Genomic DNA, 71,531 nt, shown 5'->3' on the forward strand with positions numbered 1-71,531 from the left:
ACCTAGAACCATTATTAGACAGTAAACCTACCAGTGCCAAAAAAACGCAGCAAGGTTCATTAAGTACTTTTCTTCTGTATTTTGTAAGAAGGATGATGTACTCCTATTGTGAAAATATCATGAAGTACTTTCCATTCCACTCATGACTGGAAAGAGTTCAGTATCTAATTTTTTTTTCCATATACCTAACTGTCCTTTTAAAAAAAAAAAATAAAATCTCATTTCCCAATATAAAAATTTAGCAAATTTTGGAATACCAAAGAAATTCCAGAAACTTCAAGCAGCGTTAATACTATGTAGCATTCAAAAATGTCAACGGAAATAAGCCACGTGACTACAGATTACCGATCTACAGTCTCTTTTATCCATCTGCTATCTGAAGTATCATCCCATTCCTGAGCAAAATAGTAGAAAAGCTGGTGAAGGAATAAGTTATTAATAAATTAAAGGACAGATTGAATGGCAATAGGAAGACAATGAATCTAAAACAATCCTAACTACTTAATCTATTAAGTTATTTTTAGTTTTTAAAAAATTTTGAATGACACCTTTTTAAGTCATGTGACTCTATCACGGCAGTAAAATACAGACTGATGCACTGATAAACAATGCACCTGTTAAGGGAATAACAACTTGTTAAGCCAAAACACAGCTTCAGAAGTAGACATCAGTCAGGAATTGTGAGCAAATAATAATGCTCTTAGTGAGAACATACAGAATCAGGTCACTATTGTGGCTATTAAATATTTTTGTGATCTGCAGGTTGAATCCTCCTATATTAAGTCGGCTCTGGCATTCATTGGGACCCGTCTGTGAACTATTAATCAATAATCTGGCAGAAAATTAATGTAGTTTAAAAAAAAAAAAAAAAGAACTTAAAAAAAATGCAAGTCATAGCAATAGACGGCTTTCTGCTGGCTTAGTGAGCTGTCCTGGCTCAGCAAGAGTTCTGATGAACTCCAGAAAAGGGTGGGGAAAGTAGTGAAACCTCGTGTTTTCTGGAGCAGGCAACTATTAGATCTGCTCATCCACCTGACTTGGCTTCACCCTGAAGATTGAGGACTCAAAGTACAGTAGGTAGAACGTTGTATCTCAGCGAAAGGTTTTGGAATCGGAGCAGACAAGCACCACAATCATAGGAATTAGAAAGCTGCAACTACCCTGACACCACAACTTACCATTGCACAAAAGATCAAGTTAGGAAACCTTTTTTCACTCCCAACACGATGTCATTGCAAAAACTGAACATAATAGAGAACGTTTAAATGGGGAAACAAGGGGCTGGGGTAAAAGGATTTGTTTTTTGTCCTTGGTAGCTATTGCTACAACAAATTCGGGCATTCTAAATGTAATTCTCTAAAATGTCATTGCTAGAACATGATGAAAAACTAGAAGAGAGCCTCTTCACCCTCACCTGTTCACATTAAGAATTTATTTGTATTCCTGTTCTGTTTAAGTTTTAGAAAAAAATCTCAGGATTATGCCTTCTGTGTTTTCACCTAGCCTCCTCGACAGCAGCTGAGTTTCCCAGCCCTAGGTACTCAAATTGACAGAAAGACAGCACGCGGTTCTGCTACAATTCCTTGTCCTTCAGCTGAGTATCAAGTCTGTGACTGACTGCACCAGTTTTTAAGCCTGCTTATCACACTGGTAACCCTGTCAGTTCTGTAAGCATTATTTCAAATTCACTGATGTAAACACACTTCATCATTACCATTAAGAATTAGAAGATTACATCAGCGCATAATCTAATGAGAACATGGCATTTTCTGTTATTTCTCCATATCGCTGATCTTTTAAGAGCATCAGCTAGATCATTCATATGCATCATTGTCACTACAATAAGAAAACAGAAAAAGGAGTAGACCTATTGTTGTAAAACAGTGAAAAAATTTTATTTTCTCAAAAATAAAAAAAAAAATTTAGACTACAGGAATGTAACTACTTTCTCAAGCCAAAAATAAAAAAGTTCTAAAGGCCTTTTTAATCTACTAGCACAAACCACGTTACCAGACACAGAATTTAATTCCTAATGAAAACAAAACAAAGAAATCAGGCATAGATGTTCAAACACTGGTGCAATTTGTAACAGTGTAAAAGCTAAAGAAGCAGTAGCTTTTCCATTTCTTGATAGCTTCAAGTCAAGACGGGATGATTAAAGCTGCTACCGAGAGAAAGCTGAGCAGCTGGCATTGTTCTTAACACAGAGACAACTGGGCAAAATCAATGGCCAACACTGTTTTGCAAACTGTGTTCTACACAGCTCAGAAAGGTCATTTCACTAACAAACCCCCCTTTTCAGTTCAAAATTAGTTTCAGCATTTTCAAACTGCATTGATTATCAGTAGATTTCTGTACCACAAAACTTTCAAGGGCCAGTGCTTTTCAAAGGCTTGTTTGGAGAACAGAAACATCCCACCAGTTTTAGTCCTGACAGGGCATCTGCAAATGGAATCACCTGCCTGCTCCCCCACAGCTGGCCTTAACCAAGGCTCCTCGGGCTACACCTCAAAACGGTTAGCAGAGATTAGGACGAAGCTTCTGCTTCCGTGAGGAAAATTACCTTAAAGAAACGAAAAGTCTCAGTCAGAGCCGCCTGGCGTAATCCTGACTACCTTATCAAACGCCGACCGAGACCGGCCGGCCCCTGACGGCAGCCCGGCGGCCGCTGGCAGCCCGCCCCCCTCAGCCGAGGCTGCCCTTTCCCGCCTCTCTGACGGTTGAAGAACCGCCGCGCCACCCGCCCCGCCCAGCGAACCGCCTCCGCGCGCCCACCCGCCAATGGGGAGGGGGCTGAGGCGGGAGAAGGCCCCGCCCAGGGATGACATCATCCACCGGCCGCCCCAGCTTCCCGTCTGTTTTGCCCCCTCCCCTCAGGCCGGCGCCCGAGGGTGGGCGGGGCCCCATTCTGCGCAGGCGCAGTTCGCCGGGGGCCGGCGGCGGCAGCGCCAGCGCGACCGTTTCACTTACGTCAAAACAATTTACGACACCGCCAGCGGCTCTGGTTGCTGTGGAGCGGCTCTCGGTGCCCCGCCGCGCCCCGGGCCCACCGGCGGGTGAGAGCGGCGCGGGGGGGGCGCCTCTTCCCCGCGGGGCGGCTGGGGCATGGCCGGGGCCACCCCCGCCGCCGCCCACACCTGGCCGGCGGGGCGGGGCGGGGCGGGGCGGCGCGGCGCGGCGGGGTCCCGGGCCGGCCCCAGCCCCAGCCCGGCCCCGCCGGCGGGGGTCCCGGGGCACTGGCGCTGTAACGCGGGGCGGCGGGCAGGCGTGCGGGGCGGGGAAAGAAGGAAGAAAAGAAGGAAGGGAGGGGGTGTCTCCGCCTTCCCGCGGGCGCTCCCGGCCGGGCAGGGGAGCGGGCCGTCGCTGGGGACTCCGGTTTTGAATGAGGAATGCCGTGTTTTCTAATCTCGGTGCCGTTTCCTTCAGCGGAGTTAACGCGAAGCTGAAGACACTTCTCAAGTCTGTGTGCGGGGAAAACGCGTACAAGTTTGGCGGGGGGGAGCGCAGAGCAACTCTGTTGGCTCTGTAGTAATTGTGCCTTAGTAACCAAGTGAGGCAAGATCAGTTAGCTCGCTGGTCTTCATCTCAGCCTGCTGACCCATTTTTTTATTGCTTTCCAAGATTACGTCCAGCAAATTCCACTTTTCAAATCATGGAGGCAGAACAGATTATGGAGGGACAGCCGCAGGTATTGCAAGAAATGTTTTATGTGCGTAATGCTACACGCATAAAGGAGCATTTTCACTTTGCTGACCACGTGTTATTTTACAGGTCCCAGAAAATCCCCATTCTGAATACGGCCTCACTGAAAATGTGGAGGTAACAAAAATTTTGTTGCTGTAAAGTTCAGTGGAAGTCACATTCATGATCATGGGGAAAAATGTTGAGTCTTGAGTCTAACTTCGGCAAATGTAACATTCCCGAGAAAGTTAGACGGAAACTGAACCAAGAGATACCAGTCCCTTGCATAGCTGGCTGTTAATACATTTTCTGTTTTGTTTCTTCCATTATACTAAATGGTACTGAAGTAAATAATGAACCTTCTAATGAGGTGGGGTTTTTTGGAAGTATCCTATGATCGTTATCCATTCTATAGCTATCTTTTATACTTCTCTATGTAATACAGTATGCCACAAAAAGCCAGCCAGACTTTTGTTACAGGGAGGGGTATAGGAGGAGTTGATGGCATTTCTGCAGAAATATCAGAGGGTGGGATTCTTTTTGTATTCTTGTCAAAAGAAATATTGGATCAGAATAATGCAAGCTATCTTTAATTACTTATGCTGAGAAGGAGTAGACACAATCCATTCTCTCCACTGTTGGTAACAATGTGGGTTAGCACAATAACTCTGTGACATTTATTTACTGTTCCTTATTCAAGAAATGCCTTCAGTCTCCCTCCATTATAAGCTTCTACTGTATGCTGAGCTTTTGCAGAAACTTTTCTTAAACATCCTTTGTGTCTCCTCTCCCTGATAACTGCTTGTCTGTATGCCTCAACTTCCACTACAGAACCGTAACACGTTGGATACCTTGCTCCCGTATCGATAGGTTTGTGTATGTTGCGTTGAATACGTTTGGTTTGCTGGCAGTGGTAGGGTATCCTTTTTTAACTACAGTTAATGGTGTAAGATGATTCAGCACTTTTTGACCAAAAGGCACCTGGAAGCATTTTGCATATGTTTTCTTTAAAGTGTCCATCTATACTTGAATAGAGCACGGTCTCAAAGTGCTCGACTTTAACAGAGTGCCCTTTGTCAGACTTCACCTGAAATTCTTGTGCTTTTAGCATTTTGTGTTAGAAGCACATGCATTTAATTGAGACCAGTCTTGTTAGTAGTCATTCCTGTCTCAGTGGTGTAGCATTTAAATCTGTGAATGCAAAAGCAGAAATAAAAATGATAGAGATTGAGTGTCTTCTGTTTTAGAAAACTTAGGACTTCCTAATATTTTTTCCCCAAAACATAAGAATTTAACAGAAGACTCCTCTGGATTAGGTTTTTGTGCAAGGAAAAATACACACTTAAATTTTCTTGATGTAAAGAAGTTATTGCCAGTGAATTGCAGAGAGATGGGTACTTTGTTTGCACTCACACTTCAAAGTAGATGTGGCTGCTATTACCAATGTTCATTCACTTTTTTTTCTACTTCAGAGGATAGTAGAAAATGAGAAAATAAATGCAGAGAAAACATCAAAGCAGAAGGTGGATCTTCAGTCGTTACCCACACGTGCCTACTTGGATCAGACAGTCGTACCTATCTTGCTACAGGGACTTGCTGTTCTTGCAAAAGAGAGGTAAGATGCCTCAGTGTTTCTTCTCTTCTTAGGAAAAAAGCAGGTCTCAAACTCGGGTGGCGTGTCACCTTTTCAGACCTCGCACACCAGACGTGGTTTTGCTGGTTTGCTAGTTGTAAGAAAGTCATTACAACAGGTTTATGAACCTATGAATTACTGTGATTGACCATGCAGGACGTGTTCCTCACTTAGGCGCATATGGTGCGATAAGAGTTACTTATTGAATTTGTGATCTCCCAATGAGGTACGCTACTGCAAAGGTTTGGGGGGGAAAAATGTGGTTTTTTATTAATTTTATCACATAATTCACCTTATAGAACCAAGGCAAGAAGTTGTTCTAGTTTTGAACAACATTTTTGTAGCGTGGAATTAGAGAGTTCTGCTTGCCATTTAAAAGAAAGACAGACAGACAAATCGGGCCTGACGTGCATCTTTGTTGGAGATTAAAACACTTTCTAAAGGATGAGGCTGACCCTGCACTGTCCACACAGTAAGAAGCAAACTGATAGTTTATCCTTTGAGTAAAGATTATGCTGTCAAGGTGCCCAAAATCTCTTATCAGTCAATGTAGAAGGGTATTCAATAATAGCAGACAGTTGTTCATCTTATCCAAATTGATTTCTAGCCTTTTGGTGTATCCGAACTATTGGTGAGTCGTACTGCATGTAACCATTTCTCAGTTTTGCCAAAACAACGTTATCAAAAGCTGGTACGGATGAACATAATCGCATCGTGGTACCTACAGCCAGAACAACCATCAACAGCATCTTAACCTCAAAAGGAGTTGTAACTTTGAACTGCGTTGTTGTACAGACAGCTTATTAGGCAAAAGAGCACCTAGGCAGGTACACCCCGGGTGTACGCCTGAGCAGCGTGCAGATCTTCAGCTGACATCTGGGGGAGTTCAGCTGCAGACTGAATGTAAAACACAGGCTGAGGTGGATACCCCACCCTTAACAGGCTGGATACTTGTGTGACAGACAAACTTTTTTTTTCTTTAATCTTTGGTCACTATGGAAGGAGCTGTTCTTTATGGGGACTCATCACAGAAGTGAAGTGGGAACATTGACAGAAGAGGCTGGGGAACATACAGGAAAGAAACCTAAGTATCAAACTGCCACGGTCAAACTGGCTATTCAGTTGAGCATATTAAAATCTCGGGTGAAGAAGCTGAACTACCAGCTCTGCTGTATAGTCTCCTTAAAATTGAACCAGAAAGTAACTAATGGATGCTAATTTATTTTTCTAAGGAATATAGAGATGTTCAGGAAACAGCGCAGTACATCTGATGACTATGCCTGGAATTCAGTAGAAATTATCATCCAGGATAGTGAGCATATAGATAAATGACATATTTGGGAGGAGTCAACGCCACTTTTGTCAGGTCTCTTGTAAGTCTCTTGGAGCTCACTGAAGGGAGTCAGCGAGCACACGTGAAGAGGCATCCAGATGATGCAGTGTGTTTAAATTTCCAAAAGGTTTCTGGCCCAGTCATTCACTAAAAGCTTTTAAAGAGAGTTAGTTGCTGTGGGATTAAAGAAAAAGCCTTTATATGGACGATGAACTGATTGGAAGATAGAAGACAGAGCAGAAGTAAATGGTGAATGTTCACGGTGAAATGAGCTCAACACTAGAATCCTGGAAAGGATCATTTATAACAACGTGAAGAAGCAGCTGACAAAATTTGTTAATGATACTGAGTTTTACAGAATAGGTTGGGGTTTTTCATGTTTTGTTTTCTGTTTGGGGTTTTTTTAAGTTGATCGATCGTAAATAATTGCACAGGAACTTCACAAACTCCATGTGAAACTATGGAAGACTGCTATGAAAAATTGAAACTATGACAAAAAGTTAAAGATTGAATACAAATACACAGAAAATGATGCACCTAGGAGGGTAATAAATACCCTAATGCTAGTGACAGTGATAGATTCTGAGTTGACAATTACCCTTGTGGAAAAATATCTTTAAACTGTTAAATGTATATGTCAGTGCATTGCTCAATCAAAAATTCTGAATGGTAGGACTTAGAAATTGAAGGGGTAAAAAAAAGCATAATGTCATTATTTACATTTATAATGTTCTTGTATTTTTAATACTGTGTGTCATTCCAATTCCCCTGTATGCTGGTAGAATGTCAAAAAGTAAGAAGAGTGACAAGGTGGTCAGAAGTATGGAATGCTATCTGTATATGGAGTGACTGAAGAGATGATACCTAGAAAGGAGACTTCTGTGAGAGAATATATTAGGAATCTGTGAAATCACGAATAGCATAGAAATGATGAATTGGGATGGATTGTTTATTATCTCTTCTGATACAGTAATCAAATTAAGCGAAGCAGGTAGCAAATTCATAATGAACAAAAAGGAGGTGATCCTTCACAGGTCACGTAATTAAGCTATTAATTATTTGCCTCAGGTTGAGGACATCAACGTTTTATTTGGGCTCAAGGGGCAGCTGGTCAAAGTTGTAGAGGAATCCACCCAGGACTATTAAAGGCGCTAGCTCAGAAAGCTGGTACATGCTTAGAAGCCAAAAAGATGGTCCAGAGAAGTATCTCTGTGCACTTCTTCCATTTTATTTTTATGTTCTTTACAGGGGTATTTGCTCGCTGCCAGACCTTTGGTCTGACCCAGTGTGGCATAAGTAAGCTTGTCATTTATTCTGCAGACAGAATCCAGATTAGCAGGATTCATGCAATGTAGCTGGAAGAGCTTTTTAAAAAAACCGTACAGACGAAGGCCAGTGATCAAAAGGGTTTATTATTGACTACTTGCAAGTTACAGCTCTTCTCAAACGTGAAATTTTTGTTGACGTTTTGTTGCATTTGTTTCAGTTGCCAGTTGCACAAAGCTACACAATAGCCATTTGAAGAAAATGAAGCAAGAAAGCACTGAGATTAACTTTTACTTTATATAGCATGAGTTAAAGAAATAGGCAAATGCATGTAACTTCCCATAATGTACATACAGTATTTATGCTTTCAGACTATACCCTAGTTCTAGGTATGTAACTGTTCTAGCAATTTAGTTACATTGAACCAAGGGTGACTAAGACTCCTTATTAAAAACTTTCCTCATCAGACATAAACGGGAAATTTACAGGGTAACTCTAGGTAGTTGGTCATCCCTAAATCAATGCTTATAAGTGTTTGGGAGGAGTTATGTTGCTTTTAAGGGAAGGTGATTAGTTCTTCAGCTACCTAATTTCCCATAACAAAAAATAATTGCTTTTGATTTACTTTTTTCTTTACAGACCGCCAAATCCCATTGAATTTCTAGCAGCATATCTTTTAAAAAACAAGTCACAATTTGAGGACCGAAATTAACTCCATAAAAATGAGGACAATTTGGCTGCTAGACTGAAATGCTCATTTGCCGCAATTCATTTTCTGCTGTAAAAATCCTTTGGAACGATGATGTTGTCTTTCTTAATCGCACAATTTGCTTTACCTTTTGAGTTATTTAATAAAGAACACTTTACTTTTAATTTGTTCACTTGTTTTAAACTAGCTATTAAGAGACTTTCAAAATAAAGTACGGAAACTGCACTGCTGGATGAAAGTCTGAATAATTCCATGGTGCTACATCACCTGAACGCGTGAAACAAAGGGGAAAAGTTTATTACGGGAATCACATAGGTGATAATGTATATCGCTTACTTTGATTTTATATAGCACCCTCCATGTGCAACATGCCTAAACAGAAAGCAAACAAGTTAACAGCAGTTAGCATTTATTTTGAGGAAGTATTAGTTAAGTAGAGAGGAGAGAACTTGCTTCAGAACACCAGGAAATGGGTTTAGTTAAAACAAACAATTAGATTCAGCAGCTGAACAGATCACCTGCAGGCAGTGTCCAACGTTTCAGGTATTTACATTAATGAGGTGTGCTGTTCAGCATTTGTCATTGATCTCCTGTGACTGGTGTGCTGGATTTAACCGAAACACAGAATAAAGTTTGAAGGGACTTACAAAGGTCCTGTAATTCAGTTCTCTATACTGCTGCCCCTAGTTGGAGCATTCTTTCTCTGTCAAAGATAGAATCATAGAATATCTCAAGTTGGAATAGACCCACAAGGATCATCAAGTCCAACTCCCTGCTTCTCACGGGATTACCTAAAACTTAGAGCATCATCCAGGTGCTCCTTGAACTCTGGCAGGCCTGGTGTCATGACCTCTTCCCTGGGGAGCCTGTTCCAGTGACTGACTGCCCGCTCATTGAAGAACCTTTTCCTAATGTCCAAGACAATCCTAATTTACCCAGTAAAATACCAAGTATTCTGTTAGTTTTTTTTCCTTGGGTTTACTAATACCTCTTTTTCTTTTGTTTTTTTCCCATTCTTAAGATCTTTTTCTGACCCTTTGTTTATTTTTCCTGTAATCTCAGTAGGGGTAAAGGCCACAGACCTCAGGGTACAATATAAGAAGCTCAACAGAAGACTGGGGATCAGAAGAAAAAGCTGGAATTAAGACAGTAAACAATATGTTGTGAAAAAATACTAGGAAAGCTCTGAAAATATGAGTATTGTAGCTGGAGAACCGGCTCGCTAGGTTATTGGCAATGGGTGCAGGGACTAGGCACAGCCCTCATAATTCCTAGTTTTGTTTACTGAAACTCATAACAAGGAGCATAATCAATGTTGTTCCCTAGCACTGGATACTGGAATCCAGACTAAGCATAGCCCAGTTTTTAATAGACCAGGAGAATGACCATCATTTGTTTGACTGTCACAGAAATGGTAAACTTCGCTTCCAACAGTTGCTCAATTAACCAAAATCCGAAGTTTTTATTCAAATAAACTTCAATATTGCCATCTATACCATTCCCATCTCCATTCTGTGTTTCTTAGCTATAGTTTTAACATAGCAAGCAGTTAAAACCATGTAAATTAAATTCTTTGCTGCAAGGGTTAGAGTTTTTTTCTGTGTGACGTTAAAGGCTGTGGTTTTTTTGTAATTATGCATAAATTCACAAAAAAAGAGACTTGGGACTCTCATTTGACTTGTTACTGTGATGACTTAAAAGATATATACTGTATTTACAGTATATTAGGTGGCCAACGGCACAAATAGTATTTTTCCCTTAGTTCTCTGACATCTAGATGACTCCCCTAGGGTAATCCGAAGATTTTTTTGTTTTAACTTGTTTTAACATAGCTTTTCTTCTTTAATAGCTTAGATACATGGGTGTAAGAGTGGCGAGAAGATAGATCCTTCAGAGGAAAAAAATTAACTTCTCAATTGTCTGCTAACTTGCAGGGCCTGAAATGAGATCTGGCTGTTACTCCTAGTAGGAAGGCTCTCAATATTTTACATATTTCTTAATATGCTAAGAGGGAAGCATTGAATTAATGTAGTCCAAGAGCAAAAAGATTGGGGAACAAAAAAAATTGAAAGAAACCTGCAAACCCAAAACCAAGCCTAAAAAGCTCTATTTTGGAAAAAGTATAAAAATTGTGGAATGAGATTACTAATTCTATTGTACTGTGGTGAACCAGTCTCCATCAAACACTGACACTTAAAAAAGACACTGAAAGGATTTTAGCAACAGTGTTTTGACTTTCTGGAATGAATAATAACATTTAAGTGAAGACAAGGAGACACCATAAAGTCTTGGTACTGCTATTTTTATTGCTAAAGCAGCATTCTGAGGTTTCATCCATAGGTGACAACATTGCAAGATTGTAAGAATTGTTGCACGTGTGGAAAAAAAAAAATCTATGCTGATCCCCAATTTCTATGTTGAGAATTTGTGCAAGACCATACAAAAAGAAGCAGCTCAACTATTAATCTTCCCTAGATAGAGCAATTTTCCTGTAATATATCACCATGCCTGAATTCAGAATACAATCAGATTTCTCAGCTTACAGTAACACCCTCTAAGCAGCTGCACAAAAGCTTGTAAACACGCTGGGTTTCTGACAGCTCTTGCGGCAACCTAGAATCTCAAAGTATGAGTACCAGTCTTAAGGTGAGCCGTCCTTGCCAGCAGCATGCCACCTACTCAGCTGTTGGTGCCACCATTCGGTACACAGTGTCACCTGCTGTTGTCTTCCCATCTAGGCTAGTTCAAGAGAATAAAGAAATAAATTATGTTAGAAGATTTACTACAGCAGCTTTTCTGGGCAGCTCCCTCCAAGAAAATAAGTTGAAATGTTACTAGCGGCAGTGAACTCACCAGCTCTAAAAAATAAATTCTAGTGATTCTTGCAAGGGTATGAGAAGTCAACAGGAAAAGTGCAACCATATTCCTTTACTTGTTAAATTGGCTTCACCAATTAGGACCTGCTGCATAGAGAATACTCTGCAAGGGGAAGAAGACAGCAAGTTACTATCTGAATAATCAGATCATATCTGAATAATCCAGTTCTCAAAGTTAGGGAAGTAATGATAAAGTCCAAATTTTCAAAACTTTTACTTGTTTTAAACTCTCCCCACTGCAAAACAATGAAAATTCTGTGAAGAGACTTGACAGATGCTTGCTATCCCAATTTAATCCAGAAGGAAAGAAGTACTATTTTTCCACAGGGAACACCAGTTCTGAGGGCTTCAAGAGAAATGTATTAAATTTTGAAGTACAAATTAAAAACCAAGTGATTTTACAGTTATAAAAATGAGAAATTCATCAATAAAATGGAGCATAGATGTAAGGGGCTACAAGTTATTAACAGATGTAGAATAAAAGCTTGAAGAAATAAATGAAAGTGGCAACTTTACGTGCATGACAGGCCACTGCTAAGTAGCTGAAAGACATTATCTCTTGATTCTTGAACAATTTCAGTTTTCTCCACACTACCCTAGGTAACTGAGTCAGTATATGCTCCAAAGGGCAGTAAAATGAAGCAGAAAATAAAAGGGAATATCTGGCTAACACCACAGCACAACTTCCAAGATGACTATTTTAGATCCAATATCCAGAAGTTACTATTCAGTAACTGTGAAAGAATTACATATGACTCATATGCAGTATTTTGAAGTCTGCCTTTTTAAATGCTGCCACCGAGAACATTATCTTTTACCTTGAAGGGGACAGTGACAGAAGAAAGGATTTCTCACTAAAAGCAATTCTGATCAAAGGGTTCTACATCCTCACATTCTGAAGCCTGTTACCCCCTAAAAATACAGTTAGACTTGCCAGATTTTTTTTTTTTTTTTTGCATCTCCGATTTATCAAGGACTTTCTCCAAAATCAGTATGGGTCTTTGAGCTATCCATTTTATTTTCTGAAGTGCTGTTGCTATTGTAAATGCAGTCTGATCAAAAGAACTTCTCTCTCCCCATCAGACTTTCTAGAAATAAACCAGCTGCTTTCAAACAAATGAAAAATCTGAAAAGTTCTGAAAGATAGAAGCAGTTGAAACCAGTAGGTTGGAAAGGAAACACATGAGAAGAATGCCTATGCCTACCATGCTTGATAGAATATAGGTTTTGATTTATTCTTATCATTGTACTAATTACGTAACAAATTATTCTTAGCCAAGCCTTAGCTTGTGTTCCCTATTCTATTTCATAGTCAGAATTAATTTTAAGAGTGACTACATAGCCTAGATCACAGAAGTACAGAATACCAGCTGTTACAGAAAGAAGCATTTTACCATGATTAAAAAAGTACCAGTACCGCTTCTGCTAATGTTCACTAATCAAATACAGTTTTAAGTGAAGACTTAAAATGTAAATGCTGTGTGAATAACTACCGGGCAGTTTACAGCAGTGCTAGTGCAACACTGACTAGGAGTGTGTCATGTTCTTCTTCCCAAGGTGCCTTTATCTCTCTTCTCCAAAGTTTGCTTTGCAATTGTGCATAATAAAACAGTTTTCTCAGAGAAGCCTAAATTGATAAAAGGCTGCTGGATGGTCGAGAAGTATCTCCTGCAGAGCACGTGGCCTTCTTTTTTCTCTGGTGTACATTGAGGTATTTACAAGATGGATAATTACCCACTGATACCATCTCAGATGCTACTACGTTATACAGGAAGCGAAGATATTTCCTTTGTAAGGGCTATGAAGTTTGGTGGGGCCTGCTTTTAACAGCAGAAGGAAGGACTGCTAGGAGCAGCAGGTTCCTCAGATGGCGAATGACAGTTTGTAAAGAGAAAAACCTAGAATAACAGTGGCAGTGAACAGCTTCCTGAGAAGGGAGGAGACAGGAAGTGGACAATGTGGCAAGCATGATAGGAAAGAAGGTAAAATAAACCATGTGCAAGAGGACAACGAGAGCAAAAACTGAGAAAGCAACAGACCTTGAAAGCTGGGCCAGCTGAAGACATGTACCACCCGAGCTGGGCACAGGATGTAACTCAAGGAAAACCCTGCATGTTAAGGGCACAGTAACTGGCAAGTCGCTCTTGCCACAGTCTGCCTTCATGCTTTTGTTCCAGGTAAGGAACAAACTGCCAGCAGACATACGTGTGTAGCAGTGGTCTGTGCTTCAAGGCTATGCTGACTTGGGGGATTGTCCATGCATTGTGTCAACGATCCCCTGCACCTCAGGGGAAAATGACTGAAATACAGCCCTGGATAGGTAAGTGCTCCTGTTACTTCTCCCCGTACAAACAGTGTTCGGAAGAGTTACAGACAAGGCAGGACGATCTGCCAACTTAATGCATGCTTCACAGCATTCAGGGAAAGCTGAGCCCAGTTTCTCAGCCTGTGGCTAGAAGACTTCCATACCTCCATGTCCTGAGCACCGGGAAGCCCAGCACCACCATCTTCTATTTAACTGAAGAGCTGCCTGCTTTTCTGTTTCTGCCTCTTTCATTTACGTTATGTGGTATTGAGGGAGCGCATCACCAGCCCTTAAACAAAGAAACAGTCCATGATCAGGAAGTGTAGTTAGAAGTTTAAAAAGAGGAACCCACAAATCACTGAACACTGCTCAGTGATAACATGTCCACCTATGGTAGGGAACAAAGAAAAAAATCCCACTGTCACCCTTGCCAGTGGAAACAGCAGAAATTCCTGCTCTAGTACTATGGATGACAGGCTTTGGCAGGAACAGGCAGAAACTGAGGAGGATGTCCTCCAGCTTCATTGGGATCTGGATTGAGAGTGCTAGTGGGTAACAGAGAAGGACAGAGATTCACCAGAAAACAGGCTGCCATGGTGTTGGTGGCATGTGCCACAATCTAAGGATTAGTAAAAAGGCCTGTGCTTTCTATGACCTGCTAACACTGAGCTGCAGTGGTTCCTCTGCATCTGTAGAGGTACCATATTCACGTTACATAAAGTAAAAACTTCATCCTAACCTACACCTAATCTAGGTGAGAAAAAACTACACACGAGGAAAGAAAGGTTAAGGGAGAAGGAAACTTAAAAAGGAAGCACAAGGAGAAAAGGGATCCAGCCCAAGAGGTATGCAGCAACAACAACAACAACAAATATATTTAAGACATTTTAAAAGGCAAGCTGAAGAGGAAAAAAACACTACATAAAGAAAGGTAGTAAACCCAGAAGAAAATACGTATAAAATGTTTTTACTCATTAAACTGTCTAGATTACCACTTGGAAGTTCTTATATTTTATTTTTGTTGGAGGGGAAGTGCTTAGAGGAGATGAAGGCTCTTCCTCTAAATGGTAGAAAGGAATACCAGATAATTAAAAATTATCTTAACCTTCAGTTCCCCTAGGATGTTCCTCCTAGCAGCCTTCTCTAACTGTTCTTGGTGGATCGTGGGACAATGGTGCATCAAAAACTTGAACTATATGCTGGCATGGCCTTTTTTCTAAGTATATAATCACAACATTTATGGAGTAAAATTTATCCTCTGCTGCATTTAGTTAACTTTATTGTGGGATTAGTAGTCAGTTCAGGAACTATTCCCAGTACTGAAGTTTATGTAAAAGATTTGAGAGTTATAAATGGGTATCACAACTGCCAATATAGTTTTATGTTAAAGCAGTCAGACATGATAGTTCTTCCAGTCTAGGCAGCAGTTATAATCCACATTAACCTTTTTCAACACACTATTTGTAAAATAACAGCGGCATACTGTAAGGATAGATAGAGCAGTGAAGGCTACATGAAATGTTAAGACATTTGCTGGGATAGTCAGGCCCCATTTCCTCACAACAACCTACTTCAAATATTATTAATTGGAGACTCCAGTCCTTTATTGCCTCTCAGCTGCATTGGGAGGCCAGTGTCATAGGTGCAGAGGAGGCTCCTCATTGATAAAAATTACATCAGCCATTTCTCTGCAGCACGAGCCTTTTTGATCTTCAAGACAAACTGCAAACAATGCCTTTGTCCCCCCCATTTCCTTTGTTTTACTGTTTAAAAAAAATAACAAAAGCTCTGTATTTTGCATGCATTTATAACTGGCTGGAGGACTTTTCGAAGAGTAAAATGACATAAGGGGGAGAAGGAGAATGTTATTTCCTGAGCTGGCCCGTATATTTTCCACATCACAAAGCATCAGTCGGCCTTAATACCTTAATGGCTGCAGCCCCTGATCTCTCCTGTTGTGGCTTCCCTCTCTCCTGGTTGCATCTCACACGTCAGTGGCTAAAATTGCTTTTTCCCTTCCCCCCTTCTGTACTGGCCATAATCCCCCTTCCAGTTCTGCCTTATTAGCTATTTTGAGCTATGCTTGATGTCTCCATGGCAGCAGTCCATTCACCAAGCTAATAAAAAAAAAAAAAAAATAAAGAGGTGGGGAAGGATTAAGCCGAGAAGAATTGGCGACTTCTACACAGATGTACTCCCACAGCCCTCGCTGCGTGCCGCGGTACCAAAGACGTAACGGTAGGGGCAGGGCGGCGTAGGAAAGGAACCGTGCTCGCTCAGAAACAAGGGGCGTCAGCCCAGCAAATCCCCCGTTCTCTCAGCCCGAAGCTGCTGCCTTTGGGAAACGATCCTCTGTCCCTCCAGCCCTCAAAATCCCAACTGCTCCCACCGCCCGTTCCGGGGATGGGGAAAGCAGCGGAGGCAGCGGAGGCTACACCGCGTTCTCCTCACAGGAAGGGGGCAGCCCCAGGCACCGGCAGGCAGCGCCGCTTGGCTCCCCAAACACCGCCCGCCCTCACCTCCCGCCCCGGCCTGCGAGGGGGGCTCCGGCAGCCGCCGGCGCTCCCGCGCCCCGCAGCCGCTGCCTGGCCCGCCAAGGCGGAGGGGCGGGGGGCGCGGAGGGGGCGCGGCGGCCGCGCGCCCCCAACGGCGGCGCCGCGTGAGGGCAACCGCCACCCGGGGCTGGGGGGGGGCGCGGGGCGGGGCGGGGCTCCCCCTCAGCCCCCCCCCCGGCCCGGCCTCCCCTCATCTGACCCGCGCTCGTAATCTTCCCTGCCACCACGGAGACACAGCCCCGCCAATCAGCGGGGGCAGAAGCGATCGCCACGGCAACGCGGCCGGCCAATCCGAGGGGGACTCTCCCTCCGAGCCCCGCCCCCGCCCCTCCCCCCTCCCCCCCCGAGGCGGCGCCGCTCCATTCCGGGCTTGTCAAAAGCGGTGGGCGGGACCGGCGAGGGAGGGCGGCCAATGGCGGCGAGGCTTTTGCTTTCGTGCCCAATGGGGGAGCGGCGCCTGTGCGGCCCCTAGTCCACGGGAGCCGAGCCGGGCCAAACCCAGTCGCTGCCGCGGCCTCCTTCTCTTCGCGCCCCCCCACCCGCCAGCGCGGAGTTGGCGGCGGCGGCCTCGGGCTTTGTCCCCGCGCCCCCCCGCCGCGGGGCCACCGCCTGCGGCCCGGCCCGGCGACGCGCACCCGGCCCGCGCCGCCCCGCCCGCCGCCTCCGCGCGCCCCCCTCCCGCTCGCCGCCCGCCCGCCCGCCCGGAGGCGCCGCCGGCAGCGCCGCCTCCGCCCGCCGGGCCCGGGCCGTGCCGGGGGAGGAGGGGGAGCAGCGCCGCCGCCGCGGCCGGGCCCGTCCCCCACCGCCTCCCCCGAACACCATAGGCGGCTCCGGCACCAAGATGTCCAACCGGGTGCTCTGCCGGGAGGCCAGCCACGCCGGCAGCTGGTACACAGCCTCAGGTACCGGCGCCGCGGGCGGGGGGCGGGGGCTGAATCAGCACTTTCCGCCGCCGGGGCCGGGGCCGGTACGGGGCGCGGGGAGGGGCCGCCGGCCCCGCCCCCGCCGGCGCGGCCGGCACATGGCGGGCGGGGGGCGCCGCGCCCCTCCCCTCCCGGGCCCGCCGAGCGGCCGGGGGTCCGGGTGGCCGCCGGCGGAGAGAGGCCCGGGAGGGCGAGCGGGCGGAGCCGGGGCGGGGGCGCCGCTGCCGCTGTGCATCCGGTGGCCGCGGCTTGCGTCTCGGGGAGCGGGGCGCACCTGCCTGCCGCCCCCGGCCCGGCCGCCCGGCCGCCCGCCCCGGGCAGCGGCGCCTCTGGCCGGAAAACCGGTGTTGGAGCGTGGGGAGGCCCGGGTCGGGCCCCCGGCCGCGCCTGTGCGCCCGCCCCGGCTGCGGGGACGCGCCGCGCTGCGGCCTCGCGTCTGAAGGCAGCGGTGGTGGAGGCGGCCGCGTGTGGTGCCTCGGACCGAGTATTGCGCTCAGTCGATGTCAGAGCACACGGGCGGATTTCGGTATTTTGCAGTGCTCTTGTGTGGATTCCCCCCCCCCCCCCCCCCCCCCGAGAGAACGCAGGATGTCTAGGGTGTTTGGCAGGGTTAGAAGGCAGGTGGTGGGGTGGGGGGAGCTAAGGGGGTTTATTTCACTTCTTGTAGTCCAAGATGAGCTTCTGCCTTTTGTTCCAGAGCCCTTTCTCTAGTAGTAATGAAAAGTTATAAAGCACTAGTATGGAATGGGCTCTGTCCATTTAAAAATGTAGTATTTGCAGAAAAAGAAGAGAAGAAAGACATGGTGCATTGGAGGGAGGACTACTGCCCCCCTCGCCCTCCCAAAAAAAGACAGAGACCTGTAATAATGGCTTGATAGCACATATGCTTGGAAATAAGTTTTGTTGGGTTTTGGGGCAGAACTCTGCCCTTGTGGATAGGATGCACATTTGTATTTTCAGAGCTGTTAATAAGGAGATTTGTAAGGGATGATCTTTTACTGGCTTCAGGAGTAAAGATCGTTACAAAACTGCAGGTGAACAAGGTTAGATGAACAAGAGGCTGTCATAAAGAACAGTTCAGAGGGAGGGGAGGGATACCGTATTAAAAACAAACAAACAAACAAAAAAACAAAAACAAACAACAAACAAACAAACAAACAAAACCAGAGATGCACTCAGGGTCCTAAACTGACACTTAAGAAGAACGAGATGAGAAGTCATACACTTGTCTTGGCTGTATTAGGTGCAGTTTCTCCTCTCTTCCACAAATTCATGAACAAAGTATGAGAGTATGAGGCAAAAATTGAAAGGGAAGAAAAGAAATACAGGGAGGAGGGTGACACAAGAAGAGGCAGATTGTGAGACCAGTAGCTGGGCTTCAAATGGTGGGTAGGCAGTTTCAAGACAACAATAGAGTATGATTGTTTTCCTTCCGAGTTTAATATTCCAAACATAACTGTTGTGTCCATTACAAAACTGGTCTTAAATCTTCATCCAGCACCCATAACTTGCAATTACAGTTTTTTCCAATGGCCTAGAAAGGTAGGTAGTACTCTGTTTACAGAAAGCAAACAAAAGCATGTCAAAGGTATAGATTTAAAAATGTGCGAAGGCATCAGAACACCGAAGCTGTGTGGTAACACTTCCCAACTTGCTTGTGCTGTTTATATTTTCACTTATGAATAAGGCAGAATATTGACTTGTGATGGGGAATGGCTAGATGACCTTACACATAAATTTTGTAGTTTGTTTGATATTGGACTTCATACCAAGTTACTGTTGGATACTTGCAAAGAAGAATTTTATTTTTTTTTTCATAATTAATTTAAGAGGCATAGATGCTGTTTGGCTGTTTTCTTTTCTGTACAAATTCAGTGTGTAATTTTGTTAAGACTATGCTGTGGTAAGTCTGTGTGACTGGTTCGGCCAGTACTACTTGTCTGTAATAGGACATCCAAAAGCATGTTGCTCCTGTTGCTTTTGGGCAGCCCTCTGGGTATTGCTTATTGAAGAGGTGTGGGATGGTTGCCCAGACACTTAGACTGCATGAAAAAAAACCCAAACCCAATCATGTTGTAACAAGTTACGATGACTGTACTTCTGACAAGTTAAATTGTAACTGTTACAGTGTGTGTGGTGGGGATAAGTGGTTGATGTTGCACACGCTGGAGTTTTGCGAAGGTTTTTTTTTTTTTTTTTCCTTGTAGAGTTTTCCTTAAACAAGAAAAGAGCAATATTTATGTCTCTTCCTATAGAACTATCTTGTGCTGTTTACATAGGGTATGTGAGAGCAGGAACTCTCCCCATTCAGCAAGGCAGAGACTACCTGTTATTTGGTGCTTGGAAGCTAATTTTGGTGCTTGGAAGACCCATTTACGAGGGTCCATCAAAACTCAAGAGGAAACAAATGGGGACCAAGAGGCTATGTGTTCACTGTAGACTTAACTTTAAATCTTCCTGTATTTTAGGCCAAACTCACATGTCAGCTGCTATTTCAAACTTGTACCATAGGCTTGTTTCCTCAGTTGTACTACTTGAAGAAAGCCTGGATTTTACCACGTGGTTTCAACCTGCATAGCTTCAAGGATTGAGCTGAGGCAGGGATCAGAGTTTGAATTGTGGTAGTTCTTCAGTGCGTTCCCGCGATTCTCTGGGGATTGTGTTATCAAGTCCTCCTACCTACTCTCTTCGTGCTTACCGTCTCGGCACAGAAGCGATTTGCTGGGTTATATATAAACTGGTTAGCATTTAAGCTTCCCGTTGCCTGAAAACTGCTCTCTTTCTACAGAGGTGAGTTCGATTACACAGGGCAGTGCTCTGGAAACCCTCATCCTGCTCCATGGTTAAGATGACCCTGTCTGAAAGGGTAATGAGGAACATGATTTTTGAAGGATGTGTTCAAAATCATTATGTCTGAAAGCATTTTAAAGAGGCTGTGTGAGGATGAGGTTTTTAAGTGGCAGTTTATCCCAAGGTGCCTGGTACCTGAGGGTAAAACATCAACAAAACATGCAGGATGATGCATGGCGTCCTGGATCGGGGCGGGGGAGTTAAAAAAAAAAAAAAAAAAATGTATCTGCGAGATCTGGCTGTAGAAGTCAGCCCTGGGAAAGAAGGGCCGAAGCCAGCTGAGGGAGAAGAGGACAAAGGATGGATCCAGAATGCAAACCAGCTTTTGTGGCCAGAGGGTATCCTTGAACTGGATTAGCTGGCTCCTCTGTGCTCCAGGAGTGGAAGCAATATCGGAGGTGAAGCCACAACCAAGTAAGAGGGAGCTACTACTCTTCATGGAGGGTCAATGTAATGTACGTAAGAGAGTTTAGAAGAAATACAACTTCTTGTCTTTAGAGACTGCTCATTTCTGTGGGGCAGCAATTGCTTCAGCTGAAAGTAGACTCTCGCTCCCCTCTTTTCTCTGTGGGATATGCACTGCTTAGGTTCTGCCTTGGAAAATATAATCATGCACTACATTCTAGTGTGAATACACCACCTAATTGTATGATGCTAATTAACGTTTGAGAGCAGGTGAGACTGGCTGTGCAATTATGCACATCCAGGCATGTTCACATGTTAGAATGTCACATCTAACTAAGTAAACAACTTTGTTGTTATTGGAGGGGAAGTGTGGTCCTAGGCAGAAAGCTCACTGCTTCCTACTCACTTGATGAAGCTGAGAAGGGGGGCAGGGAGGGGAAGATGGGCTTCATGGTGGTGTTAGCATTTAATTTCCTATGTATTCTTCATCCATAATGTGCTGTTGTAAAGAAAAATTTAAAAAGCAAGTTCCTTAAGAAGTTTCTGCAGTTGAGTTCAGTATGAAAAATTTGACCAAATTATCCATCGTTATCGATTATCCATCATCCATTATCTCCTCTAAAATTCTTGGTGTGGGGAAGTTCACATTCGTTCCACATTAGTCTGTGTAGCATCTTAATGGACTTTAGATGTGGACCTGTGGAACATTTGTCTGGCAGCAAATTAACAATGAAGTCTGTCTGGTCAGTTGTTCCTCCTCCTACTTAGCAGCAGCACTGAATTTGGGAAGCTTTGCAGCTGAGCTTCCAAACTGAAACAATGCTATGACTGTTGCTGATAGTAGACCACTGGTCTAAATAACCTGTTTTTTTCACTTGCAGACCTTGATCTATATGTCTGCTTTTAAAAAAATTAAAAATGGTATGTGGCATGCCATTGCTTCTGTGCATGGTGGCCACTAAAAACACTTGCAAAAATGAGATAAAGGCATACCATGTAAATAAAAGTATCACCCTGTTGCACTGCTGTCATATAGATTGTTTTAAAAAAAGAAAAAGTGTCACTGTTGTGTGGTGAAAAATATTACGCTCTGATTTATTTTTGGAAGAAAGTGCCACTCCTGCTGGGTTAATTCAACCACCTAGCATTCAGACCTCTTGAGAAATTGATTTTGACCAGCAGGGGAAAGGGGAAGATTAAGGACAATTTGAAACAAAAATGGCATAATTTTCTGATTTTGAATGCAGGACAGATACATTCCTAGATACAAAAGGAGCAGCTGAAATATAACAGGAATGACACGCTATCCTGAGCATGGACTATTTGCAGGACAGGGTGTGGATGCTCACTCCTGATTTACTCCTCCACGTGAGTAGGTTCTGTAAGTGCTGGGGAGCTCTGTGAGGAATCAATCCATATGTTCCTGAAATGAAAAGAAACATTAGTGTATGTGCATCTTTTTTTCCCCGCATAGCATGCCATTACAAGTGAGATGTCACACATTAGGGCCCTTAACATGGTTTAGTCCCTGGCAGCTGGCCTGCCTTGCCTGGCTCCTGGAAGTGCTAATTGAATACTGTACCACTCTTTATTAAAAGGTTTGCTAAGTCTTCTTGCAGTCAGTGGCGTGCTGATACAGACAAAACACAAAGGGTTTTTAGTAAGCTATTCCAATTCATGTGAGTAAAACCGAATTCAGAGTGTGTGTGAATGACAATACATGACCTGAAATGTGCCCTGCCAAACAAGTTTGTCCCTGTATTAGGTATTGCTTATTTCTCTGTTTTCCTTGACCAAGCCATAGTGGTCAGAGGTGTGCTTTCTGGTAGCCTATGCCAAGTCATTTGAACTAGGAGAAACTTAATTTCCGTATGCTTATTGATGCAAATGTGAGTTGGCAGAGTAATTGCTGTGTTGACTTGAAAGGCCATTGCACTTATTGTCTTCAAAGCTATTTTTTTATGATGAGCCAAGTAAATGGTCTATCTCCACATAAATGTTTGAAGAGAGTTTAAACCTCATGATACTCTTGTGTTCAGAGTTGGTTTTCTGCTGCCCTGGCTTGTAAGTAAAAGAACCCCAAAGGTGGTAGGCACTGAAATCTTGTTGCTAGCATTTGTAAGGATTAAGCTTCTAACTTGTTTGGACAAAAAACGGCAGAACTTCTGAATAACTGGCTGTCATGTGGCCAGGGATGTTCAGACCTTGTCTTTCAGGCTGAGGTCTGCATGATGGCGTCTAGGTCAGTGGAGAGGATAATAATTTGAAGAACTTCCGCAGATCAGAAAATAAATGAAGAGGCAGATGTGTGCCATGAATGATCTGTTAAGAAACGATGTTTCTCTCAAAGCTGGCCACTATTTTAGCATGCTTGCAGTCTCTTCTACTCCTTTGTAATCCCCAATAAGACCTGCATTAATGCTTTTTTACTGCCATTGTACCAAATACTGATTTTTCTGATGCCAAAACCCACTAACTCTCTGTTAATAGCTCTTTGAGGTAGCTAGCTTTAATATGCAATAGCAGTGTGATTCTGAGATAGTACAGCTTTTCTCACTTGCACCTTCTGGGGCTTGGGGGCCCTGTAGAGTGACATAAAAGTGTCCGTTTTCATGAGTAACGATATAATCCCAGCACTTGTGTGCTTGTTGGCACGAGCTGGAACTTGTCATCAGCATCAGAGAAAGTGTGTGCATCGATTACAGCTGTTCCTGCTCTGCCGTGGTGTTGCTGAATATGTGTAATTTGTTCAGCAGGCCTGCTGCCCATGGTTTCTGAGGGCAAACACGGCTGCTGGGATGTCTTTCACTGACCCACAGAGTGGCTGCACCATACCTTAACTTAGAGCAGAAGCCTCTCTCTGTAGCGTGTTGGATCTGAGGCCCTGCAGTAGCTGAAGTGGATACAAGGAAATAGTGTGTGCAGTCTTGTGCGTTGTTAGACTGTGAATGCAGATGTGGGGTTGAGGAAGATGGTCGCTGCATCATAAGAGTCTTTTTTTGAAAGTGCTTAACGCTGATGTGCCAAGAACCCTGGCATGTTCGCCAAAATTGGAATAACTCATCATGGCTCATTCATAAACATAAGGTACAAGTAATGAATCACCATGTTGTTTGTAGGTGGTCAAATGGACAAATGGATCCGGGAAAAAATGTAAAAAGCATATGAGGATCACTGAAATGAGAGAAAATTTTGACCTGATCTCTGTTGTAGTGAAAGGAGCTTTCTGCAGCAGCAGGATAATTAATGTACTGATCATGAAATCTTAATGTTGTGACATTAGCTGGAGCATTGCAAATACAACTATTAACTTAAGTCCTTACCTTGCAATCTGTGAACAACTGATCAGAGTCTCTTGCAAATTTGTAAGTATTTGCTTTGCAATGTTAAATACTAAATGGAATGCTTCTCTCCTTTTGGTCTTCTATCATTTTTAGACATTTTATGGGGAAAGTGGATGTGTCATTGCTGGCTCTTTTATGAATTAATCATGGAACACAATATTAATATGGAGACTCTATTATTTAACATTGTATACTGCAAAAGTATACTGGAATAATTTAAAATACAATTTCCAGGCTAGTATTTCTAGCTGAATCACTTAAATACAGTCAGAATCAAGATACTCCAAGTAAAGAATGTAGATTCAACTTTTACTGTACAATTGGAATTGAAAAAAAACTTTAAATTTGGTGCAGTCCTGGTATTATTAAAATAGGCCTGCAAGTATCACCTAGTGAATACTTTCACAAATTCAGGTTACATTTAGGATGTATTGGAGCCAAAATCACTTCCTCGGAGCTATAGAACAGAAGGTCATTTGTTTGGATCTCTGGATGACCTAACTGGGAGGGTATTTTATAAAGCTAGGCAGGTTTATGTTGTTTGATATTCTTAATGAGTGGAGTTATAATTTGATTATTTATTGCCTAATAACTTTCAGTAAAAGAAATAAAAGAGCTAGTGGAATACTAGAAAACTGGGACATGCGAGTGGGAACTGCCACCAAAGCAGATTTCAACATTTCTGTTGTGGCTTCAGTTTTATTTTCCCCCATTCAAGCATTACTTGCTGTTTTATGTTTGTCTTACAGTGCGTATAATAGGAGTTTATGTAGCATCGGTGTAGTCTTTATTTGTGCCTTTAATTCCCTCTCCCCCCAGTCCTATAGTTTGCATAAGTAAATGTCTGCCTTGCTTATAGGCTGATTTCACTGTTTTATCAGTATTCAGTATTGGAAGAGTGTATACCCTAGCAGCAGAGAATGTGCTCATCAACATGAGCTGTTGGAAATTACCTTCTATTCCTGACACATCCTAGTCTTTGCACAGATAAAACTTGTTCTTCATTCAAGGATTTGGCTTTTGTTGCAGTGAGAAACAAAGATTTTTTTCAAGTGGGACCTGTGTTCTTTAGAACAATCATTATACTTTCTGTGATTTTAACTAAGAAGAGAAACTAGTTCGTCCTTTGTCACGTTTCAGATTGGAGTTTGCCTGACAATTGAATTAAATGTTTTGGATTCACCTTCAAAGTTGTGGAGACAGGAGTTCCCTTAGTTCCAGTTATTAAAGTAATTGTATGCCAGCCCCCAAGGTTTCACTGTTACTTGCCTTAATTTTTCTGACACGCTACGAGAATAAAGACTTACTTACTTCTTAGTACATACGCTGTAATATTTATTAGAAGTATTTTTGAGGTGTAGACTTTTTCATCTATGGGTAAAGGTAATGAAAAAATAAAAGGAGTAAGGCTCAGAAAAAAATGTTGGCTCGTATAGGGTAGGAGACATGCTTAGACAAGTAAAAGCTGTTAAGTAAAAGTGTAAAAGCTGGGGACTGCAGCATTACCGTTACTGTGCTCCAGCACTACTTGCATTGCTGCAAGTGCTGTGCACGTGCAGCCAAGGGAGATCTGACCAGTTTTCCCTGGTGCTGCTCAGAATTTTGGTTGAGGCTTATGCTCTTCCAGAGAAGCATTCACTGAGACTGAGGTTTTGGAGCAAGCACTGTGTCTTCCTTACCAATCCAAAAAAGTAGGTTTTGCACTAGTAATGGTGACTGCTGGGACAGGAGCACATTCCCATTATGTTGTGCTGACACTTGGCAATATAAGCACTTCAGCCTTATGTGACGAGGTGAGCTTGGCTCTGGAAAGAATGTGCTGGTTTGGCTTAACCCACAAAGCCTGGACCACGACAGCTGTAAATTGAGGTGACGAACCTAAGCGTGTGACTACCAGATGTCTTTGTGTTATTATTCATTGGGTGACACTGGCATGCGTTTAACGTGGAAGAATTCCTCCTTACTTACTGTAGTGTTTTGTGAGGGGATAATGTTAATTATAAAAATAATTTATCCTTTTAGGCAAGATGTTTGAATAAATTCTGCCTGTAGCTGTATCCATAAATGTGTCTGGTGGAGTCTTGGTCTGTGCTTGCAATTATTTTTAATTTGGCCTAACTTCTGCCAGTTTCCAAAACAAAACAGGATGTGAAACATGCACAGATAACTGTCAGCATTCTTTAGTTACATACCTATATTTATACCTTACTTCATAGGATTGAAATGTACATCTTAATGTTATGTGCTTTCGTGAAGCTCCTATTTTGCTGTCTAGTCTTCCTTTAATCAATAAAAAGTCTGATCTTACAGTATTAATGCTGAACAATGTATTGATTGTTGCATCCAGAAGTTGCATCTGTGAGGCTTTCTGTCCTTCTGTCTGGGTTAGCCTTAAAAACCCCGCTGCGCTCATCCTGCCAGCTTTCTCAAGCTGGGCGTCCCACCTGCGGCTCCAGGGGCAGGGACCTCTCCTGCTTCCCACCACTGCAGCAGGGAATCCATGGGTGACAGTGCTCTTCCTCGCCCATGCTTGTCAGCTGAGGAGATGGATATTTACTGCAGTTCTCTCAGTGACTATTTACAGACTTTTTTCCAGTTCAACTTAATTTACATATGAACAAAACTTACTTATAGAGCTCTTCATGAAGAAGCTACTCATCTCTTATAATACAATTCCATATGGCAGAGCATATCTACTGTGATAATGTGGGTTTATTTATATTTTGTATATCCAATTCAAATATTTTGACTTTAGCCTTAAGCACTGTCATGTTTGAGAAATTGGAAGAAAAACCCCTCTGAACACTTCAATAAAAAGTTGATGCCAATTTGGTAACAAAAAAATTACAGTTTTAGAATAGCCCCCTTAAATTATTTGTGAGCATAGGAAGCTGCAGGTGGGCTATACTCCTGTCAGTTCATGTGGGCGCTGTTTGATTTCTTTTTAATTTATTTATTTATTTTATTTTCTCTCTTTAGCTAAAAGGTCAGGGGGATATGTTGTACTCTTCATTCTCTCTTTCCGTTAGTCCTCTGGAGAGAGATTTGATTACGTTTTGTTAAAATAGTACGAGTAAGTATCAGTTGATGTGGAAACTTACATTAGGTCAGAGTTAATGATTTTAAAAGGCACCTTGCAGTTATATTAAAGGGAAAAACAAGCTGAAAGCATGTGTGTTACCTGGTCCTTAAGTAAACACTGACAGAAGTTTCATCCCTTGGGTCATATAGATCTGTTATTTTACTGACTCTAGAAAAAAAAAAAAAAGGTTTGTTACTTTGTCCGAGTGTGTGTCTGTAATAGCAGACTAAGCAAACCTGGGCATCTTACTCTGCTCCTATACTGTAAGATCAGAAGTTTTGGCCAGATTTGAACAAGCTTATGGAATTTTAAGAAATTACCAGAGATTCTGAATTTTGTCTTTAAACTGTTCTGCAAGTTACCTGATTTGTCTTAACCAAAGACAAATTGCCTTAACCACCTTCTTAATCAAAAACCCATGCTAAAGAAGGGACGGAGGAAGGCCAAGCACTGTGCCTTGTTGGGGAAGAGAGTCCCAAGGCTGTCTCGCTTTGCTTGAGAGGTTCTGGCCCTTCTGCTGTTGTGCTGCCTGTGGATTTTCTCCTTTGAGGAGAAGGGGTCAGGCGGAGCAGAGTCACATTTTGTTTAAATCTCTGGGTAGTAGGTGTTTGGGAAAAAAAAAATTTGTGTCCTCCTCAAAAGCTTCATTCAGAAAGTACTTTATCCTTCTACATACTTTGGGAGAATTGGGAAGTAAATATTTTTTTTTTTTTAAGTGATTTGTGCCTTCACTCTTCAGTGTATGAAAAAAGTGGTAAGACTGTAATAGAGTACTGTTTTGTTAGTCTCCTAGTAGCTTAGAAAGAGGATGGAAATAGAGATCTATTTATTTTTACTTAGCTTCCCCAACAGCCTCCATTTTCTACAATGTCATTATCCTTATCTCTATTGCATGTCTCTGCTGCTTGTAATTTCCTCAAGCAACAGAATCGGCAGAACAAAATTGGTGTATGTGGTTTTTTGTTTGTTTTGTTGTTGTTGTTGACAATTTCATCATTTCACAAAGTCACTGTATTACAGCAGTGCTGTAGACAGCAACTAAGGCATTCAAGGTGATTGTAGGCTTAGGGAAACAGCGTTGCACTAGTTCATCTTCATGTAAGAAGGTAGCGTTCTTTACAACCGCAGAAGTCATGCTTTTTTTCATGAAACACATGAATTTAGGTTTTGTATATATATATAAAAAAAAAAAAAGGTGGCTTTGACACCCCCCGGGTTTTCTAGAGTAAGATTTTTGGCTGTCACTGGTGAGTGATTGATTGGATTCTGCAAAAGTTGACATCTTTGCTCCAGTTCTCCGTAGTTTGTGTCAGCTCTTTGGAGAGCTGTCAGCTTGAGATCTGGGCTGTTTGGAACATAGCTGTGAAGTAGTTTCAGGTATTTAATTTGGTTTTGACTTTTCCTGGCAGTTGGTGGTTTTACACCTGCATGGGGAAGCTGGAAAAATCTACGAGGTGTGTGGTAGAAGAAAAGCAGCTTACTGCACCATACTTTACAGATAAACTCTGCTGACATACAGTTCTGTCAAAAGCATAGTGTCAACTGAAAAAAGTGCATCCATTTTTCTCTTTGTTAACGATTTGTTACTTGCAATAATAGCAGCTGAATGAATTTTACCTGAAAGTTTGTTTTGTGTTCTTTAGTATAACAAATGTTGCACTGCATCTGCCAGACTTGCTTCTTCAGGAATAGCTTTACAGGAAAAAGTTTTCTTTGTGATGGAAAATAACCAAGATGTATCCTTTTTTTTTTTTTTTAATGTTGTATACCTAGAAGGCATTTTTATCATGTCAGCTAATTGACTTGAGAATATTTGCCACTTGTTGAGGTACGGCATTTAGTTTAAAAAAAAAAAAAGTTAAATATTGGATTGAACAATTATCAAAATTAATGTTGCCAAGAAGTTTATGTACTTATACTATATGTTGATTGATCAGAAGTTGTTAAGGCATGAGTATAAGCATGGTGTCTTCTCACTTTTTAGCTTTTTCCTGTGTATTTACAGTTTTCCCAGGTTACGGTGTGCTTTGTGTTCTGCTCTTAGGCTTGCTTGATAATAATAAAGGACTAAATACCATAGCCATTGGCTATCATGTCAGTGTGTAAGGTCTTTATATTATATCATCTTCCCATATCAGGCTCTCTTGGTATAGGTCGTCTTAACTTTTTACTTCCGAATTCTGCAAATATGGTTACCAGAGGAATCAATCATCTGTTAGCCTCTCTTTTGAGATCAGCAGCCATCCTTTCTAATGATTAAATGGTGTATGCATCAGTCCACAGAGCAAGAAACAATAAGTGTGTGTTTGGATGCGCAATAAATGAACTTCCTGGACTAGGGGGTTCAAACTTTTCTACTGTAACCTTCAGTGTTACAGGCGTGTTGATGTACTTTTTTTTTTTTTTGGGGGGGGGGGGGATGATTTAAACACAGGCTTTGATGTTTAAGATGATTTTAAATCTATTGGACTTTATTTGTTAATTCTTGAGGTATTTTAGATTCTTTTATGATTTCAGTATTTCCTTGTCTCTTCATAGGACCCCAGCTGAATGCACAACTAGAAGGTTGGCTTTCTCAAGTACAGTCCACAAAGAGACCTGCTAGAGCCATTATTGCACCGTAAGTTTGAAATCTGTTTTTAGTATATAGAATACTTGACTAGTTAAATGCTTCTTTATTTTGAGTGATTTTGAAAACTGGTGAAAGCTAATTTTTAGCTGAAAGGAATGTCATGTGGTTTCTAAATAAGTATTTTGGATATGGCATGGAATGGAAGAAGTCTGTGCACATTTGAGTATATGATTAGTTTCCTTTTGCTGATGGACTGAAGACATAACATTCACTTGTGATCCAGTGAGACAGATAAGAGGTGTATTAGTGGAGTGGTAGTCTAAAGATGACATCTCTTTCAGCGCACTTCTAGTACAGAACAGCTACACGTATTAAAAAAAAAAAAAGCAACCAAAACCACAAAACAAATAAACAAAACACCAACATCGCCTCCAAATCAAAACTTAGCAAAGCTTAAAACAAAAGTAATGAAGCACTATTCAGCTATTCAAAATGGTTTACTTTTGTTATTTTAATTCGGTTCTGTCTGAGGTTTTTTGTCCACAGGAGAAATAGGGATCATCTAAACTATTTAGGTAGAATTCAGTTTACTGAAGGTAGTTGAGACATATAATAAGAAAAATATGTTGGTCGTTCCAACTTAGTGTGAGGTGGAAGGAAACACTTGAAAAAGCACCTTAAAAATGATGTTTTTCCTGTGCTGACATAGCATTGACATAATGTTTGAAGTATTCCATAATAGTATTGAATGTGCAGAAGAAATTGTCCCAAATCTGCCTTAGTGGCTCTCGCAGGAATGTCTGGAAAGAGGCCTTTCAGCTGTGGATTAGGTAACCTGGGTTCTTTTTCCAGAACCGCTGGAGGTCTTCCCATGGTCTCACCAAATTGTTTCATTAACTGTGCCTTTGTTTTTCCACCTGTAAAGTGGAATAAGGCTGATAATATTTTTGTGAAGGCCTGTAGCAGAGGCAACCTTTCAGAAGGCTCTGTTGACATTGTCATATAACATACCTTGCTGGTTCACTAAGTTTCAGTCTTCTGTTTATGCCCTTAGCATGTATGTTAGTACCTTTCTGAGCTCTTCAGAAGGAGTGAGGTAAGTGATGTTGAAGAAAAACCCCAGGGTAATTTTCAGGATAACTTGCTCCAGGTGTCGTTCTGCGGATGTGTATACATGCATGTCTGCATACGTACATATAAATAAATGTAAAATCCTCCAGTGCTGTCAATGGGGAGCTCGTATCTTCAAATATCCTGTATGTCCCAGGACTTGGAGTTCATGTCATTCTCAGTGTCATTGTGTAAAAAGACCATCTGGACAGCTGTTGTGTTGTTGCACATACTTGACTCAAAATAAATGCGAACTATTGACCTAGGGTCACAGGCGCTCCAGATGAGCTCCAGAGGCGACGTGGCCCAAGCACTGTGCAATGTGGGCATGGCCTTCTGCTGCGGACATGCTGCTGAGTGACCGTGAGCCGTTCGCCACTTGGCCTGGGACTCTGGGGAATGAACGTTCTCTGGAATTAATGCTTTTAGCACTGTAAATTGAATCTTCTCCTGTTTTTAACAGTCTTAAATGGAATGGGTCTTAAGATTTAAAACAAGTAGTCAGAATAATTACGAATGATCTTGGAGCACGCACAGGAACACAGGTCGAGAAAGGCTCCAGGCCAAAGTGATAGGAGATGATAAAGTGTATGTTGCGTTCTCTGCAGTAAAAGCTACTGTGCTGTGTTCCACTCCTTTCCTTGTGCCAATTCCTTCTGTTGCTGAGGTATTCTTCTTCAATGACAGAGCGTTTTTATTCTCTGTTTATCTGCAGTAACATGTAGCCTCCCTTTGCCAGACCCCTCTACTGTCATCTTAGTTCCTGGAGTGTGGTTAGAAGAGCGTTCTCCAGCAGCTTGCTATTCCCTTGTACCTACCCTGGCTGCACCCTTAGCATTATCATGAGCTTCTGATAATATGCAGTTGTGTAGTCTGCCTACAAGTATCTTTTACAAGTAATGAAAGGTGCTTTGATCTGGAGGCTTACTTACTAACTTTCAAGTAAGTTGTCACTTATAGTTCTTTAACAAATACATTCCTCGTACGTTCACTCCTGGAGCCGTGCTCTCCAGCTGTTTCAGAAGTTGTTCTTTGGATCACTCTTACTATTTCTAGCTCATTGGGGACAAATAATATTTAAGATGTTAACATTTAATAGCAATATCAACATATTTAAGATGTTAAACAATATTTAATATGTTAATGTTTTGTACACTTTGATTTGCAGCCACGCAGGATATACCTATTGTGGATCTTGTGCAGCCCATGCCTACAAACAAGTGGATCCTAATATTACGTAAGTATAAAAGTTTTTCTTTACAGAGTGTAAGACAATGCCATTGCAATTTTCTGAGAAGTTGAATGTTCTTTTTACATTCTTACACCTCAAAGTACTCCGATTTTTATTTTGTACGCTTTTTAGTCTTTTATGCATCTCTTCTGTTTTAACATCATAAATGTTCAAATTGTTTGGATGTTACAAAAGAAAAATTAATGTAGTATTGTTGAAAATGAAAATGTAAAGCAGTGTTTTCAAAAATTATGGGGAATTATTGGTAGCTAACTTTTTAGAAGGGAGGGGTTAAAGGTGTTCTTTTTGCAGGCAATAACATTTAATTTACTTTATTGCTTGATGTTCCACTGCTTTTATAAAAGCTGAAGCTGTTTTGTTTTGGTTTTTTAACTGGTCTTAGGGTGTTTTTGTCTCTCTCTTGTTTTGTTTTTATTGGGAGGTTTTGTGTGTTTTTTAAGTATGTTAAAATATTTGATCATGATTCTGCATTGGTTTTTCAGTGCAGGATTATGGGCTGAATGCTACCAGGATTCTCTTCTGCTGTGGAGAAAGTGACCAGTGTGTGTATATAATATTTGAAGTCAGTGAAAGTTACTTGCTGTAATAATTTTAAATGGACTTGTGTTTCTAACAGCACAACAGTTTAAAAAAAAAAAAAAAAAAAAAAAAAAAGAAAAAGAGAAAAAATTAAAAAAAAACCAAACAACACGCTACTGTAGTCTGTGCCTGCCTCTGAAAATATGAATCCAGTTATTCTAGGTTAAAGGAATATAATTCTTATGTGTTCTGCTGACTGCAATGTTTTTTTAAATGACAAAAATTTAAAACATCTCCAGTATTTACTCAAAGTATGTATTTTGCAATTTTAATGTAAAAGCTGGCTATGTCTATCAGTTGCTTATGAGATAACATGTTATAATGCTCTCCAAAGGCAATGGTTTTGATTCTTTCTAAACTGTTGTAAACAAAGTGAAAGTAACTTACAGTGTGACAGATAACTAGTTTTTCTAAGATTTCTAGAACAAGTTGCAGTCCCCAGGTTCAGTGACATGGAGTTGATTGAACTTTCTGGATCATTTGCTGTTTTACCACATGGGATGTTTAGAATTGGCCAGTCATTCATCTTTCAGCTGAAGTATTGCACGTGTGGTTATTTTGTTTTTATGAGCTCTGTAAAAAGTCTTAGTATAGCTTGCTATAGCACTCCACATGTAAGGGCAAAAAGAAAAAATCGTACATGTCTCTCACCCCTTTAGTTCAGTGGCAGCAGCAAGATGATATGATCCTGAATTTGAAACGCTGAATTTCCTGTGTGTGTTTTTTTTCTTCTTTTCTTTAAGTCGTGTGGCAGGAGACCCTTAACATCTAATCAAGAGCCAGGAACGGAGGACTTGATGAAATAACATCATGATGATGTGTGAAAGCTTGCAGTATCAGCTAAAGCTATGAATGTGCAGGTCCAAGTCCCTGTTGTTGATGCGACAGCTGGGTAAAACCAGCATTTGAGAATGACTTAAATTTAAATTTGGTGAAATCTGAAGTAAGGCTAATGAAGTAAATACATGAAAAGCTCTGAATAGATGATAAATCCATAATTCCCATTTGAGGGTGCATATCTGTAGTTGTTGAAGGTGGTGTGTAACTGAAGGTTGTGTTGGTCCAAGGAGAGAATCCAAAAATCTGTTCTAAGGGGCTATAACACATCATTCAGCCTCCAAATGAGTCCAGTCAGACAGATTTCTAGCTGATGAGTGCCCTCTGATGTGTAACGTGCTTAAGAGGTTGAAGGCTACAAGCATTACTGAACTGATCTTCTGATCATTTCTGAGATACCGAGCAAGGCTAGGCCATGGATTTGATCTCTGGTCTTACACACAGCAGAGTAAAACTCTTTTGGTAACCACCAGAAAGTATCACTTTGTACGTTTTTATTGAACTTGTTACTCTAAACCAAGTCTCTGTACAATTGCAGTTGTCTAAATTGTGGGCTTTTGTGTTAATTGTTGTAGCCGAAAAATTTTCATTCTTGGGCCTTCCCATCACGTGCCCCTTTCCCGATGTGCACTTTCCAGTGTGGACATTTATAGAACACCTCTGTATGATCTCCGAATTGACCAAAAGAGTAAGTGCATGATAAAGCTTACATCTTGAAGATTGCTGAGGCTTGAGTATCAACTCAAGCAGTGCTGAGGGCTCTCTTGTTGGGCTCTTCATTGCTTTTAAGTGGCATACAAGTATGAATCTGTTTTTACTGCGATGAAAGCTAGCTTCTGAAAGATCCTGGTGGTTGCAGGCATTGCTATATTATAACCTTAACATCTCTCTTGCTCCTGCAAGTAAAGAATTCTCAGTCTTACCTTATCTTTCCCATTATGAGTCTGTGCCTCTTGACAAGTGATCTTTAAAAGGGATCTCAAAATTAAAGTGTTACATTTGAATAATAGCCCACTACACACCTGCTCCATTATTCTGTGAAGTATTCTGTCTGAAAAAAAAAATAGCGCTTTAGTTGGTTTGAGTTTATTTCTAATAGAGGAATTATAGAGGAACAAAAAGCTGCTTTTATTTGGATGCATTCTTTCATATGATGTTTGTTTTGCTTTTTTAACTGGCAGAGTACCTACAGAACTTAAAAACTGTTATTCCATGAAATACCAGTCTTTCAGACTAAGCTGAAAGGTGTGATGAAGATAAATTTGATATTTTGACTTTCATGTGTTTTGAGGTATACCTAAATAATACAATACCTTTTTCAGAAGGGCTAATCAGTGCAGATATATTGCTACTTTGTCATGACTGTGGTTAAGCAAGCTAGTTCAGTCTTTCTACATAGTGCCTGCAAAAATTTCCTTAGGTAACAAATGTTTCGGTTTCTGTAGAACTCCTTTATGGAGTGGAGAAGGAGGCACAGCCCTACATCAAGTTCTTCATCCAGTGAAGAGTTTTCAAAATGTAGAGATGACTCTGCATACCACTAAGCGCACTTGGGAGTAGAAAAGATAACTTACAAATGTGGATTACTTAATCAGTTTTCACTGTCTCTAGATTTCATGATTCAGTTAATAATAAATTGTATTAAATAGTAATACATCCAGCAATGGCTCAGCTGATCAGCAATTTTTATTCTTTTTTAAAACATATGATGGTGTAATTTGTGAAAATAAGAATTCAATGATGGAGCAAATGCATGCATATTTTCAAATGTGTTTTATTTGTGTTACTTAAATTTTCTATCATCTTTCTCAATATACTAACAAGGTCACTGATTTAACACACTTATTTTGTAAACTGAATCGATTATGTTTGTATCTTAATGACTTGAACATAATTTTAATCCTGAATTTATTTAAAAAACAAATGGTTTATGATGACAGCCCTTGGAGGGAAGTGATTTGTTATAGTGGGCTTGTTCCGATACAGATGCACTGTAGCTTGCTTTACAGTGTTAAAAAAAAAAAAAAGTAGTAAAAATTAATCTTTAATTCATTTCAGTTTATGGAGAATTGTGGAAGACTGGAATGTTTGAGCGTATGTCCCTACAGACAGATGAAGATGAACACAGTATTGAAATGCATTTGCCTTATACAGCTAAAGCCATGGAAAGGTACTAGGGCTAATTAATTCTACAAGAATAAGCATTATGTGCATTAAATGTTTGAACTACGTGTGAAGTGCAGTAGGAAGTAATAATACCCTTTATGGTATATAATACCCTATGTGGTGTATAATACCCACATTCCCCCACCCCCCAGTAAATTTTTTGGGGAGGAGAGGGTCAGAGACTAGAATTAGTTGCTGTAATAGAAACTGTGGGTGGAGCAAACACCTGAATGATGAAATTGGAACACCCCTTATAAACAAGTTTATATGTTTATATTGACTTAATAAATTAGACATGCTTTCATGAATCTTTCTCAATAGCTGATTTTCCCCCCCCCCACCCCCATTTTTGCAAGGCATCTCTGAAAGAAGTTCAAATACTAATAGGTGTTTTCTGTGGGATTTTAAATTTGTTTGGAGCCTTAATATTAATTCTGAAATCAGGGTTCTGTTTACACCTGCTATTTCAGATGAGTACTTTGAATAATTTTTCTTTAAAGGTGATAATTTTTATCAATTTGTGGTGGGGTTTTTCCCCCTCCGTCTTTTTTTTTTTTTTTTTTCCCCCAACTTTTCTTCCATAGTATTTGTAATTTTCCCTGGAGTATCAGTATATATCTGGGTGCTATCTTGAGCATTTTCATATACGTTGGAAAATTACCTAACACTTGCGCAGCATCTATACAGGGAGAATTTCATTGTTACTTCATTGCTGGTTTTATTGAGTCTTTTCTTTTTGTTTGCCTGGTGTTTTCACTTTGCAGCAAAGATAAATACTTTTTAGGGGGGGATTTGTTTTCTGAAATTGAAGTAGGTTCAGGTTCATACTTCCTTGACCATACCAAATTAACTGTAGTTTCAGTTCAGTAGTGCCCTTTTAAAACATTCTGCAATTTCGGTTAGCAAGCCCTGAAAAAACTTCAAATGTTACTTGAATTACAACCTCTTTTCTTTTGCTTATAAGCCATAAGGATGAGTTTACTATTATTCCTGTGTTGGTCGGAGCACTGAGTGAGTCAAAAGAGCAGGAATTTGGAAAACTCTTCAGTAAATACCTAGCTGATCCTAGTAACCTCTTTGTGGTTTCTTCTGACTTTTGCCATTGGGGTAAGTTTCACATCTCTTCATTATAACAGTATGATTAATATTTTGTAGTGATTTTCAAATAATGCATTTTATGAAACATAGAACATTTTTAACTTCTGGTTAAATGTATCATTGAAACTTAAATGCCTTTGTAAAGCTAAAAAAAGGATTTTTCTTTTTTTAATCTGGAACAATAGATGAAAAATATTAATGTGGTAATGTGTTTTCAGTGTAGTGGAGGAAATAAATGGTGAAGGTGTATGGGTTTATATGCATCTCTCTGCTGTTGCAATGAAATAAGTGGCTGAAGTTTCTTGCTCTTTTTACTCTTCTTATAAGCACCTCAAAGCAACTTGCAAAACTAATTAGCTAAAAATTCACTGGACATGGCAACGTCCCTCTGACAGAAATAAGTTTTGTACGTTTTACTGCTGGGTAAGATAGCAGATGGAGTATTTATGCCAATTCACCAGAGCTATCCCAGTTCATCTTGGTGGCAGAGCTATAAAGACTCCAGAAGCCTTGACTTCTGTCCTGCTTTAGCACTTTATTTTTCTTTTAAGTGTGATAATAGCTGGAAAAGGGACTGCTTCAGACAGATATGTTTTATGTTACACAACAGACCTTCTTCCCTTTTTCCATTGTCATCTTTGGTCAACTTTTACGTAATTAAGTGCACATTTTACTCATCTTTGAATTGTGGAATAGGTGGAGGTATATAAGAATGACCTGGGTTCTGTTGTGGCTAATGAACCATCTAGAACTGTTCATTGAATGATCATGAACTTTTTCTTTTAACCTTCATTTACTGTGGGTATTGTTGTGCAAGGAGAAGTAGCCTGACTCCAGGGTTGACTTTGTCAAGAGGGATAGTGAAATGAAATGTTGCTTTACTTTTTAATTTATAGAATTGGATTCCAAGGCAATAACAGGCAATTAATAAGTGATACTGCAGTGTCAGTTCTACGTAGTAGGTTTTTCTTTAGGAATATAGCTGCCCATCATGTATTTTTTACTTTACTTCTGGGCTGCTACTTTGATTGCCCTAGAATTTCCTCAGTGGAGTTAAAAAGTATTAAAAAAAAAAAAAAAAAAAAAAATTACTACTTTACAAATACTATAATTTCAATTATTTAGTAAGTACTAGGGAGTGTTTTAGCTACGATTTTTCCCTTTTTTATTTTATACATGATTTTTGTTTCAAGGTCAGAGGTTCCGTTACAGTTACTATGATGAATCCCAAGGAGAAATTTATAGATCCATTGAGCACCTAGATAAAATGGTAAGTTTTCAGATTTGGTGGAACTAACTAACAAATTTCTCCTGTACATTACATTTCTTTGAACACTTTAGGAATTTCTCTAACAAAATATTATAGATTAGCTGTTTTATTGAATGTATACTTTTCCTTTGTTTACAACAATAAAACTTAGCTGTTGTTTTTAGCTAGTATCCTCCATTTTACTGACTGCACACATTATATTGCGGGTATAATCTAGTAAGCATAATTTATGAGAATAAATGCATGTTCACCTACCTAAAATGCCCTAGTGTAATGTAATTCCTGTCCACATACCCTCTTACATTTTGGAGAAGCAATAAGAATTATGAATCGAGTATTGTGGTAATTCAGGCTTGATAGCTATGATACCTGCGTATCAAAAGATCATTGTGATTATGCTAATGGTTTCAGCCACATCCATTTTGAGGAGGAAAGGCTGTAGGGGATTGGGCTGGTCAGGAAAACGAAAGTCACCGTTTCCTTGGGAGTAGTCTTCCCCCTGCCCCTTACTCTGTAGTAGGTGGTGGGGAGAAGCAGTAGACCATACTTCATTCTGGGTTTGGCGAACGGCTGAAAGGAATGCTAAATACATAAAGATCATGATGCCAATTATGTTGCATTTTTTTTGCAGACACAGGAGCCAAGGATTTCTTTTTAAGCGAAAAAATTGTGTTAACATTCAAGACTATACTTAAGGCACAGAATAGAAGTATTTCTTCCGGAAATACATAACCTTAAAATTTGTTTTAAAACTGTTTGGGTCATTTATATAACTTCTGTAAAATCTGTTAGAAGAGAGAACTGTTGATACTCAGGGCATGTTAATTTTTTTCCTTGTCTTGAAGGAATAAATCCTATCTGCTGGAGACATCTCTGGAGTTTTTTTGCTTTATGTATCCATATTAACCTCTTTGTTTTTCCACTATTCATCGCTGGAATGGAAATAGTAAATAATTTGCCTTCATTCTGTTTATCCCATTTTCAATAATTCTTGTTGTCAGTTGCGAGGTTTCTCTATAAAGACAAGTGTTTTTCTACAGAGTCCCAGAATTTGCGGCTCTGAGTGTTTTTGCAGGAGCGCAGATTAAGGTGCATTGGCAAACATTAGTTTTCCCCTTGTTAATTTCTGCAGTGAAAGCCTGTAGAAAGGCTGGACTTTGGCATTTAATTACGTTTAGTGAATACATTGCTGCACCAGCTCTTTCTTTTGGTAGTTATTCAGCCAAAAGGAAATGACATTTTTTTGTAACATTAATGGTGATGTCTACTGTGTAATAACTATGAAAATACTTTTTCAATCTTAAGTTTAACTGGAAAGCTGAACATGCTGCACAGCAGTATATTGTGGTTATTTTTTGTCTGTTTGTATCATGCCATATGTGAACACTTGACTCTGTATTCAAACTCTGTACAGAGTAGGTTTTGCTTTCAGTGAATTTCAGAAATTTCTTTTTAGCGGTGTTGTGGGTACACTTGGGACGGTATCCACAATGCCACAAAGATCTCCCTGTTATGTTTCTCCAGCTTTTGGAAGGAGTTTATTCAATTTTATATGCCCCACTCAGCTACTTCTTGTTTCCTTAGATAAGTATTGAATTTTTTAATGTCATTTGGCATGCTAAAGAAACTTGTATTGTTGTAACCACTAGGCTTCTCCACACAGAAAATAGCATTAAGATAGAGACAAAACTGTACTAAAACCATCAGAGGTTTTAACCTCTGCTATTACTGGCCCAATAATTTTATTGGACCTAACTAGCAAAGCAGTCGGCCGAGCACTTTGTAAGCAGGAAGATATTCTGGGTTAAGATGAAATTACTTTTCCTTAGAAATGCCCTTGTTGGAGGACAATGGTCTCTTCCTTATTTAGGCTGGACCTTAAGTACAGATGCATGATGCTTTTCCTGGCTAGTGCATAAACTGTGCTAAACACTTTGGGCATTGAAGATTTACTAACCTCGTAACCGCTGTGAGAAATTTTATATGCTGTGATTTTAAGTGAGAGCCCTTAGACTCCAGCATAAAAAAGGCAGAGAGTAGTAAATACTGCTGGGCGGGCATCGGTTTCTCCTTGGTAGCTCTTGATGTGACCGCTCTGTTACCCTGGGGGTACCGTGGTGCACCTTGTGAAGTGACGGTGAAAGGAGTCAACAGCCCCATGGTTAATAGGGGCACCGTAGGGAAAAATCCTCAAATAAAGAGTTATAATTGAGCAGCTGATGTGCAATGATTTGTTTGTATATCATAACCTGATACCTACCATCTTTTTAAATAAAAGTGAGGGAGTATTCTGTAAGAAGTCATTGAAGAGTAATTATTTTTTGATCATGGCTAGCCGGCAAATGCAGACTGCTCGCTTCAATCTTCCCTGCCAGATTGCTCATTTTATATCTATTTATTTGTGAAACCTTATGCCTCACTTGAGTCAACAGGAGGATTCTGTTACCCTGAATGCTGAAAGGGGAGGCTAACGCAGGCACGGAGGAGAGCTGTGCAGGAGCAGCCAGCGGTTGTTGTGGAGGAGCCGTGCACAGCATGGCTGCCTTCTCAGGTGGCTCTAATGAACTGTTGAAGTCTGGTGGCTTCTGCGGTGCCACTGTGGCGTGCCAGCACCTTCCCCAGGGCTGCAGCCTGGGAAGGCTTCTTAGCTTGGGTGTAATGCAAGACCGTGACTCTCTGCCTGGGTGCCCAGCTCCCCGTTCTCTGCTGTGCCCAGCCGGTAGCTTTCCTGTTGGTTGTTTATCTTCTAGTCTGAGTGGCTCTCGCACGCAAAGATAGTTGGGCTGGCTAGTGCTAAGACCAAGTTTGTTTCTACTTCCATAAGTGTGCTACTAATTTATATTTTTTAAGTGTGAAGAAGCAGCTGAAGTAACTGATTGCAAACTTAAACTTGACCAGCCAAAGGATTATTGGAGTATAGTATAAAATAAGCCTGTGAGTTGTGGGGTTTTTGTTGTTGTTGTTTTGTTGGGGTTTTTTGGGGGTTTTTTGTTTTGTTTTGTTTTTTGTGTAGGCTTGTAGATACCTGATTCTATAGGGGATGATATTTAAGAATGTAACTGCTTTTAATCATATTGAGTGCACTGTGCTAGGATATTGTAGATGCCATTTACAGTGTCTGGTTAACTGGGATATGCAATTTCAATGTGATGCCATAATAACCACTTGATAAACTGCAGAACTGTGTGGCGGTTTGCATTTTTATCATGTGGGTTTTGTTCTGTATTTTAACTCTGTTCTAAACCATGCCTGGCTGAGTTACTTTGAATACGGAAAGTGGTTACCTTCATACTTCTGCTTTTTAGAAAAATAAACCACAACCTGACAAAAATGTTTCCTTTGTTCCTCAACACCATTTTAGACTGAGAAACAAGCTTGGTAGTCTTTGCTCCTCTGCCACAACAATTTTTAAATCCGAAAGACTGAAAAGTTCAGGACAGCTGAATACTTACAGGATATGTGTTAATACTAGTTTCCTATGGGTTTTCTCCAGTCTGTGATGTATGGAGCTCTGTTAGCATTTGCTGGGATGAACTGCATAGCTCTAAATGTTTTGCAGTGCTGAACTGTGCATTGAAATAAGCTTACTAGGCATTCTGAGAAATCCACGTCCGTTCATTTGGGACAAATGCTCAAATGCCTCTGCCCAGTATGTTCCAGTGACTGACAGCTGTAAAACGAGTCTCTCAATTGAGCAGCCATTTTCATTTTTTAAAAAGTCATGAAAGGGTTTGCAAATGGATAAAATACATTCTTATGAGCTGTTCAGAATCTGAATAAGTGCCTTATCCATGTTTAGTTTCACTTGAGTATATAGTTGTTTGATTCTGCTTTCTTTAGCTGTGTATTGACACGTACAATTTACAAGTAAATGGATGATTCTTAAACTTTAGAAATGCAATGATATCTGTGTAATCACTGCTAGTTAGAGAACAGCTACCTTTATTTTTTTGGCACTCATTTAGGTTCTGTAGATCTGGGGTGAGTAACAGCTGTAATTACCGGCCAGGGGTCCAAACACCCTCTCCATGGCCCTGGAAGAACTGAGCTCTTGCCAGCAATTGGTCAGCATAGTTTGGTTTTATTTTTCTGGGAAATTTATCTCATTATGAATTTATCTTATGTCTGTTTTAATTAATTAAAAGTACACAAAGGTGGTGGTTATGGTTGCTTCTAATCTTCCCTGACTGTCCTGGGGATCTCCAGCTCCTGGGTTGTAAGCTGTGATCCAGTCTGAGTCATTAGCATATCTGCCGGATCAGCCAACGCCCTTGCCGAGTATTCAAGAGGTTTCACTCTTGAGGTGGAGGCTTCAGACAGACTGACTGCTTCCTGCATCCCGATTTCTCCTTTTGTCACCCACGCTTTCCCAAAAGCAGGGGAAGGGGTTGGGGCAATTGCAGAAACCTTAGGAGAAATCCTCTCCCTTTCTGATACCAACCTCCCGTTCTTCCCATGCAAGGTGTATGGTTTTTTCCAGTCTCTAAGGAAAACCTTCCTGTTTCATCAGCTACATGTGAGAAGCACAGTTATGTGTCTTACTGAATTAGTGAGTGTCTGGAGCTCATTTACCTGGTGAAGGGAATTGGTCATTTTCAGAGGAAGGAAAAACACAAGAGGACGGAGTCCAATACAGGGAAAATAGCAAAGCCATGATAAAACCCAGAGAATGATTGATTTAGACTTGCTTTAAACTACTTTCATTGTATTTGATCTGCTCTGTGGGATGGGATGAGTAGGCTGTATCTGGAGTTGTAGGATTCTTTTTGCTTTTAAGAATGCAAATGTTTGTATATGTGGAAGGTTTTGTTTTCCATACATGGTCTGGTTTTCGTAGTATGACTCCATGGGATCATGGGTCTCACTGTGGATGGAGGAAAGGATGTATATATGTGACTGCCTCATGTAAAGTGGAAGCATCATCTTCTGGCTCTTACCTTTCTGTCGTGCACCAACTTTCTAGTGCTTTAGAGTTACTCTGGATCTGCTTTTTATGCTCTGAGCAGATGGTCAGCCTGTGCCCAGATCAACTGCCTTGCATGCCTGATCTGTCTAGGATATGTTACACTTGCTACGTGCTTGAACTGCATGTGTGTATAGTGATGATTTGTCTAGGGTTTTTGGACATCCAGAAGTTCCAGGCAAGTGCTCAGCCCTGAGCTCTGTTACCAGGGAGAAGAGATGGAGGCAAAACTTCTTCCTGCTTTGTCCTTTTAGTAAATTTGTCCGGTTATTGCTGTACAAAATCCTATGGAAGTAGGGCATCCTGGGAGGTGGGGATCAGCTCGTCTGCGGGAGGAGCTTTTTTAACATGAGCTTCACTGGTATCTGCAAAGATAGCTTCACAGATCTGTGGATCATTGACAGCTTTGGAAGAGCTCCTGTGCTTTTAGTTTGGCAAGGGATGGCAACAAGGTGACTACAAGCTAGAGCTCACATGCTGAGATTCCCTTGAACCCTTGGTACGAAGTAGAGGGGTTTTTCCTCCTGAAGTATTCTGTGTTGTCGTAAATAGGTGATGTATAAACACCTGCTTATGAATGTGTGAAGTAATCGTTGCTATTGGTTTTTTTTTTTTTTCAGGGTATGAGCATTATAGAGCAGCTAGATCCTGTATCTTTTAGCAATTACTTGAAGAAATACCATAATACAATATGTGGAAGACATCCTATTGGCGTATTATTAAACGTAAGTAACTTTTGATTTGTTGAAAAATGTAGCTTTTAGAAAAATGCTTAACATTTGTTTTAAATACAATATTGCTGGAGTATTCCTTAATTCTAAAATGGCAAGTCTTGAATTAATTTATCTTTCCAAGTGTTCTCAACTTGGTCTCCAATTTCCATGTCTTGCATATAGACAAATGTAAGCTCTTACAAGGGCTGAGAGTTTTCAGTTCACTAAGGGAGATGAGGTACCATGTTCCTTTTGAATTTCAATGAAATACAATAATTCGCTTTCTCTTGGCCCTAAATAAACAAACAAATAAATCCACCTCCCTGAAGTAGTACATACTTACTCTTTTGAATTAGTACTTACAAACATGTATATATTTTTTCTGTATTGCTATTAGCTAGCTATTGTGAGTACCTTGTGATGTCTGGCAGCGTTTTTCAATTTTGCAAATATGATGAGAGATTGCCTCTGTAAGTATTAGTGCAGTGCACCGTTAACTCATAAATTAACGGCAATTAGAATTCAGATTAACTGGGACTTTCTAGTTACTGTGTTCTGCTTTGGTGATGCAGTGCAGGTGTAAACCTGGCTTAACTCTAGTTGTCTAAATTGGGTCACAGCTGCTTTACTTTACAGCACTGCTGGAGTGCTGCAGATTTGTCATATTGCTTGAGTGAATCTCACTGTATTTTTGCTGTAATTCAAATTAAACCAGGAAGCATGTTAATCTTTTTAAAAGGAAAAACTTAGTTCACTGGAAATGTAGTCTGTATGGAGAACATACAGAGGAACCTTTTAAAGCGGAGTCTATAAAAGTTTGTATAAGCAATATCAATATTGGGGATGCACGTAGCAAAATTCAGTACTATGACAACTCTGCAAACATATCCAACTCTTAACCTCAGATAATGATTAGTTTTGCAGTGAATATAAGCTAAATTCTGTTCATTCACTTTTGCCAATTGTCGCACTTTAATAAATCATCTTGGTACATTCTTTTTCCTTAATGGAAAAATACAATCTAAAAAGTGTTAATAGTGTTCGGGTTTTTTTCCTGTTACCTCTGTCTTTCTATATAAATTCCTTATGGAACTAAAAGCATTGTTTCTAAGGGATCTATTTTGAAAGGTTGTTTAGTATTGCTCTACAGAACTGCATGGATGTATGTAGTGCAGCGTGGGGAGCGTCAGTGAATGGAGCGGCACAGAAATGGGTTAGGTCCACAAATTACTCAGAAGTGCTTATATTATTATGAGGGATGGTGCAAGGAGCCCCGAGTGAGGGGAGAGGACCGAGATCTAGAAAATGTCATAATTTGACCGATGCCTTTTTTTAAACAGCTTTTTGTTTCTCTTCAGGCTATCAACGAGCTCCAGAAGAATGGAATGAATATGAGCTTTTCATTTTTGAATTATGCTCAGTCAAGCCAGTGTCGAAACTGGCAAGACAGCTCAGTGAGTTATGCAGCTGGAGCGCTTATGGTCCACTGAACCACTGAATGCTCAGGGATGGCGCCTGCACACACTCTGTATACGGGGTCCCAGCCTAGCCCTTACAAAGATACAGTCCCTGGTCTTTGGGTATACTGAAACCTCAAACTAATAGAACTCTCTTCTTTTCTAGTAGGTGTAGTCCTTCCTTAGTTTCAACTCATTTAAAAATGCTTTCTTGTTTAGGACAATGGAAGGAAGAGTGGTATCGAAACATTTTGTGATTGTTTTTGGAAAAGATAATGGCTATGAAGGCATGGTGGCAGACAGTCCTTACAAATACAACATGTAAAGCATTTACCATATCCTAAATTTGCACTCTTTGCAGACCTGTGCACATGTACTCAGCTTTCAGAATAGTTTTGCAAGTTGTAAACGGAAAAAGGAGTGGAAGCTTTTTAATAAAAGAAAAAAAAAAAAGGAAAACAACGCATTTATAAATGATCCTGTATTAGAATATAATAAAACTCCAGTATAGTCAGTTACTACCCGTGATGTACAACAGATATCTTCTATTTTAGTTGCTAATAAAGGGCTACACAAACCAAAATAGTCTGATTTAAACTTATTGCTTTGTGTTCTGTATGTGGCTGCTTGTCATTAACATCCTTTATGCTCAATTCTTACGCTTGATAATTCAGCCGTTCTGTAAAATACTTTAGAATGTATTTTATATTCAGCATTTGTTACGACTACTTCATTTATGGATTTTTTTTAAATCTTAAACCTGCACTATGAGTTCAGCTGTGCAAAAGAATTTTAAAAATCTTTTGTATATTCTAGTTCTTTTTGTTTTACATTTATCTAAAAAAAAAGTGTCTTTTAGTATGTGATACAAATTTGTATCAGAAATACACTTTTAATGATTTTTATGCTCAGTTTGATTATTAAAGTGAAATGAACGCAGTATTTTTATTTGAAATGACTTAAAATTGAAAACAAACAGTAGCTTGAAAATTCTAATTCTTAGAGTATCTATCAAGTATTCATAGGCCACAGAAGCCATACAGTGCTCAGCTCAAGCAATTATTTCTCAAAGATTTAACTGGGAGGGGAAGGTAAGGCTTCTCTTTTTTATTTTTATTTTTTATTCTTCGACTGCGGGTAGAACTGTTTCATGTTCTTTAAACATCATCACATCTTAGGAGTTCTTGAACTTTCTTCCAACCAAATTAATGGTGTAATTATTTGAGTTGTTATCATTCCTGAAGACTTCCTTTTGTTCTAATCAGAAATGCAAAGTAGGATGGCAGTACTGGCTCATTATCTAAATGGAGATTTCGTTCTCTGATATTTCACCTGCTGTCAGGCAACCTCCTGGTACATTCAGCTTTTCTGGGTGGCAGAGGGGAATTTCAGAATTCAATTTAGATTATCTTTGAAAGTTGTGGGAGTTGCTGCATACAAAGTCTTTACCTGAAAATGTACCAGACATCTTGGTTTTTCTGTTAAAGTACCCTTTTGCAAACAGACACTGCTTGCACCACTTCTATTTTCCTTATCACAGTTGGCCACCATTTTATTAACAACAGGTGAATGCTCCATTTACAAAATGAACTACTTTGCAGATGTTCAGAATCCATCCCAAATACCAAACTCCTTTGCATGTCCATTCTTTTAGTTGCCTTGTTGCTCTGCCTCGTTCTTGAAAAGTCTCAGCAGCAGACAGGGAAAACAACTTTCAGATTACTTTTGACAGACCAGCAGGAAGGCTGTGCAGGTAAAACTGAACTGGTAGCCAGTCTTTATAAATACTTGTCTGACTGTGCCTTATTAAAAAAAAGTAGTTTGATCATGAAGATTAATTTTGGTTTTTTTAATCTTCGGTGAATACAAGTTTAATTAGGACTCAGGTTTCTTTCAGTCTTGTGCCAAATGCTTAATGTCATTATTGAAACACATAGTTAATTGGAACAGTTAAGTATATACTTTCTCCCTAAGGTAAACATAGTAATTAGCTTCTGAATACAAATGCCTAAGTTGCGTCTTAGTTCTGTAAGATAGTTTTAATAAAAACAAAGCATAACTGGAAGAGCTTCAAGGAAATTGGTCAGCCATTTTGCTCAGCACAATGTTATGAAATATCTTACAGTGAAAGCACTTCACATGTAAACTGTGTAATGTATTTCAAAATAAAGTTTCTAATTAAAATGGGAATTTCTGTGCCTACTGATAATAACCAGCAATGACAGTTCAGAAGCCCACTCATAGAGAAATTTAAAGCTTTGTGAAATCTGCTCTAACTTCAGAAGGATTTGTTGTAAAAACCTTGTTCGTTTGAGAGCAGAAAATATCTGATTTCAAAGAAATCAATTTTTTTTTTTTTGGTCTTGACATTTGGTGGGGTTGGAGGGAGTTGACTTCAGTGCTCCGTTTCCTGGTGAGTCAGTTTAAAATGTGTCAGAAGGAAAAGCAAATAAGGAGAATAACAAACTCCTAAAAAGACCTTCACTCAAGACTATAGTTTCATTATTTTAGCTTTACCACACATTTTATTCTCACTCAAATATGCATTTGAATATAGCATTTTGGGACAAAGAGTGTCTGGTTTAGACAATATTGAATATTCACAGTTCTGTTCACTTTTGTGGAGGCTTCTTCTATGTGTAGGATGACTGAGCTTTGACCACTCTTCTGGTGCAATAAATCCAGCCAGAGACGTCATTCTCATTTTAAAATTTTGGCATTTTAGAGAAATGTTCAATGTGTGAAAATGTTGCTTAAAGTACTCCTTTGTTTTTCTGTTCCCGTGTTGCTCACAGAAGAGCTTTATGGATTTTGTTTTTTTTAAATACTGTCTTTAAAAACGTGCTTTTAAAGTACTGTCTACCGAATTCTTAATTCTTCAGCTTAATGTTTTTGACACTGAAATGGAGCACTAGGTCTTCCACTGCTTTGGTTTTGGATCAGCAGACGCAGGAGAGAGCGCAGGCGTGAGCAGCACCGCGCTGCTGGGCGGCGAGCGCCTCCGTGGGCAGCAGCAGCCGCCTCCGGCCCCGTTTTAACCGAGCCCGAGAACGCGTGCCCCTCGCGGCACCTGGGCGCGCTCAGCTCCGTGCCCGTTGGACGTAGCTGCTTCAACTCTCGGCCTTCGTCAGTTCATAACGGCTGTTTGGCTTTATTTATTTACTTATTTTTAAAAATCATGACTTGAGTGGCTTTGATCCAATGTTATTATTTAAACTGAACTCTTACTCCAGTGCAGCCTCCTTTCTTGGAGCCTTTGGAAATGCTGAGTTTGCCCGGGCATTTTTAGACCCAGCTCTTGCTGTTTCCCAGTCAGGGCTCATTGCTGTGTCTTGGGGGTTCTGGATATTGCTGCAGGCTTTCCTTGGGAATTTGGAATTGACATCTCAAGCACTGAAATGGGGGATTTTGGTTTGACGCCTGCACACAGAGTCTCCAGGTACTCTGGCACGTTGTGTTGGTGGTTGGTGTAGGGTTTTTCCATTTCACATTTGTCCTTTTCCCCCTATTCCCTCAGGAAGAATGCTCTCCTCTGCATCAAAGGAAGCTTTGCTTTCAAATGACATCAGTCACCATGATTTGCAGTTGTTATTTCCTCGGGCTGAGTTCAGTGTGCTAACTAGCATCTGTTCCGCTCTCAAAAATTGCCCAAACTACTATGTTCATGGAGAAATGTTTAAAGTCCCTTGTATAGGTGACCTTTTGCCTTCCTGTTTCTGTGAGAAACTTTCTGAAATTAAGCCTTCAAGCTAGCCTGTGAAAAGATCTTCAGTGTGAAGAAAAACTGAATTTCAGGATCCAGTTTAGTGCACCCCGAAGATGGGAGATGTCTTGGTTTGGGGCCCACAGTGCAGCCAGATGGCCTTTTCAACCTTTTCAATAGATGGTTGCAAAACATGATTTGGAATTGGTCTGTAGGGATGAACTGACTCTATTCTTTCAGTAATGCAAAATCTATTGCCTCTATTCTAATTGTCTCTAGGGCTTTTTTTTTTAATTTCAATTTTTTTTTTTTCTTATTTGATTTCGTCTAATTCTGAAAACAATTTGTCCATGTATACTGCGGACAACTTCCAGATGCCTGGTGTCGTCTGGGGGTTCTCTCATTCCAGTATTAGCTGAAAAGTCAGCGCTGGCTTCTTCCTGGCTTCTCTGGTACCTATTTCGCATGTGCATTCCCTCATGCCAGGGTCTGAGACATCTCTCCCATTGTTTATACCCCAGGAATGAAAATGTCATGGTAGTGATATCTCTAAATTAAGAAAGAGATTACGTCAGTTTATTTGTTTGCTTGGGTTTTTTGGTTTGGGGATTTTTTTTTGGGGGGGGGGGGGGCGGTTGAGGGAGTTTGGTAGAGGCTTGGATCTTTTTGGAAAGGGCAGAGAGATGAGGAGAATGGGCGTACACAGGGAAGAAAATGGTTGCTTTTCCAATTTAATGTCAGCAACTGTTCTGCTATCCTGTTTGGGAGCTGACATGCTGCAAAATATTGCCCAGTGCAGCTGCGGGCTGGATGCAGTGGTGGGCAGCCTGTTACTGCTGCTTCAAAGAGAAGAAATGTTGGAGGTATTTTGTCAAGTCTAGCTCAATTTGTTGAAGCTCAAGGGTGAGAATCCTATGCTGATATCTTTAAGTTACAAGTAAATAAAGGTACCTTGGCCTTTATGCAAAGGTGACAGATAGACCCCCTCACCACCCAGGTTTCTAAGTCGACGTGTTTGGTTCTCAGTGGATTTAAGAGAAGTAAATAATTCTCTCAGTCCTGTGATCTCCATTGACATTAATGTAAATATGTATTCCCCACAAACAGTTCTAGGTACCTTTTTCAAAGCTTATGAAACCGAAGTTATTTAATGACTGTTTTCAAACAAAAATATATCCTAATTTGAGTAGTTGTATTTAAATCCCATTAAAGAATTATCCAGGGCCTCAAATGCACTGTGAGTGAAGCTGGTAATGAAACTTCAGACTTCAGTGATACAGTATCTGCTCTGTATATGACAAAGACCTAAATGACAAGAGGACTAAAACATGGTGTTGAACATTAAACTAGGAAGTCTCTGAACCTAAGCCCAGATTTCTTTTTTTTTCTCTAGTGAATTTTAAAACAGTGAGAAATGACTTTCCAGAGCCTGTGACTGCAGTTTCACAAGACTGAAAACAGCAGTGCTCTTGGGTGAAGTCCCTTCTTAGGTAAAAGATGTTTATTACGTTTTTCTGCTGAACTCTTGCAGCACAAAGTGGAGTATTAGCATCTTAGTGCCTGGGCTGCAGAGGCAGAGGCTTGACTGAGCTGCCAGGCTGCGTGGGCAGGTAGGGAAAGGCGTCCCCTGGGATGTGTTGGCTGATACTTAAATGACTTCCCATTTGTCTCCACGAATTGTTAAAGACTTGAAGAGTGAGCCTTTAAGCTCAGCTCTGATGAATCAATGTTGTGCTCGTGCATATTTTTTATGATAAAAATCTATTTTCCTTTATGATCACAGTCCAAAGAGCCAGTGTTACAAATAACCTGTCAGTAAGATGTCTGCAATAAATGGCTGGTCTGGAAATGCTGACTGGCGTCACGACTACTTTCTGGGAGAAATCACACTTTTTGCATTTTAAGAAATAGTCTTCTGTTTGCAGGGCTGAGATGTAACCAAATGCTGCTTTCAAGCCATTCTGAAATAAACTGACTTGGTTATTGTATGTAAGCACTTAGCTCTGGTATGTGCTCAGCTTTTCATCCATCAGAGAAGTTACCTGGGCGGTAGGGCAATGGGATGCATTACTGACATGTGCCCCGTGTATTTCCAAGCCATCTTCAAAGCACTGGGGTTCTGTGGGAAAATAATTCCAGTAAAGTGGATAACAGATACATTGTGGCAGGTGTAAACCTGTACTTTATGGAAACCACGAGAGTATTATCATGTTCACTTAAAAAACCCAACCCCCAAAAAACCAAACAACCCCCCAAAAACTCAAAAAATGTGTAAGCATATTTCTACAAAGAGTGGGGGGAACTTTAACCAGAAGCTTAACCTCCTCACGAAGGCTGGGACAGACCTGGGTTTGGAGGCTTCCTATTCCGTACCTGCAGCAGGAGCCCTCGGAGAGGTGGGTGCCCTTAGTGGGGCTCCTCGGGGTGGGCTCAGGACTCCTGGTCCGGAGGGAAGGGCCTTTTCCCCTACATGTAAGTGAAGTCTCTTCTGATGAGGAGTTCTGAAAACCTGCCTTTGCTCCTACTAGAGAGCGAACTTTAGTAGGAGTCTCTTAAGCAGCCTGTTTTCCTGCAAGCAGAGTCTTGTACAAGACGGAGTGGCAGTGCCGGGGGGCAGGGATGCCTTCCCATCATTGCACAGTAGTTGACTGGAAAAGGGGAGTTTCCTGCTGCCGTTGCCTCCTCTCGCTCTCCTGACTACAGTTTGCCAGCCGTCGATGCCCCTCTCAAGTGTCGGCCGGGTACCCCCGCAATCGCTGCTACCCTCGCCCAGGTGGGGCCGCCGGCCGCGGCCAGCTCCGCGCGGGGCAGCCCGGCCCCCCGCCGGGGTAACGGGGCTGCCCCCGGCCGCCCCCCTTCAGCAAGGCTCGCTGCAAAGCATTCTGGAAAGAAGGTTTTTTTCCTCTCTGATTTTTTTTTTTTCCCCCGGCTTCTGGCGGGTGGTTTCGGGGGGGAGGGTGGCCGGCACTAGGTGTCAGTGTCGCGCTTCCCTGGGCCGGCAGCGCCTGGCGGGGGCCGCCCCGGGCCCGGCGGCGGGCCGACGCAGCGCTGCCCCCGACAGTCACTGGCGGTTGCTGTTACTTTTAAAATACCAGTTAGAGCCTTTCGTTTTCCACTTTGTCCTGAACTTTGTGGCCACATCCAAAAGCCCCTTTTCCAACAGTCCCTTTACAATACCGTGTTTAAAAAAAAAAAAATTCCTTAAAAAAGTTACATTGGAGATCATCCCCTGTTATCTCTGTCACAAACGACAGTAAAAAATGGCAACAGCATCTATTATATACGAATATTTTTGTTGACAAAGCTCATAAGCAAACATTCAAAGCAAAGGGATGGTGCACCTCCAGCTGTGTCTCTGGCCGTGGACCCTCTTGCTCTCTTGTAATCTCTCGGTGTTTCGCAAGTCGTGCAGAAATTACTTCACTTGGTTGGTTTGGTATTTCAAGGCAGCGGCTGTTCAGTTAGGGGCGAGGCGGGAGCTTGGGCTAAAGGCTGAACCTACTCTCACCCTACGAGCTGCGTGAGGAAAGGGAAAGGTTTCCCCCAAGCTCCCCTGCGAGTGGCATCGCAGGTAAATTGTTAAGGATGCGCTCCTGTTCGTGGCAAAGGTGGTGGCAAAGGTGTAACGGGTTTCAGCAGAGTGGGCCTGAGACAGCAGCTGGAGCCGCCGCCCTGCCCGAGCTGGGGGCGGCGGGACGGACGGGAGCATCCTCCCTGGCGTCTCCCACCCTCGTGCTCAGCAGCAGGCCAGACTTTGGTCCTTGTCCTTTGCTCTGGCCTGGCACGCGGAGGGGTGGCCACCCAGGAGGGCACCCACTGGGCCACATATGTGGCATCCTACTTCTGCACAGATACTTATTTTCAAAAAGCTTGAAAAAACACCTCTGTCTGACCAAGCTCCCACTGAAGTCAATAGGAGAAGGATCAAACTTCCCATGTTTAAGGAGATATGGAGCTGCTCACGAAGGTGGCAAGGGAGCCAGATCTCAGCTGTTGTAACCTGGGGGGAGGCTGCGGAAGGACGCTGCTGGCAGCTCGTGCAGTGGAACAAAACCAGAGATGAAGAAGATGCACTCAAATTGTATCTGGAGACAAATGTCCATGCTTTCTAACCCCAAGCAGAAGTTTCATTTATCTGATCTACCAGGTTTTACAAGGTTATTTTGTTCATTAAAAAAGGAATAGGAGCCAAGCTGCAGCTTTTTTTTTTTTTTCCTTTTTTTTTCCCCTTTTTCTTTTAAATGCTGCTAGGTTCCATTTTCTTGACATATGAGCTTTTCCATGACCAGAGTTTCTTTTAGGTGAACTCATCTTATCTGAGAGAGAAATCTCAGGCTGTATCCAGCTTATTTTATAACTAAGCAACATTCCAAAATGAAGTCAGAAGGTGAGGGACTAAAAAGTTGGGCTCGTAAAGACAAAAAAAAAAAAAAGAAAATGTCCACTTTTTTCCAACTGACTCCAGCTGGAACAGAGTTGGCCCAGTGAAGACATTTTGAAATTCATATTCTTCACTTTCCATTGCTGAGTTGCTTTTGCCACTGGTGAGCATCCAGGCCCCTGCACCTCGTACGGCAGGGGCGTGCCGCCAGCAGTGCTTTCCGGGGACAGGGCACTGCAGACCTAGCACTGGGGTAGCTCTACCTCTGGTAGCAGGGAGATGTATGCTAAAATGGGCGCTGTGTCTGTGTTGTACACAGCTGCTTCGCGTGAGCGTAGCTGACAGGATCTAAAGATGCCCTTTTGCTGTTAGCTATTGCTACCACTGAGCTGTATCTCCGTAGGAGGAAAGGTAAAGCAGAGGTAAGAGACAGTCTTGTTAAGACGCTGCCTCTTTGGCAGCAACTTACCATACTGAGAGAAACAAAAACTGGGGGAAAGCCCAGCTTGGCCAGGGCAAGAGAGAGCAGCTGGGCCAACGCATGTTGGAAGCAGGGCCTTAGGTTAGGTGATCAGTCCTGCATATTTCCATCTAGGGAAATTTCACCACACCTCTAGGCAACCTATCCCAGCCTTTAGCTGGTCTCAGAGTGGAGAAGTTTTTCTTGTGTCTGGAGACAAAATTTGGCCTGAAACAACTTGACTGTCCATCACAGTGCATCCTCATGAAGAGAGTGCCTTCATCATCTCTACATTTCCAGCACTGAAAGACTGGGATGAAATTCCCCTGAGCCCTTGCTTCTCTAGGCTGGATGAACCAAATCCCTTCAGCCTTTCTTCATAGGCCAAGGTCTCCAACCCTATGACCATCTTGGTGCGCTTACCCCCCCCAGCCCTGCTGGGCTCTCCCCAGTTTTTCAATGTCCCTCTTGACCATGGGGGACCAAAACCGGACACAGTGCCCAGGTGTGATGTGGAATAGTTGCATCCATTGATCTGCTGGCTGCGCTCTTGCTGATACAGCACAGTTAGGTACCGATACAGTCACTGCCATGGGGTATTTTTTGTTAAGGGATTTCAAAATGCTTTGTAAGGATGTTTTAGGAATAGCTCTCAGTTTCTGCCCTCCTGAGATTTTTCAAAGGAGGTCAAAGCTTCTTCAGCCCTCCTTAAGTCTATTATTTTAACTGCCCCCTTCCTTTTGGCATAACAGACAAACACCTCACTTTCTGCAACGTGTAACTCTAGAAAGAAATTTACAGGGGAGAAAAGACCCCCTCAGAGAGTAAGAGAGATGCATCCATTTTACAGATAAATGAAATGCAATGAAATCTTCAGGTTTCTCTTATGCATACACCTCATGAAAGGGATTAAACTTCTTTTTAAACTGTTGTATAAATGAAACACAATATTTTTGTTAACTATTTCCCTGAGCAACATAACATAGACACAAAAATGAGCCCTGGCTCTAATTTTGATAATTTTATCAAAAAGCATATTCCAGCTGCGCGACTGCTCCACCAGATCCCTGGCGACAGGGTTGCACGTTTTGGAGGAGAGCGCACCGGCCTTCTTGCCCAGCTCTGTGTTCGACCAGACGCCAAACTTTCATCCAAGCAGGAATATGTGCCTCAGTTTCCTCATCTTTAAAACAGAAACCATGGTACTTGACTTCCTTTTGGTAGCAGCAAGAGAGAAATATTAGTGACCTCCACCACAGCTACCAGAGTCTTTTTCCTGCTTGTGGGCATTTGGAGAGATAGCAGTGTTATACCATGTGACACTTGGGAGGTCCGCCATGCCATCTCTCACTCAGAGCGCACAGACTTAAATTGCCCTTCTCAGATGTTTCTCCAATGTGTCCATGAAAAGCCTCTGGTGTGGCGACCCACAGCCCCCCAGCATGGTCCTGCCAGGGCTTTGCTGACCCTCCTGGGGGGCACTTGAGTTAGGATCTCTTCTCTGCAATTTAATTTCATTTGTCTTTCTGTCCCAGCAGACTTGTTAAACTCTCCCATCTCCTTTGCAGCTACTGTTTTTGATTGTGAAAACCTTATTGCATCTCTTCTCAGTTTTCTCCTCCCTGGCAGGAACAGCCCTAATTCTCTCCATCCTTTCCTACACCATGACTAGTCACTCTTGCTGCTTTCCTCCAGGCTGCTGGTCAACGCTTCCTCAACCTGTAGGATCCCAAATGACTCATTTCTGCCAAGGCCAGACTGGTGCCAAACAGAGGGAGTATCACTTCATCTTTTCACACATCTCACCACTGCATGGTGTGACCCAGTATGATGCTCGCCCTTCCCTGCAGCAGCAAGGTGCTGTGACATATGCTAACACCTAAATTCAGCAGAACAGCTGTGTAGCCAGGTGTTGCCTTGTCAAATGTCTGCTTATCCAGAAACCCATGCCAGGTTTGCACTTTCTCTTGTCCTTATCAAACTGCCTTGTGTTTTTTAGGTAGTTTCTCCAGTTTGGCTAGATCATTTTGAATTCCTAGGCTCTCCCCTGTGCACTGGAAGTCCTTGCACCCTACCCAGCATCTGCAAATTTAATAATCGTACTCCAGGCTTCCAGTACCCAAAGAATTAATGAAGATACAATATAGTACCATAGACTGGCTTCAGTGAAATCCATGCGTGATGCACCCTTCCAGTTTGACCAGGGATTTACTGACAATGACTCTTTGAAATAAGTTTTCTAACCAATTCTGAACTTCAGTTACCATAGTGTCACATTGACTCAAGTCACCTCCCCTTATAAGCACACCATGTGAGAAAATGCCAAAGCTTTACTGTAGTCAAAGCACATCTGTTGCTTACATATAGAATGACTTTTTCCACTTTTATTCCCTCACAGAAAGAACTTGAAATGGGTTTCATATTAGTTCCTCATTAATCTGTGTCTGCCATCGCTCATCTGCTTGGCATCTTTCATGTATGTGCAAGTAGCCTGGTTTGTTCTTACACTGTTTTTCTGGGCACTGAAGTTAAGCCAACTGGTCTCCAGTTGTCTTGCTCATCTGTCCCTCCTTTATAAAGCTAGGCACTCTTTTTGCCCTTGGTCGGTCCTGCGTGACCTTGGTCACTCACCCCAAGTTCTCAGGTAACCTCAGCCAGCTCTGAGATAACTTCTGCCAGTGGTGGAAACACCTATGGGGAATTTCATCAGGCACAACCAGTTTGAAAATGTTTAATTTATCTAAATGGTCTTTTTAGATAAATTTAGATAGCTTTCTCTTTTTTTTTTAGTACCCTGAAATCTCAGTCTTTTGATGGCAGTTCTGTCAGCTGTCTGATCACACTTGACCCTTTCAGTGGAAACAGAAAAAAATATATTAAACACTGTCATTATTGGCATTGATAGATTTAAGTGGTAGAAACATGGGAAGGGAAAGGACTACCTGATTCAGTAAGGAAGTCCCATGTCCAGGGGCCACAAAGTGTAGCATAATGCAGAGACTACGCAAATCTCTGCGCCTAACAAGCCAAACCCTCTTTAACAAGTTCCTGCCAGGAAGTTATCACCCTGCACTGCTAGCACTGAAAAGGCAGGCTGAGCTTTTGGAGACCTGGGGGTTTACCTTTTGCCTTTCCTTATTACTGAAGATTATGCTCCTACTCATTGCTGCAGCACCAGCACGCTCTTGGCTGCTGCCCTGCCGGGTGGACAGCCTCTGCAAGCCTCCAGGCACCACTGTTCGGGTGGCAAAATGGGCTGTGGCTGGAAAGGGAGGCCAGGGGGAACAGTCCCCAGGGCAGGACACGACTGTGGTGGCCTGAGGAGTGCGGCCCCAGAGTGGGCTCTCATGACCAAAGGGCCTCTCCCTCAGCCCTTGGTGCAAAGGGCGAGAGGTGCAAGGCTTGGGCTTGGGCTCCCTTGGTGCAAGGCTTCAGGCTGGTGGTCGGACAGTGAGGAGGGAAAATACAGATGAGATCTCCAGGAGGGAGCCTGCAGGATAACGGCAATGCTCATCAGCTAAACAATGCTATTGCTAACTTTTATCCAGGTTCTTGTTCTCAATTCAAAGGGAAAGACTTTATTCAGGGCTTCACCCTTTCTTGCAACAATCCCCAATTTGCTTGTGACTTGCCCATGGCTGTATGATGGCCGTGCTGTCTCTCGGTCTCCAATTTTTTTTTGCAGCAGTTGCAGCCTCATCCCAGATCAGAGACCCTCAGAAATGTCTCCAAGCTGTAAAAATGGGTTAATCATCCAAAGATCTCTTGTTTCCAATTCAGTAAAGTATTATACAAGCAGTCACAAATGCTGATCTCTGAAAACAAGAGCAGTTTCACATGCAATTGTTTAGTTCAACCAATGTACAAAGCAAAAATTTTCTTGGAATGCTGCATTATTGTTATTTTTTTAATACTAAGTGATCCTTTAATGAGTGTTAATCTCTGACAGATGGCTCTGTCCATCTGGCACTACTGAAGAGTGTAAAAGTCTAATTTATGTGGAAAACTTATTTAAAATCGTATATTCATTAGAAACAACTAAAACAACTGATCTTTTCATCTTGGGAGTGCATGATGGTGCCAAAGCACCACTAATAAATTCCACTGCCAAGAAGTGGGAGAGAGTTTGCAGACAGAACTGATGGCATGAGCAATTTTTCTCCTTCATAGTTGTGAAATATTTCTAAGGAAAAAAAATCCTGTGAACAAAGCGCAATATCCCTCACAGATTTGCACAGGCTCTGGCTTGTGGTGAAGGAAGGTACCATATCGGTGTCTGCCTTGGTCTCTGGTACAAGGGAGGGCATCCCTGGTGGAAAGGCAGAGTTGGAGATTCTGGCCCTGAGCATGCCCAGTTCAGTGCAACACCTGAAGGGATGATGATGGATGACTATCACTTCACTGCTTCTCCCACCAGACTACCAACTTCATACTCATCCAGGCTGCTGCAAAGGGCTGAAGCCCTTGCTGGCTGCCCCAGCAGCTTGGGGTGCCAAAGGCGTCACCTGGAGAAGGCAGTGGGGGGAAGACAAGCACAGCCCCAGCAGGGGAAAGCAGGACTGCGCGCCTGCGCTATGGGAGAAGAGGGAGGAGGAAGAGGAGGAGGAGGAGGAGGAGATGGGGATCCTCTAGAAAGTCTGCAGAATGGCTCACGTAGGGAGGTGAATCCACATGAAACCAGGCTTTGTCAGTCCTGCTGCATATGGAGCAATGTTACCCGTGCAGGCATCAGCTTCAGAAAAGTTAAAAAGGCAGGAGAGGCCCTGCAACAAACAGTTGCACAGAAATTGTTATTAAAACAAAGAATTTGCCATCTTCAGAGCATGATCCCACTCCTATGGTGGCCTGTGTGGTGAATCCCCTTGGATTTTTGGGGAACTTGACTGGGTTGTTACATTGCTCTGGGAATCTGAAATGTTATTTGGATGTGATGTCATGATCAGAGAATAAAGCAACACTTTGTCTATGACAAAATAAACATTTATCTATTATTTTTTCTTCTTTTAGTATCATCAAATACTCAACCTGAGAAGAAATACCATTTTTATTTTCATCCTAAAATAAGAAAACATTATTCTATGTCAGTTTAGAAAAAGTTCTTTTTGTCTGCAATGGGCAAGATGATTGTCTTACCTTGAACCATGAAAGGGTTGAAGTTTGAGTATTGTTTCATGCTGAAGTAAAAATATTATTTTGTCCTGAAGATCGGAACAGAGTATTCAGTATTCCTCCAGCAAGCGGATCTATATTTAGAGTGACAATACACAAGGTTTTCTTAGCAATGGTAAATTTTTTTCTACAAAACCAATGTCCTAAAATTAAATCCTTAGACAAGACTGTTTTGCGTTAAAAAAGTGCTTTCTCTTTTAGACTTCCAAGTCAGGTTAGCCTCTTAAACCTGTATGGAAAAGTCTTAGATGATTTATTAAAAAGGAAACCAATCGGGCTCTTGCTATGCGATAGCAATCTATTAAAATGTATAATTTCACTAAACGCGTATTTTCTGGTGGTATCATGGAGTATCTGACACCAGAAGCATTGTTTCCATTAAAGTTCAATAGGATGATTTTAAAGGCTCTAGAATACACTTTATTTCCTTTTAAATGCTTTATGATTATTCCCCAGCAGTGAGAGGTAATAGCCCCAGGCTGCCCTGTTCAAAGCCAAGCCTCACTGTGCCGTGGATGTTGAGGGAAAGCCGTCAGGGTGCTGGCCTGTGAATTGGAGGAACTGAAAGTGGATCCGTGGTCCATCATACTCTGCCTGCACGGCCGTCTCTAAACTCCTGAGTGTGTTACACGACTGCGAGGCTGCAGCAGCCAGTCAGGGCTACTGACGTGAAAGCCAGAACCTGAAGCTCATACTTTTGATACAGGGGACAGGGGAAGTTGGAAACCCTTTAAAGAAGATTGGAAACCAGGCATACTATGGGTCAGGGAGCCTCTACAGTTTGCCACCAGGAGACATATTGGGAAAGGTCCAGAGTTAGTGCCCTTCTCCAGACACTGTGCACCCAAACCTGGGTCCTATCTTAAGGGCTGATGGTAACACCTTGCCTTTTCAGAACCGAACAAGGCTCATCGCATCCTTCAAAAGCAAAAAAAAAGGCATTGGTGGTAATACCTAAATTTTAAATTAGTGGTTTGAACATGTGCTCAGGAAATGAGACACATGCATTTTAAGCCTTTCTCAGCTGGAGGACGTTCAAACCCACATTAGAGAGAATCAGCAAGGAAGAGCCTGTAGCCGAGGGGTGAGTGCACTCAGGACACCGAGGGAAGGTCTGCTTACACATTGCACTCTAGTCTTTGGATGAAAAGTGAAAATAATTTTGGGAACACATATTGGAACCTCACTGGCCTTCTGAGTCATATTTCCTCCTGCCTGGTCTCTTCTTCTGTGCTTTGGAGAGCTGTGTTTGTACTGCTTCTGCCCAAGGGAGGCGGCTCCTGACCCTGTGACAGATACTTAAAATTGTTACCTTGGAATAAAACTGCCCTGACAGAGACAAGGCACAGGTGCTTTGTAACTGAGTATGAGTTACTGAGTTTGGCCACGTGCTCACAATCTTCATTTTACCTTCGTCTATCACCTTTACAGTAAAAACTACCAGCACTTCACCTCCACAGAAAGAGCTGTCCTGAGCTCAGTGTCTCTACGTAAAAACACAAGTGGTGGTCACAACATTGGCAGGCTTTCATTCCACACATACTGATTTAAAAGCTGACTTGCAGTTCTTCTGTCCGGAAATACCAGCTCAAAAGGGTTGCAAAGCACTCAGATACTTTGAAAAAGAGTGGCCCCATTGGAAAAGGTCCTGTGTGAAAGCCGCTCTGTCAGCTGTTTGCGCTTTCCCAAGTGCAAAGACAGCAGAAATCTTGTGTTGTAGTGGGGACAAACCCCAGTAATGGTTTTCCATGACCCTTGCTGGTCAGGCCAAAGGCAGGACTGTCTTTGCTGGTGTGAGAGGCCTGAGCCCAACCCTGGAGAGGCACACAGTTTCCTAAACTTAAATAACTGAAGGGGAAGATAATATCATCCAACAGCTATTTAGCATGAAATTCATAAGCTGGTCTGCTCTTCCACTGCCAAGAGTGTGCTCTGTGGAACTGAGGCATTTTATTGCAATTATCATGCTACCAGAGGGTCTCTTAGAGCCCTGACTCCCACAGTCCAGGGAACACAGGACAATCCCAGAGTTGATTAAAAGTAATAATTCAGTTTCTAGCTGTCATGAGCTAGAGAGAAGCTGGAAACTGTTACTTGGTTTTGATGAAAGGCTTCAAACAAGCAAAAGGTCATGGGTATTTTCTTTTTTAATGTCATTATTTTGAAACTAGCCCCTTTATATAAAGGAAGAGTCTCACTTGTGGTTTTTGGACTTGTGTAGTTGGCAATGCTGTGAGTAGGACTACCCTGCATATGCTCACCCAGTTAGCATGTGCTTCACCATATGCACATTTTAGACATCAGGACCCTGATGTGCATTTGTCAGTTAAATCTCCCCAGATCTGGCTGCAGTGGATCTGTTCTGGAGACACTACCCAGTATTTGTCAGGAATTGCATTGCAGGATCTGATTCTACCTGTGGTATTTCTAGCTATAGAAAGAAACACTTTTCCAGGGGTAGCAATCACAGTTAGGCTTGGCAGTATAGGGGCTTGACATTCATAGCACGACCGAGTATTTTTAAGCTCGGTTCATTCCTGTAGTTGAAGCCTTTTGAAATCTTTGGAACAACTGCCCAGAACAAAGTACAGGTAAAGGAGAGGCTGCCCAAGTAAGAGCTGACCTCCTGTCTTAAGTTTTCCCTTATGACGGGAAGTATTTCATATAGTCTATAAGTAGCACTTCATAGAAATAATGGTTTTTCCAATGACAGCAGGATTTTTGTAGTATCATTAAGCTTTGCAAGACTTGACATACAGACATGGGAAAGTAACAGAGCCACCAGAGCCCTCCATACGTAATCCATTCATTCTTCTTACTCCTAATCATAAAAGGAGCGGGCAAGATTTTTTTGGTCTTCCCTCCTTATTTCTTCCTTTGTGTAGAGAGAGCAGACTGAGCCAATCTGATCGTGGACCAGTTGAAAAAGGGGAAAGTTCATAAACACTGAATGCATGCTTCTTTCCCTTGAAGAAAATAAATGCATTTTGAGAGTTATGCATTCATGATTCTAAATTTGAGAAAATAACCAGTTCTCTGACATGGGAAGCTCATTCCCTCACTACTAATACTTAAGCCAGGAAGGCAGGTCTCATACCTTGCTGTTAAGGTTGTGTGTTTCTCAACTGGAAGGTTTGTGTCTTATGCGGTGACCATGAGGGAGTGCAAGCTTTCAGCCACGGAAACAAATTGTGAGGCTTAAACACAAGCTGAGCTGTTGTCAGTACAAAGTAACATTTAATTAACCTAGAAACTGTTACTGAGGAGTTTGTCTGAGCAACAAATGATCAAAGATGTCTCTCCCCCATTTCATTGGTCTGGTTTAACTCCCTACAAAGGGATGTTTTGCACTCTGAGCATGGAGGGGGGTGTCCTCTGAAGTTGTTTTCAAGTGCTTTTGGCAAAGCTGGTAAGAAGTGTGATGTTTTCTATCTCCTTCTCTTTGTAATAAAATTACCAGCTGCAGAGGCCAAAGCTTTTCCCTGAGAACTGCAGAAGAGTGCAAAAGGCTGCTCCTCCAACAAGTGCTCTTCCCGATAAACCTGCTCTACTTTTATACTGGCTTTTTTAGAAGCTGTTATAGGCACTCTTGCTCAAGCACGGCAAGTGACAGATAAAGGACATGTTGCTTGAGGGGTCTGTGGTAAGCTGGGACCAGGAACCTGGACCAGAGCTGAGCCTAAGCCATGTTTTTAAAGTTTTGCTGTTGCAGCACTTTCAGCCCCAGTCAAACCTGAAAGGGAGATGGGCTGGAGCTTTTGACAGCTCAACTCCCTGCTTAACACGCTGTTCCCAAAGTGAAAGACAGCAGGTTTTAAATGGCACTGTTAAGTGTCCCATAGTTTTACTGAGTTAGTTAGTTCTCTGTTTCCTGATCCAGAAGGAAGGTGCAGCAGCAGGGAGGAAAGGCAAGACCACCCTCTTCAGTGGTGGCACAAACTAATTAAAGTGATTAAAGTCACGCTGTAGCCGTGACCTTAGAGGACCTGCAACAAAGACACAGCTCTTGATTCAGTCCTGAGCCGTGTAAGTGATTCAGCAGGTCACTATTTAAGTAGTACTCTATACAAGGGATCATAATGTATCAAATCCAGCTTTCTGGCAGGAACAAAAAAGACAGACACACAAACCCCACAATAATGACTTAAAACTTTTTCAAAAAAGAGATTAATGTAAAAATTAAGAAGCTGTTTGATATGAAATTAAAAGGAAACTGAGGATAATATGCTTATAGGCATAGAATCATAGAACAGTTTGGGCTGGGAGGGACCTTTAAAGGTCATCTAGTCCAACTCCCCTGCAATAAGCAGGGCCATCTTCAACTAGATCAGGGTGCTCAGAGCCCCGTCCAACCTGCCCTTGAATGTTTCCAGGGATGGGGCATCTACCACTTCTCTGGGCAACCTGTTCCGGTGTTTCACCAGCCTCATCGTAAAAAATGTCTTCCTTATATCTAGTCTAAATCTACATTCTTTTAGTTTACAACCATTACCCCTTGTCCTATTGCAACAGGTCCTGCTAAAAAATTTGTCCTCATCTTTCTTATAAGCCCCCTTTAAGTACTGAAAGGCTGCAATAAGGCCTCCCTGCAGCCTTCTCTTCTCCAGGCTGAACAAGCCCAGCTCTCTCAGCCTTTCTTCATAGGAAAGGTATTCAGTCCCTCTGATCATCTTCATGGCCCTCCTCTGGACCCGCTCCAAGAGGTCCATGTCTTTCCTATGCTGAGGACTCCAGAGCTGGACGCAGCACTGCAGGTGGGGTCTCGCCAGAGCAGAGTAGAGGGGCAGAATCACCTCCCTCAACCTGCTGGCCACGCTTCTTTTGATGCAGCCCAGGATACGGTTGGCTTTCTGGGCTGCGAGAGCACATTGCTGCCTCACGTCCAGCTTTTCATCCACCAGTACTCCCAAGTCCTTCTCTGCAGGGCTGCTCTCAATCCCTTCATCCCCCACCCTGTATTGATACTGGGGGTTGCCCCAGCCCAGGTGCAGGGCTTGTTGAACCTCATGAGGTTCACACAGGCCCACTTCTTGAGCTTGTCCAGGTCCCTCTGGATGGCATCCCGTCCCTCAGGCGTGTCAACCACACCACTCAGCTTGGTGTCATCTGCAAACTTGCTGAGGGTGCATTTGATCCCACTGTCTATGTCATTGATGAAGCTATTAAACAGTACCGGTCCTAATACATACGCCTGAGGGACGCCACTTGTCATTGATCTCTACCTGGACATTGAGCTGTTGACCACTACCATCTGGATGTGACTATCCAGCCAATTCCTCATCCACCGAACAGTCCATCCATCATATCCATATCTCTGCAACTTAGAGAAGAGGATGTTGTGGAGGACTGTGTCAAAGGCCTTACAGAAGTCCAGATAGATGACATCCATAGCTCTTCCCTTGTCCACTGATGTAGTCATTCCATCATAGAAGGCCACTAGGTTGGTCAGGCAGGACTTGCCCTTGGTGAAGCCATGCTGGCTGTCCTGAATCACGTCCCTGTCTTCCATGTGCCTTAGCATGGCTTCTAGGAGGATCTGTTCCATGATCTTCCTAGGCATGGAGCATCACAGAGGTTGCTTAAGGACATCATTTTACAAGCTGAGAATAAATGCCTCTCTAATGAATAAAAACTCTGCAAGACCCCTGAAAAGACAAAGAAGTCAGTGTGGTTAAACAGCAGAAGCTAACAAAAGTTTACAAAAAGAAAAAGAGACAGGTTATTTGAAGCAGGGAATAAAGCATGATGTCTGTCAAGTTAAACAAAACTTAAAACAAAAAATAGTTAGGCCAGATAAAAGATTTTAAAGAGCGAGTCACTAAAGGCAAAACCTAATATTAAATGTTTTTAAACACATCAGAAGTAGGAAATTGTTAGGTTATATAATAAAAGCTTGTCTGCACACCCACAAAGGAGCACAGAGAGATGGGGCGGGGGGGCATATAACACCCTGCCCAGCTCCTCTCAGGCCCATCACAGAGGTCATCAGCCCACCAAATGCCCATCTCCACACGACAGAGGAGCACAGAGGCACAGCTGCAGGCGTGAACCCAAATCAAGGATCCCCAAGGAATGAGGGAACAACTTCTCCGGCCCCCTCCCAGGGCTGTCCCAGGAGGGCTTCAGCCCCAGTGTCTGGGCTTGAAACCCATCACAAGGTGTCAGCAGGAGCAGCTCTCCGGATCTCCTTTCGGACTGTGGGTGTCACTGCCTGGGGCGGTAGGACATATTATGGAATGCTGAGGAAGAGCAGTTTGGAATCGCATGTGACTTATTACAAGGTGTTTAGGGGAGGAACCAAAGGTGGGAAAAGGCGGGGATTTAGGTGAGTTGGGGTGCTTTGTGTGTGTGTACCTACTGGGAATACATCTTCAGCCTCGCTACTGGTTTGACCTGGGGCATGGAGCTGTGGCAGCCTCGCCTCTCTGTAGCTGTCAGATCCAGCATGATATATTTTCTTCTAACAGAAACCAGCCAGAAGTCTGTGGGACTGATATGATATCAAGGAAAAAAAGGAGCAAGCAAGATAGGTAACAGGCCATGGCAATAAGGTTAGCAGAAAAGCTTTGGTGTCCACTACGGTGGACTTTAGCCTTTCTTTATGGCAAAGAAACTTCCTAAAACTAAAGAATGAATACATGAAACTTCAGAGATGATAATATGGATAATGGCTGGCTGGCAGGGCCAGAAGGTGTTCACGCCAGAGTTCTGGATATAGCTAGAACTCAGATATAAAGTCATGAAGCTACTACTTGGATATATAATCCATCCAGACATAATACCTCAGCTGTGGTGCCACACAGCTGGAATGGAAGATGACAGATGTGACACTAATTTTTAATCCAGGAAACAGATCGGCAATCCTGACTTCCACTCAGGGACATGGCACAGGATAAGACTAGAAGTAGTCACATAGATAAATGTGGTATGTTGGGAAAGGTCCCATACTGTGTAGAGAAAAGTCATGACGTGTATTAGATTCCTCTGAAGCTTTTCAAAAAGAATTAAATTGCCAGGGTATTAGAAGGAAGATCATTTTATGTATTAATAACTGGTTGAATAATAGAAAACAAAATTTTCTCTGTGGAGAAAGGACATCAGTGGAATCCCTCAGGAATCAGTAGTAGGGCCTGTGCTCTTCAGCGTATACATAAACAATCAGAAGTGTATGAACAGTGAGGCAACAAAGTTTGTTGATTATAAAGGCTACTCAGATGGACTATGCCCATCTGAGTTCAGTCAAGGTTTTCACAGCACATGATTTACAAGCAGATCCTTTACAGAGAAAATGCACGAAGTAATAAAAAGTTCAAGACATAACTGAAATATAACCCAGGTGCAAAACAAATAGCAGCTACAATCTGGATTTATAACTAGTCTCATCTACATCATTTTCAAGTAAAATCATATACAAACTTGATTGCCGTACTATAAATCAGTATTATAAAGAACTGGTTATTGTAAATTATCCTGTTTCTTTAAACTGAAGACAGTTGGCCATGTGGGCTGGCTGAAATCCACTATCAGATGTTATCTCAGCTTGAATTGGACAACTTCACAGGCTCCTAGGAATAAAGGCTGTAAAGGGACTTCTGAGACCTGTCAGTCCATTGCTCTAAGGCTGCATCATGTGTACTTGCACCTTTCCTGACAGACTCATGTTTCAAAGACCTGCAGCACTGGGGAACCCACAGGCTCCTCTTTGTAACCCTTAATATTGTAATGTTTTTCTTAATGTTTACCTTGAATGTCCTTTGCACTAACTTAAGCCTATTATTTTTCATTGTGAATATGGGAAACAGATTATTCCTTTCCCTTGTACAGCAACCTTTTATGTATTTAAGGACATAAAAGATCCTCATGACTTCTTCAGTCTTCTTCTCCTTTGGCCTGAGAACCCAGTTCATTTAACCTTTCTTGTTAAGTCATATTTTCTAGATCACTAGTCACTTGTGCTGCTTTTCTCTTGACTTTCTCCATCTGCAGGGATGTAAGCCAGAGCAGCACAGGCAATATTCCAGCTGAGTCATTACCAAGCACTGAGTAGAGCAGAATGGTCATTTCTTATGTCTTGCAGTCTATAGTCTTGCTTTTACAAGAACAATATTTGCTTTATTGCCACCAGAACAACACTGTTCATACGAGTTCAGCTCCTTCAATTAGCTTATTAGTCCTCTCAGATAATTTTCTGGAGAATGCTTCATAGCATTCCCAGCCATGATTTGTGACTCGAGAGACCTATGCACTTTTGGTCCATTACCTAGTGACAGAGCAAACCTAGAAGAGATTCCAAAGAAACCACCTCTGTATGTTTTACATTTTAATAGTGGACCACCAGTGACTACTTTGTAGTCGCATGTGCAACCAGTTTTGTACTGGCCTTACGACAGTTTTGTGTAAGCAAGCCAGTGATTTTGAAATTACTGTCTTTAGGCTTTGATATGGGCTATCTTTAAGGGGTTTCTGAAATGTAGCAAAGAGAATTAGGCATATTTTCAGTAATTAAAATTTACTATGGAGGACTGTGAGCTTCCTCATGGATCTACATTAGAAAAGACTGAAAACCACTCATCTAAACCATGCTTCCCTAAATGATAATGAGAATATCAAATGAAACAGCGCTAAGGAAGGCCTGGCTAGAACCATGGAATGTGAAAACTCTTGCTTTTAGCCTTTCCACAAAACCTGTTACCCCTATTGCAGAAGGAAAGCAAACTGGTTTAACATTATTTATACTTGACAAACCTGTCTCAGATGATACTCATCTTCTTTGTCTTCCGGATAGAGTTTGTTCAATTTTTTCCATCAAGATTTTTTCAGTGAAAATTTCCTTTGGTCAGTTGATAATTTCCCATCTCCATTCTACACTTTTTAAAGTTATCCACTACGTTCTCCATTTTCTCATCTTCAGGCCACATTGTTTGCCCTCTGTGGGTTTGCAGAGGTTGCATCATTCTGAGGTTATTTCCACCAGGTCTTCAGGATCTCAGGCTGAAGTCTATCAGTCCTAGTCCACTTGAAAACTTCTAAATTTTCTGAATAATTTCTAACTCATTCTTTGCCTATTTTAGAGTGAAAATTTTCTCCTTTGCAGCTTATACTGATTTTTTCAGATACCTTCTTCAGATATTTTTGCTCACTCAGATGCAGCCTAAAACAAGCAAAATGGAAAGGCCAGAAAGGCAATTTCACAATATTCCAAACCAAGACTCAGTTAAAAAGAGACTGTAATAACTCAGTGAGGGCCAAGCCCTGTCTCGTTTCCTGGGCATTATACAATAACTGAATACAGGAGCCAAATGCAGCTTTTACTCTAAAAACACCTGGAATACAGACCAAGAACCCTCAATCCCCATAATCAAAACACATCCCCCATCAACGGAAATCAACCCAGTGGAAGAACCACATGTGTTTTAGGCAAAAGTTGCATGCTCCAGAGAGAAAACCCAACTGAGAACAAAGGAGGAATGATGAGGGTTCATAGCCAAACCACACACAGTTTGCAGTTTATTTGCCAAATTCTTCGCCTAAAGATGACAGCCAGAGAAGGGACAAAACCCTTCACTGCTTCATCCCCCAGAGGTTCCTCTATCTCTCCTTAAGCCTCAGGATAAAGGCCTGGTGATAACTAAGTGGCAAAACTTTTCCCCAAGACTCTTTCATATGGCTTGGGAAAAGAGACTAACAGATCTTGTGAAACTCAAGTGGCAAACCACTAGTGCTGGGTGCCATCCTGGGAACACAGCTGCTTGAGTCAAGGGTCAATGCGGAGAGAATCAACTCCTGTCCAATCCTTACAAGTCCAAAACTGAGATACTGTAGGGATCTTGATGAGATTTGGTGAGTCATCACTGGACACATGTTCTGCAAAACGTAGGTCCAAGAAGAGCTGATACCCCAAGGCCCTTGACATCGCCATTTGCCGTCTATGTCCCACACTTTAGCCCAGAGCAAAGCAGAAGGGAGCTGGTGCAGAAATTTGGGGGGCTCAGGAGCTAAGCCCAGACCACTTACCCCAAACTTTGTCATCCCATACCTCCTATAAGATTGTTTTTTGCTATTTTGTACTCTTGATAGTACCTAAGGTTACATCAAAAGGGGCTTCTGTTAGCTCTGTGGATCCCAGAACTTCTCCACACAGTGGCAAAGACGCAGGGCTGTCTAGTCCATGTGTTTCTTACAGAAAATTAATATTCACTTTCCTACTTCCCAGCACTGCTTAAATGGATGAAAAGCCATCCCTTAAAGCAAACCCATCTCTTCAGGAGAAATCCCAACAGTACTACAATTACATTTTTTATATAAGGTGAGTCTTAGAAAGTCATGGGAGGAAAAGGTTTGAAAGAAAACATGAGCTGTAAAGTACCAGTTCAAACTCTTATCTACAGCTCTGTTAGAGACAATAAAGATAGATAGAAAATAAATTGTCTACCATTACATTAAAACCTGTCCAATGAGCCACAAAGAGAGTGGCACTAAAACTCTGCGAGTTATACTGTCTTTCCTCAGGGTGGAAATGTCACCAAACATCAGCCAAGACTAAATCACTGAGCAGAGGGGACACAGTTCCAAATGCTTCTCATGTAACATCTAGTTAACAGTGTTTCAAATCACTCCTCCAGAATAAAAGGTCAGTCATTAAACAATTTGCCAAAAGAACAAATTATCCCTATGGAAGAAAGATAAACATTAATTAAAAAAAAGATTATGTTGATCAAAACAGGAACTCAAAACACCAATATACAACCTGGAATAACTTCCTGAACACAAATCAAACCAAGCCAGAGCTGCAAGCTCTACACCACAACTAAGAAAAACTTCCCTTCCCTCCTCAGTAAACCAGTCAATTCAATTGTCTTTACCCAAGTGCACCTCTGGCACAAAACATAAATCTATTGTCTCTTGGAACATGCACTATGAAAAAGAAGAGTCTCTTTAAAGAGACGTATCTGCAGAGAACCACACTTTGAATTGTTCGCAAGACACTTTTTACAGAGACTAAAAAGAAGCCAACTGCCAAGCCTCAGACAAACTACTGAAACTACAGCAGTTGATAGCCACTAATCCCCAGCATCATCACTGGCCTAACATGCACAGCAGCTATCATTCTCTTTAGCCTGTATCATTTCCAGTTGCCAGGCTTTAGGTATAGGGACATGTCCCACAATACATTGATCAGACGAGTAAAACAAGGTAAAATCCAGAAACAAATATCACCCCTATCCCATCTTCGGATCCATCAAAAAAAAACAACTGAGCATATCCTCCTCAGGGCGTGTTGAGACCAAAAGCGTCCCTGATTCCCTGCTCCCAAGCTCGGAGTTGTAACCCTCTGCCAAGACAGTTGTCACTCAGACCAACAACTCACAACTCATACAGAAAGTAGACACTGGGTGGACACATGTGGAGAACGCTTTCGTTAACGTTAATCACAAAAGAAGTTTCTAAAGCAGCATCCTTTGGCCTTGCCATTAAAATCAGACCTCTCGCATCTCACGTGTCAAGAGAAGCCCTGGGTGGGTAAGAGGAGTGCCAATTGAAGAGTTTCTCTGATTCACCTGGCACCAGCTGCTGTTGGAGGCCAAGGGACTCCGGACCTTCTTCCATGTGGCAATTCCTTCACTCCTAAATAACATGCTGGAAACTTGCCTTGGAGATCTAGGTAAGACATGGCATCAATTGTTGGCTAAAACATGATGCTGACGTGTTGGTACGAGGTTTTGCTTCAGCAAATTAATTTTAAACCTTATGATTGCAGCAACAAGTAAATTAATAGCTCTTAAATCCATGCTTAGTGTAACTGTTTTTCTGAAATAGGTTTGAGAATAACCACATGCTTCAAGGTAGGCACTCAGAAACACTGAGGTGGGGTTGGAAAGAGAGAAATGCAAGTGGTGTCACCAAATACCATGCCTTGTGCCAGTCATAACCTTTGTTTGTTGTTTGGATGATGATCCTTGGTAGATAAACCATGATGTGGAAAGGTTTGATCCTGTACAGGCAGGGAGAATATTGATGAGCACCTGATCTGGCACCAGGAGCCCATTATCACTGGTGGAGGACTCATGCTGTGAAAGCACGAGGGATGGCATGTGGCTAGAGTTTGGTGCAGATGGATTAAAGCCAAATGGGACTGACAGGAGTGCTAGAGAGGGAGAGAGATGTATAAAACCCTGTCTCTTTGCTGTGCATAAGCCCATGTAGGTCCTACATGTAAAACAGCAGTAGACACCTATATTTAGGGACCTACATCCCAACCTTCCTGTACTTCCTGGTTTCCTCTAACCTCACATGATATCCTGACTTGGAGAGGGCAAAGAGCTAAGAAACGCCGATGCTCCTGTTCCTCCACCTCTTGGCATGGCTGGCCCTCCTAGCAACCCCGTCTCACTCCAGCTGCACACTGTGGCAGACCCTGCTCGGGTTCCTTTAGTATTTATGGCAGCTGGATCAAGTCTCTTCGTAAGACTACAGCTGTCAGGACAGCTAATGAGGTGCATCTGACAGTAGTGCTTTCACAGGACTTTACAAGGTGTTGTTAAGAGTTATTTGCTGTCACAAAGCACAGCATTTGAGCAAGACGTGAACTCTTCGGCGGAAACCCCGGACAAAGTGTTGAGACACTGAGATGCCAATAAAAAAGAGAGGCAGGGGACAATCAAACCCTGAGGGTCTGAACAGTCGTTGCAGAACTGTGTTTACTTGTCAGTGAACTTGTGCATATCCACAGGGCATGTAAGTGGGGCTTTACAGTACAGCAAGGTCTCCATCACAGCTCTTGCTGTGTCTGCTATCTCAGACTTACAGACAAGGATGAGACCTGCTGTGGGGACATCACA

At 42.0% G+C, this 71,531-nt stretch overlaps 2 protein-coding genes across 2 annotated transcripts; both read left to right on the top strand.

Moving 5' to 3' along the window:
- The first annotated feature begins 2,933 nt into the window (after window positions 1-2,933).
- DPY30 (dpy-30 histone methyltransferase complex regulatory subunit) lies at window positions 2,934-9,328 on the top strand. The gene is made up of 5 exons (XM_082305350.1): window positions 2,934-3,056; window positions 3,622-3,688; window positions 3,772-3,819; window positions 5,154-5,296; window positions 8,553-9,328. Exons 2-5 carry the CDS (start codon window positions 3,653-3,655, stop codon window positions 8,623-8,625), a joined length of 300 nt encoding a protein of 99 aa, XP_082161476.1. The 5' UTR covers window positions 2,934-3,056; window positions 3,622-3,652; the 3' UTR covers window positions 8,626-9,328.
- A 7,755-nt stretch (window positions 9,329-17,083) lies between these two features.
- MEMO1 (mediator of cell motility 1) lies at window positions 17,084-45,299 on the top strand. The gene is made up of 9 exons (XM_082305349.1): window positions 17,084-17,260; window positions 29,501-29,582; window positions 31,813-31,881; window positions 33,888-34,000; window positions 35,371-35,482; window positions 36,443-36,585; window positions 37,770-37,846; window positions 43,430-43,534; window positions 44,881-45,299. Exons 1-9 carry the CDS (start codon window positions 17,200-17,202, stop codon window positions 45,010-45,012), a joined length of 894 nt encoding a protein of 297 aa, XP_082161475.1. The 5' UTR covers window positions 17,084-17,199; the 3' UTR covers window positions 45,013-45,299.
- Window positions 45,300-71,531: the final 26,232 nt, after the last annotated feature.

This window comes from Platalea leucorodia (genome assembly GCF_965183815.1).
Source record: "Platalea leucorodia genome assembly, chromosome: 3".
Lineage (NCBI taxonomy): Eukaryota > Metazoa > Chordata > Aves > Pelecaniformes > Threskiornithidae > Platalea > Platalea leucorodia.

What these genes read in the sequence shown, in the direction of transcription:
- MEMO1 (XM_082305349.1), top strand. Translation starts at nt 17,200, where the DNA reads ATGTCCAACCGGGTGCTCTGCCGGGAGGCCAGCCACGCCGGCAGCTGG. An exon ending in CAGCTGGTACACAGCCTCAG is followed by an intron (nt 17,261 to 29,500) that starts GTACCGGCGCCG and finishes GTCTCTTCATAG; the next exon opens with GACCCCAGCTGAATGCACAA. An exon ending in ACAGCTAAAGCCATGGAAAG is followed by an intron (nt 35,483 to 36,442) that starts GTACTAGGGCTA and finishes TTTGCTTATAAG; the next exon opens with CCATAAGGATGAGTTTACTA.
- DPY30 (XM_082305350.1), top strand. Translation starts at nt 3,653, where the DNA reads ATGGAGGCAGAACAGATTATGGAGGGACAGCCGCAG. An exon ending in TTATGGAGGGACAGCCGCAG is followed by an intron (nt 3,689 to 3,771) that starts GTATTGCAAGAA and finishes GTTATTTTACAG; the next exon opens with GTCCCAGAAAATCCCCATTC. An exon ending in GCCTCACTGAAAATGTGGAG is followed by an intron (nt 3,820 to 5,153) that starts GTAACAAAAATT and finishes TTTCTACTTCAG; the next exon opens with AGGATAGTAGAAAATGAGAA.